This window comes from Trachurus japonicus, chromosome 15 (assembly GCF_045865225.1).
Source record: "Trachurus japonicus isolate A0001 chromosome 15, Traja_1.0".
In the NCBI taxonomy this organism is placed as follows: domain Eukaryota; kingdom Metazoa; phylum Chordata; class Actinopteri; order Carangiformes; family Carangidae; genus Trachurus; species Trachurus japonicus.
The window spans coordinates 5273787-5345875 of record NC_140921.1 but is presented as its reverse complement, the minus strand read 5'-3'; the positions used below and the strand labels follow the sequence as shown (position 1 = coordinate 5345875).

General features: G+C 40.9%; 3 protein-coding genes across 4 annotated transcripts in view; all 3 read right to left on the bottom strand.

Moving 5' to 3' along the window:
- plcb1 (phospholipase C beta 1) overlaps positions 1–9848 on the bottom strand; it is a 37582-nt gene extending 27734 nt beyond the window's left edge. For both annotated transcript variants that reach the window (XM_085799367.1, XM_085799365.1), the window contains exons 1-7: positions 9288–9848; positions 5811–5888; positions 4478–4546; positions 3005–3145; positions 2799–2878; positions 1575–1628; positions 420–495 (exon numbers count right to left, since the gene is read on the bottom strand). In XM_085799367.1, the coding sequence (XP_085655493.1) occupies positions 420–495; positions 1575–1628; positions 2799–2878; positions 3005–3145; positions 4478–4546; positions 5811–5888; positions 9288–9386 (597 nt within the window). In that variant the 5' untranslated portion in view covers positions 9387–9848. The remainder of the gene's footprint in view (positions 1–419; positions 496–1574; positions 1629–2798; positions 2879–3004; positions 3146–4477; positions 4547–5810; positions 5889–9287) is intronic.
- A 13164-nt stretch (positions 9849–23012) lies between these two features.
- Positions 23013–30068, bottom strand: crls1 (cardiolipin synthase 1). Its single transcript, XM_085799368.1, has 7 exons — positions 29403–30068; positions 27397–27534; positions 26266–26395; positions 26081–26166; positions 25818–25886; positions 24971–25062; positions 23013–23661 (listed from the first exon to the last, which is right to left on the bottom strand). Exons 1-7 carry the CDS (start codon positions 29919–29921, stop codon positions 23568–23570), a joined length of 1128 nt encoding a protein of 375 aa, XP_085655494.1. The 5' UTR covers positions 29922–30068; the 3' UTR covers positions 23013–23567.
- Positions 30069–31753: 1685 nt separating this feature from the next.
- On the bottom strand, positions 31754–49726 carry mcm8 (minichromosome maintenance 8 homologous recombination repair factor). The gene is made up of 21 exons (XM_085799346.1): positions 49557–49726; positions 47785–48062; positions 47559–47624; positions 47171–47253; positions 46911–47060; positions 37561–37658; positions 37255–37453; positions 36531–36616; positions 36184–36329; positions 35994–36068; positions 35361–35487; positions 35164–35194; positions 34869–35006; positions 34709–34769; positions 34500–34580; positions 33977–34172; positions 33663–33876; positions 33358–33567; positions 33088–33164; positions 32314–32503; positions 31754–32032 (listed from the first exon to the last, which is right to left on the bottom strand). The coding sequence occupies exons 2-21, from the start codon at positions 48053–48055 to the stop codon at positions 31940–31942; spliced, it is 2592 nt and encodes an 863-aa protein (XP_085655472.1). The 5' UTR covers positions 48056–48062; positions 49557–49726; the 3' UTR covers positions 31754–31939.
- Positions 49727–72089: the final 22363 nt, after the last annotated feature.

The following is a 72089-nucleotide window of genomic DNA, read 5'->3' as shown; positions in this document are numbered from 1 at the left end:
TCCTGGAACGATCTTCAACTCACACTTAAAATTAATGCTCCTCCATCCTATCAACATTATAAAAAATATCATCTCAAACCTCTTTACCACATTCTGTAACTGTTTTTAAATTTTGAAATGAATCAGATGTATTTAACTTTTGTAACTGTGTTTTATCCTATGCTGTGCATTGTGTTTAGCATTGAATATTGCTGTGATCTCGACAACATTGCAAATGAGGGTAAAACCTCAATGTCCTTTCAAGAATAAATAAAGATTTAAAGACTCGTGAATCAATCTGGACAAAAAGGCAAAAGAGGTCAAAAGAAGAAGAGGAGGAAGAAAAAAGGAGGGATCAAATTGAAAAAGACTGTGTGTGTCTTACATGTGCTGTTGACTTTAGAGCTACTAATGATAAAGAGCATTGAGACTGTGTTTACCCGTCCGTAGGGCAGCCGGCAGCTCTCCAGGGCGTTCTCCACTTTCTTTCGGTCGGATGAAAAGAGTCGGACGATGCTGCAACGGACAGACAATGACGACGACATCACACCATTATCAGCTCATCCTTAACCACAACATGTCACTGACACCGAGCCTACAGTACACTTTAACTTCTTAAAATACAATACCTCCCTCCCCCGCTTTTAATTAAACACCACAGATTTAACTTCTTCCGTGACTCAACCCAAATGCGAAACCAGATCTAAAAGATTTGACTCTTCTACTTTGAAGAAGAAAATATATTTCTAGTTTAAAGAACCAAAAGCCATCTCAGAGTAGTTTTCCCATCTCCTCCCTCAGCTTCAGGCCGGTGTCAGCCAATCAGAAGAGAGGAGGATGTGAGGCCTCCCTTCTGATTGGCTGACTGTTTTCTGAGTGATCTAATAATTGTGTGTTTTTTAAACTTATTTAAAGGCTGCATCTCATTCTTTCACCTCTAAATGAAATAATAAAGCAGATTTCCTGCAAGTCCAGGTGGGCGGGGCTTGGTGACTGCTTTGTTGTGACATCACAAAGTTACAGGAAGTCCTGACAGCTGCTTTTTTAATTCATTTTCTGAACACAGGCTGTGTGCATCTCTCTGTGGCCTTGATACTTTCACAGTATTAATAAAGAATCCAGACTTGATCAATAATCAAACAAGACATGTTTATCAGAAATGAGACCTTTAAATAATACGAGTGTGTTTCTTCAAACCCTCTCCTTTCCTTTGCCTTCCAAGATAAATGCAGTGACCTTAATTCTGCTCCTGGTTTGCCTGTAAAACACATCTCTCCATCTTAACTGTATTCTCCGTCTCATGCTCCGGCAGCGGTTGATTACCAGGTCAGAGCTGAATTAAGCACCTCCATGAATCCTGTCCCTGTTTTTGCTTTCCCAAGTGCACATGGAATTAAGTTTATTTTTGGAAGCGAGGGACAGGAAAGAGCAAAGTTTAAGTTTGTGCGAGTCTCTGCAGATTTCGTCAGGCTATTTTTTGACACATCACATCCTCAGCCGTCGACTCAGACACGTGCCTCAAAGTTAACTTTCAGACAGATTCATTGATTAAACACTAAAGGGACAGTAAATGATGACGATGATCGGTGACTCACTTCTTGACGGGGATTCTCCCCTCTGCGTTGGGCTGCAGGGTCAGCTTCACGTACCTGAAACACAGAGAGACAAGAATTTAAGAAATTATCAATCAACGATCAGAGCCTTCATTGATTTTCCCTTAAAAATCTACTGAACAAACTACAAGAAAATTTGATGAAGGTCTGAGGAATCCTCGTCTGCAAAAACAATTTCTGACCTGCTGTGAGGTAATATAAAAAATCAAAAAAAAAGATTTAGTCGGAAACGATTCTGTCATTGTTATTGTGTCACAAACATCTGCATCATCTGGTCACAGAGCCTCAAAACAAAAGGAAACAAAATCATCAAAGCCTCAGATGTTCAATCCAAACAGAGCAGCCAAAGTTTTCTATGGTTTTCTGCTTTTTGAGTTAATTTCCAACCTTGAAAACATCATCACTGAAGAGCTGCAAACAACTTTGTAACCTGCAATCTGAGACAAACTCACATCCGGATATAGTGGATATAATCTGTCTGAATATCGTCTCTTAATCCTAAACCATGATGCTCATTTTGATTTGGTAGAAAGATAAAGAACATGAACGTGCTAAATTTTGTGTTTTAATGACAATTAAATAATTATTTTTGACATATATTCGCACATTCACACAGGTGTCCACTTCTTCTGACTCTCTAAATCTCTAATAATCTAGAGTTGTAGATTTGTCTTCATTTCACCTCATTTAAAGGGATAGTTCAACATTTTGGCAAATTGGCCCATTGCCATAATCCCTATAGTCATAGCAGTAGGTTTGTTACCTTTAATTGTCGGTGCAAGCTATTTTTAGAACGGCGGAGCAGAGCCGTGAGCTGCTCAGAGCTATGCTACAGAGGCTCATGGGATTTCTTGGTTTCCCTCATCAAACTCATCAAATACACAATCCAACAACTCCAAAACGCTCTGGTGGACAAGTTGTGACCTGCACATTCACCACGCTATGAGATAATAACACAACGTTACCAGACAGAGTTGTTTTAGAGGGAAATTCATGCAAAACCGCTGATGCACGTTGCCTTCAGGGACAGTTTTTCAGCAAGCAGTCTCTGCATTTACCTCTAAAACAACGCTTGCACCGACAATTAAAGGTAACAAACCTACTCCTATGACTATAGGGATTATGGCAATGGGCTAATTTGCCAAAATGTTGAACTATCCCTTTAAACTGTCGTGAAACTGTGTGTGTGTGTGTGTGTGTACTCACGCTTTGAGCAGAGTGCTGTCTCTGTTCAGATTGTGGCTCAGCAGGTTGGAAGACAGAGAAAACAGCTCCTCACACCACACCTGGTGACATCATCATCATCATCATCATCATCATCATCATCATCATCATCATCATCATCATCATCATCATCATCCTCATCCTCATCATCCTCATCATCGTCAGTCTCTGACTCTGGCCTCACTCACCTTGGCCTCGTCCTCCTGCGTGGCGATGAAGATGAGCAGGTTGACGTTGGCGAGGTCTGAGGCCGTAACCACGGTAACCATGCGGTTCTCCAGACGACCGACCAGGTTCCCCACGTCCAGCAGCTCCCGCAGCTTGGCCTCCTATTGGACGACACAGAGAGAGAGCGAGTGAGAGCTGTGGATGCTGCTGCAGGCTCACAGGTGAGGTGAGGTGAGGTGAGTGGAGGAGAGAGATGGAGGACGATGTGTCTCATGATACTGTTTATCTATCGTCTGATGTTACATTAGAGGAAGATAAAAACCTGTTTAAAAGAGAAACTGCTGATGATTCAAATGAGACAGAATCTGTTTTTTCCACATTTATAAAAACTATAAACTTTCATCCAGGCTGAGCTACTGTAAGAGACTGGTAGTTTTTGCAAAGACAGTTCAATTGTTTTGTTCACATTTTCACCAGATTCATGTTGCATTTTCCTGTCCTTCCTACTGAAACCATCATTTTAAACTGGTAACAAGTTGCAGGATGGAAGCTGCTGATCTTTCTCATGGCAAAATATACATTTAGGCATCAATGTGCAAGAAAAAAAAAAATCCAAAGCTCATGTGACTTTATGTATCTGCTGCATTGTGGCATCATTTTCATCGTTTTGCCATTGTTTTTGCTTTGTTCTGTTTTATTTGGTTGCTACAATCTTTTTATCGTACCTTGTTATTTATTTTATTGTCATGTAAAGCACTTTGTAACATTGTTTTGATAAGTACTTTATAAATAAAATGATCATGATTATTATCTAAACTCACACTGCCTCTCACATTGTAAATGCTCCAATTTGACATCATCACGTTAATATAAATGTGAGTCTGCATCACTTTTATTAGTCGACCTAATTCCAACAAATGTGATTCTTTCAGTTACTGGAATTAAAACTGATCCCTCCAATAATATTCATACAGTCTGATCATCTTTTTTTATTTTATTTTATAAGTTTAATTCCCTCCTCACATAATAGTATAAACTTCACTTTCTGCCTGACGAAACAGATGCACAGGTAAACAAGGAGATTATTGGAGAGCTGTGAAGCAGCAGCTCTGGTGATGCTGATTTAAACTCATCAGGTAGCAGAGTGGTGTTAATAATAAGGATAAGATTTAAAATGCAAGTCAAATCTTTTTGTTTTTATAGTGGTTTTTAAACAGCGTACACAAAGTGGTGGAAAGACAGGGCGTAAAAACTCATAGTGGAAGAATAAAAACACAGAGGCTGGCAGGGATGGTTCAAGCACAGAGTAAACAATAGGTCAGTGAAAGGTCAGTGTGATGCAGTGGGTGAGGGGATGAGGAGGAGGAGGAGGAGGAGGAGGAGGAGGAGGAGGAGGAGGAGGAAGAGGAGGAGGAGGACGAAGGTGATGTAGGAAGGAGATCACACAACATATCACACCTAACAACACAAAGGTGAAGCTGAGGTGACGATACCTTCGGTGTCTTGGTGCTTCTCCCCGTTCTGACATCTTTCACCAGGGTCAGATCCAACAGCTCTGTGTCCTAATGGAAACATACAATCAACACACACACACACACACACACACACACACACACACACACACACACACACAGAGTCAGCTGTCATCTGGCAGGTAAGTGCTTCATCCTGTTTCCTGCTAAGGATTTAAGGCCACCCCAGAGAGACGGAGAAAGTGAGCGTGTGGGTTTGTGACAATCAATGATTACATGCTGTCTATAAGCCTCTGTGTGCCGCTCCTATTCAAAGTTGTTCCTGTAGCCTCTCATCATATTGCACAAGCAGTTACAGTGCTCACATCATCCAGCACATATGTAATGCATATGCTGCTCCTTTTGTTTGACAGCATTTAAATGCATATGTCATGTTCAAGGTGAGGAAGAGTACTGCATATAGCTACTATGTACACTACAGCATACTACTCATAGTGTTATTTGTGAAAAAGAAATTTACATGGTGCACACATTGAAAAGAAGCATCAGCTCTGATGTGGGAAATATGGTACTGTAACTCTTCACAGTTCATCCAATTAAATCATATTTGATTACCTGTAATACACAAACTTGATATAATTTCTTTGTTCCAACATTGGAGCAGCCTCTTTCCACAGGATATCATCTTTCTGATGGTGTGTTTTATGTTTTGAAATGATCAAAGAAACAACATGGAGAGTTGTTGCAGTTTTAAGTTTTTTTCTTTCTGGGATCACAGAATAACTTTTATTAACTTTGTCAATATAAGGACACTATGAATTTCTTGTAGTTTTAAATTTCTCAAGTGTACGTCAGTTTAAAAGAGAATAAAATAAGTAAATTGCATGAAAACACTAATTTCAGGTTAGCATGAAAAACACCACACATTTGGCTAACTATATAATAACATATGTAAGATACTGACTTGGTTAGTTGTTTTTTTTGCATCAAGATTAAATGTATTTTTGACATTCACACTACTGTCACTACTGAAATCTGCTCAACTTTAATCGGAGTCATGTAAACGTACTGAGTTCTGTTTTACTACTGACAGGTAGCACTATAACTATGTTGCCAACAAAAACAAACAAACACACAAAAAATAAGCAACGACCCTGCAGCTAGCACCTGAAAATCAGTTGTCAAACTGTTGCAATGGACTGTACTGACTATGGCTCTTGTAGCTAAAATTGGTGCATTAAGTAAAGAGGACTTTATAGATTAATAAAACCTATTTTGTAAATGTGAGATTCAAGATTGTGGATGTATCAGTATGCAGCACATGCACATGTATGTGTATGGCGGTGTAGTCAACCTTGTTTTGTTCGTTCCAGTAGAGGTAAAATCCATGCGGATCCACGTAGAGAGTCACCGGAGTAACGGTGGAAAGATCCTGAAGAGAAACAGAAGAAAAAACGGTGACTAGTCAGAAAACCTACATAATTAGAAAACAATTTCCTCCATAAAAAAGAAAATTCTCCTCCCACAATGCAACAGGTCACTGCTAACCAATGGCATAACTGAGGCTTTTTCCATTGTGAGGCAGCAGGTATAAATAGTAAAGACACTAGTTATATCATAATTGGTTTAACTTGATATGACAACCATCAGCAGCACACGTCAAAGCTTCAGCTGTTTTAGCTCTGGTTTTGATCTCCTGAGGGAAATCTGTCTAAATCCTGCTCAGTGTTCACCAGCTGCTCTCTGAATGCTGTTTGTTTGCTGCTGTGCTTGATGGTGGATGGTTGGTTTTTTTGAGCTGTTTCTAGAAAATAAAGCATGAGAGTGAACCAGAGCAGTAACGTCGGAGGACAGACGACTAAATAATGAGCTGAAACTGTAAAGCTGTGTTAAGCCGATGGGAGCTGCCGATTCAGGTAATAACTCTCTGTAGGTTCATCATCACTACGAGTGACACAGTTTTGATACTTTCTCATGATTAAATTTGCTTTAAGTAGCTGTGTGTGTGTGTATATATATATATATATATATATATATTTATATTAAAAAAACACACTTTTATTATATATTTCAGTTGTTGTCAGTGTCCAGAATCAGTAAACGCCTCTGTATGGGCTCATTAAAACAGGGAAACACAATGGACGCAGTATAACTCCTCCACGCTTCAGATTAATGTTCTGTGAAGTTGTCACAACATCCAACTATTGTCCCTGTTGCCGTAGCAACCCACCACGACAGTTTCTAATTGGCTCCAGGTGGAACCGAACAGTGCAGCTGTTTGCAAAGTCTCTGCTCTCCGTATGAAATGTGATGTGTGATTCAGAAGACGAGTTCATGTGACTGACGAGCAGCTGAAGACTGCTGCTTTAAAAACAAAACATAAAAACCAATGTACTAGATATGTATGTCATGTGTGCTCTTTGTTGACATGTGTAATCCAACTGGCTATGAGGTGCACACAGCAGTTATATTACATTATAAAACATTAAATAAACTCTAATTGAAACATTTGATTCTTCAAATGAAATTATAAAATCTTGAATCTTTTGCATCTTGAGTTGCAGAGTGATGTTTCCCAAAACTAAAGACAAAAGCAAAAAGTTCAACGCTTCAAAAGCTTTGTTCAACTGTAAAATGTTACATATCTAAAGTTAAAGTTGTTTTATGTGATAGAAAAACATCATATTCAGCATCTTAAACAGTGTAGAGTCAGAGAAAGTGCAGATAGAGAATAAAGCGGGACCCAGGATGGAGCCCTGAGGAACACCACAGCTGATGAATCTATGAATGTCAACATGAGAAAACTACAACAAAGAAGTTGAAATGTCAAGTTGTTTCACCTCAATTTATACATGCAGTGAAAAGATCGTTTTTGAACTAGGTAAGGTAAAGATCTTACACATGAAATTTGATCAGCACAAGTATTTCCATCTGAGGAAGTTACAAACGCTGTATCATTTGACCATTTATGCATTTCTGTTTCTTTTCTCTCTATTAGCACTGATAATGAAACCGTGATAATAGAGTAGCTAATAATAAATATATTAACCAATACAGATCATACATACACACTCATACATAAAGTAGTAATAAAACTGTGAATGACACATTAAGTCAAGTGACAATAATCAGTGAAAGATTATGATAATTGATTCATTAGTCACTTCCTGATTGTGAACAATAAAGAGAAGATTGTCATAACAATTAAAAAAGAAAAAAAAAGAAAAGAATTGGTAGTCGAAGCCTCACAGTCCTGCTGTGATGTAGTAAATGTTAATTTGACACAGTGGGGGAATCTCATAAAACACGTCTCTGAGACTAATTAGCTGAAGATAAATTAAAAGAGTTATTGTCCTGAGATTAGATATTGACACACAGCTGAGATCAGACCAGACCACATCCGTTACTTCAGTGCTGCAACTGTGAAACCTACAACACCTCAGAACATGTGGACCCAAGTCATTTTTGGGGGGGCCCTTGGGGGTCTGGGGGCCGAGGGCCGTTGTGTTGCAGCCTTGAGTTTTTCCAATTAAGTTTAGGGTCATTTAGAAATTAGACACAGAAAGGTCAGAGTCTGGAAGCAACACATTTGGTGACCTGCTTTTTTTTAACACTGGCAGCATCTCTTCCGTCTGTCCACCATCCCATAATATTCATACCTATATCTGTGTTTTACAAAGTTCTTTATACATTCCTTTGTTTGTTAAAGGTCATGGATTCGTTACGTTGGAGCTGCTGCTGATGTCGTCACGGTGACGCTGATGTTCAGAGGAATAAAAAAAAAAAAAGAAAAAATTCAGAAAAGCTCAGAAGATGGTTAACCAGATCCCTGGTTGTCACTCGTTGGCATGGCAACCGATTCTATTTTTCATAAAGCTCAGCTCTACGTGTTATTCAAATATCGTCACACACACACACACACACACACACTGAATGGATTCAACTGTATATCGGATTAATTAAGTATGATTCATTATATTATATATCTCAATACATTGATTCACACACACACACACACACACACACACACATAGCCAAACATCCATTTTTCCACACATACACACACATATACACACACACATCAGATCTGTTTAGGTGGTGGTAACCATGCCAGTTACCATGGCAACCGGACAGCACGTTTCTCATTGTCAGAGCTCTGTACTTCAGCATACCAACACACACACACACACACACATACTGAGCTCCGCAAATACCTACAATTATGTGTTTGACGGTGACACACTGGAGGAGTTGTGTGCATGTGTGCGTCTTTTATAGCAACACGTTATTAAAGCACACACACACATATAAACACACACACACACACACACACACACACCACCACAGTAAATGCTGCATACTAATGTGGTTACATACCAACAGGTGGCAACAGAGGAACTGACCACAATGGGATTTCACATTCACACACACACACACATAAACACACACGCTGTCACTCTCCTGTGTGTGTGTGTGTGTGTGTGTGTGTGTGTGTGCGTGTGTGTGTGTTGCTGGCGTCTCATCCACAGGTTCTCGCTGCCAAAGCTCAATCAACAAATGAATAGTAAACACATCTGACAACATGGCACATCTCCTCCTCCTCCTCTTCATCCTCCTCTTCTTTATCTCACTCCATTTCAATTCAACTGGATCGGATTCAATGCAACATGATGATCATCGTTTCCTTTACGTTGCTAGATGATATTTATGTATCTATCTATATATTTAATATTATATTTATATGGAAACAAGGAGAAAGACAAAATATATAAGATGACAGATGACATGTGAAACAAACAGGTGTTTTGGTTTTGGTGCTTGTGTTTCTTACCTCGTCCCATTTCATGAAGTTGCTTCCTTTCCTCAGCGTGTGAGAGACGGAGGGAGTCTGGAGTTTCAGAGCATGGACGCCAGGCTGAGCGCTCGCCATGGCTTCACACACATTAACACACACACACACACACACACACACACACACTCACACACACACACTCACACACACACACACACTCGCTCAGACGCTCAGGCTTCACACACTGCACTTGGATGCTGCATCTCTGTCATGTCCGAGTCCCAAACTCCACAGAAGTGAGGCGGAGATGCTCGGCTGCAGCAGCAACATCCTTCTCCTCCTCCTCCTCTTCTTCCTCCTCCTGTCTTCTGTCTTGTCTTCTCTCCCTCTCTCTGTCTGTTTCACTCTTTCTGATATCAGTCCTTCTTCCACTCTCTCCTCTCCTCTTCTCTCTCACTCTGCTACGTCTCCTTCCTCTCTCCTCTTTCTCTTCTTAACCCTCCCTCTTCTTCTTCTCCTCTTCCTCCTCCCTCCTCCCTCTGCTCATCTCCCCCTCTCTTCTCTGTTGGTGCTGCATCTCACAGAGAGACAGACTAAAACAGATGCCTTCGTGGGAGACAGGATACGTGTGTGTGTGTGTGTGTGTGTGTGTGTGTGTGTGTGCGTTAAGTGTATGTGTGTGTGTGTGTGTGCGTGCACTGCCTCCACAAATTGACTCATCGGCGACATGCGCACAATGGCAGCTTCCCACAGATGGGGGAGGGATAAGAGAGGGAGAGGGAGAGAGCGGGAGCGACGGGCAGAGGTAGAGAGAAAGAAAGAGAGTGGGAGAGATGGAGAGAAATGAGAAGTGAAGAAGAGGAAGGAGAGTAAAGCGGAGAGAGAGGGAGGGAGGGAGGAGAGGGATGGAGAGAGAGAATAAAGAGCAAGTGGGAGAGAAAAAGGAAGGGAGTGGGCGAGTTGGTGAAGAGTGAATCAAACCGGTCAAATAAGGCCACTTTATGAATTTACACTATGTTGACAAAAGTATGTGGACACCAGACGTTACAGCGCTGGGATGCGACTGTCGTTAACCTGCAAGAGGAGGAGAAAGAAGAGTCAGATAGACGAGTGTCGTCATGGTGAACGGATACTGAGGTCACAGGACAGTCGTCGAGTTCACGGTTTAACATCTTCATCTTTACGTTAGAGGAGCTGAAACCACTGATTCAGATTCATCAGCATCAACAAATCAGATTTCTGCCACATGAATAGTCGTCGTATAATGTATAGTGTGCGCTCACTGGTTGCATCTCTGCTGCTGCTGCATGTGTGCACACGTCAAATAGAGTCCAATAAAATGTACACTACTGTATGAATATGTTGTGCTTTAATGTGAAATTATTATGTGATCTAAAGCGTAAAAAAAGGAACATTCATGGATGGAAGATCATTGTCTCAGAGGAAGCCAATTAATGATGCATTCACCTCATCAAGACTTATTGGACATAATTACAGCATTGATCATTGATGATCATGATTTAAATCTAGCAGATTTCAATGCGTAATAATAGTGGCTAGGATTTTTATAGAGCTTTTCATGGAACTCAAAGCGCTTTAAAGAAATCATTATTCATTCATACCACATTCACATCTGTAGCTACAGCTGCTCTGGGGCAGACTGACAGAAGCATGACGGCCAATGATCCCTCCGACCACCAAACAGCACAGTGGGTGAGGTGTATCGTCCAAGGACACAATGACAGCAACTGGGAATGGAGAGATTCAAACCACCGACCCTCTGGTTATTGGACGACCCACCTCCTGTTGCCGATATTAAAGAGGAACTATGCAGGATTTTTTACATTAAAGGGATAGTTCATTGCCATAATCGCTATAGTCATAGCAGTATCGCTATAGTCATAGCAGTAGGTTTGTTACCTTTAATTGTCGGTGCAAGCTATTTTTAGAACGGCGGAGCAGATCCATAAGATGCTCAGAGCTACACTACGGAGGCTCATGGGATTTCTTGGTTTCCCTCATCAAACTCATCAAATACACAATCCAACAACTCCAAAACGTTCTGGTGGACAAGTTGTGACCTGCACATTCACCACGCTATGAGATAATAACACAACGTTACCATACAGAGTTGTTTTAGAGGCAAAGGCAGAGACTGCTTGCCGAAAAACCCGACGGGAACGTGCATCAGCGGTTTTGCATGAATTTACCTCTAAAACAACTCTGTCTGGTAACGTTCTGTTATTATCTATCTAGTCTTGGCCATGTACAGGAGTGTCCACATACTTTTGACCACAAACTGTATTCATAATAGACAGGCTGGCATCTGTTTGTCTATGTTGACAAACACGGCAGATTAAAAACAGAGGAAGGAAAAGAGAGGGGGCGAGACGTTGCACATTGAATAATTGAAAACTGGAACGATTCTGTAAAACAAATACAGTGAAGGAAAAACACTGTGTGAGTGTGAGTGCGTGTGTTATGATTCAGACATTTAGGGACACGACCCTGTGATTGTGTGTGTTACATCTGACCCAAATCCAGTCGTGTCAACAGGTGAAGTGCAGAGCAGCTGCACTGATGTAAAAACACATTTATGTCTTTGCACGACCGCAGCAGGTGAAAATTGTTCATGTAGTCTGGAGATTATCCCCGACGAGCCGATACGAGAGCTCGTTTCCACCAGAAAAAGTTAAAATCCATTAAGTAAAGAATGATAAAATGAAAATCTGCTGTCAAAAAAGAAGTAGAATTTTTGACATCGTGTCCAAATCATAAAATCAAGTCGTAATCCTGAGACATAAAATCCAAAATCTTGGCTCTGTGAGCGTTGAACTCGACTCACGACCTTCACAATCACACAGACTGTAATATCGTTTCTTCTTGTTCCCACAGTGGAAGTTCTCATTTTACAGTTTATACACTTCTTGTTTTCCAAAAAGCACAAACGCCAACATTGCAATGTCTTCTGCTCCTTTACAATAGGAAACAAACAAACAAACAAACAAACATACCAAAAGCCAACTCTTCGCCCCTTAACACACACACACACACACACACGTGCCTTTGCAGTTGCATGCTGGGAGATATATTGATTTCCACAATGTAGACTTTTTAAGACAGCAAAGCGAGCAGCGTTGTGTGCCGGTGCAGCGGTGTGACCCTGTGGCCTTCACACAGCCCTGCACACGCACACACACACACACACACACACACACACACACACACACACACAGAGAATGCATCACTTGTTTGACACACACTCTTTGGAGGCCCCTCTTCAGCAGCCTGCAGCCTCCTACACACTCACACTTTTCAGCATGAAAAGACACGTGCAGACTCATGTTGCCATGATACTGTTGAGTTGCTACCTGACACTGTTAGTCAGCACCAGAGCCAAATTTAACAAATATACAAATATTTTAAAATAAATATGTAAAAAAAAAAAAAGAAAAGAAAAAAAAAAGACTTGGCACAAAACCAACAGATGGACGGTCCAGAAAAAGACGAGCTGTGTGTGTGTGAGTGAAAGCTGTTATCAGCCATCAGCTTGTTATTATGGATAAATATGAACAAAGGGAGGAGGTTTTTTTTTTTTTTTTTTACAGATAAAAACAATGCAAATGGTGTTTAATGTTGAGGACGCTGTGGGAGAGTCCACACGGACGCAGCAGGTGCTTCGCTTGAGCAAACACCGGGTCGGGGAGGAGAGGCATCGAGCCGCTCCATCACCACGGCTGTCAGCACAAAAGAGCAGTTAAGGTGCTCGGTGCTGCGGCTCGGAGCAGATGAGGTGGAGGCATTGAGGAGCAGTGTTGGGAACGTTACTTTTAAAAAGGAATTAGTTATAGTTACTAATTACTTCTTCCAAAAAGTAACTGAGTTAGTAACTCCACTACTTCACTATAATAGTAACTAGTTACCAGGGAAAGTAACTATTGCGTTACTTTTTCTTTCCAAGGGCATTTTTAAATTGTATTTTATTGTTTTCATATATTTCACTGATCGCAATTATGGAATGCGAGTGTGTGTTTTATTGAAAGCGAGGCTGGTGTGCCTATGAAAATAGGTTACAGTGGGTTTTTTAAGTGCTGTGGCTGCCTACAAGCAAATCTCATATTGTCTCTGTACAAAGACAACAAAGACCTTTTTAAATGTGAAAACAGTGGAGTCCTATTCAAGATTTGCGTTTGGGCAACAATAACAGGAAACATCGAAATTAATTTATTCATGGCCACATTAAGTGAAATTATTAACTTTACCGATTATCCATCTGATTATCTGTCCTGCTGCGAGCACACAACTTCTCAGGGTATCCGCGGATCCTTAAAAAGTCTTAAATTCATGTATCTACAATTAAGGCCTTAAAAAGTATTACATTTATTAGAAAATTCAAAGATGGTCTTAAATATATAATATATAATACACAGCATCATTAAATATGTATGCACTTAATCTTTTATATGAAATAACAGGGTATCCGCGGGGTCTTAAAAAGTCTAAAATTTGAAAATCTAAATTTTAGGTCTTAAAATGTCTTAAATTTGTTGAATTATTGTGTTCAAGTCTTAAATAATTTTAGTCTCGCATTTGCCCCTAAAAAAAAATACATGTGTGAACCGGGAAAATCACAAAAAAGAAAGAGCACAACCTGCGATTGGTCAAAAACTACAAATCCAACAATTCTCTGGCCTCAACAATAACAGTAGTTAGTGTAAGTAAGGGAGAGTGGAGCTGTCGGTGAAAAGAGGAAACAACGCCACGTCTGGTCCTGTTCTATGTTGTTCGTTCACACCGTAACCGTTTATTCGTTACGTCCGCGGTGTAAAAGGCCGTAACGCAAAGACGCGATTAGGCGGGCGACGCGGTAGACGCGACTTTTTTTTTTTTGCGACGCAATACACGGGATTTTTTGGGCGACGGGACCATCGCGTCTTCGTCTATTTCATCGTGTTTGGTGGGAAGACCCACAAGGGGCTTCCCACCAAACACGAGGAACGCTTTTTTTTCGCTCGAGTTGTGACGCGCGACCAAACGCGAGATACGCGATTTCTCGCTCGTTTTGACTTTGTGTAAATTCGCGTCTTCACGAGCTCGCCCATTTTCACTACAACAACAACATTTCTGCTCTCATCAACCATGGTTGAGGTCACAACGCTGCGCTGTAGCTGCTCTGGAAGAGTTCCGGGCTGATGAGCTACAGAGACTTTAGAGTCAAAGAGGAGCAGTGCGTCGCTGTGTCGGACTGTTTGGATTTAATGAAGAAGCTGCACAGAGTCAGGTGAGCAGAAGCTCAGGACAAACACTTCGCTCCAGGACATAATGTAGCTACACCTCACATGTTCTTGTCTTTTACCTCAAGGAGATTAAAGTAGTGTCTGTACTTTCCCTCCGATCTCTGCAGCTTCCCTCTGCTAGTCTGTGTGTGTGAGGCTAAACTGCGTGTGTGGTTTGTGTACAAACTGAACACTGCCTCTGATTGGCTTAGCATGAAACCTTACTCTGCCTCAACCAATCAGCATCACTTATGTGGTTGTCTCGTCCCTCCCTCCTCCCCCCTCCCCTCACCAAAGGAGAGAAGGAAAAAGAAAAACAGTTTAGCAGCTTCTGTGGCTGAGATGAGCCAAGTCGGAGGACAACGGCTTCACTGAGTAGTTTGTAACGCGCCTCATTTCAGTTAGATTACTCGTTACTGAAAAAAATAACGCCGTTAGTAACGCCGTTTATTTTAACGCCGTTATTCCCATCACTGTTGAGGAGGGGGGGGGTGTGTGGAGTTTGGTCTCACATGGATTCAGTTCAGGATCTTCCACTGGATTTGCATAGAGAGAAGTCCAGTGATACAGAAACTCCAGTGGTTTCACTATAGAGAGAGTGTTTAACGGCCGCTGTGGAGCTCTATGGACTGAACAAACTCATGCAGGTTTATTAAGACAATTAACAAATACCAAGTTTAATCATATAAACCGGGCTAAGAGCTTTATAGCTTTTTGTTTGTTTTAATTGAAAACGTTTGTTCAGAACAAGATTCTGGTTATAGAAAGTGTAAAATGAGGAGGATGCAGAGTCACTCTAAATGAGAATACAAAGTTAAGGTTATATCAATTTTTCATTTTGATGTATGATGTTTTCCACTTGTTTTCTAGTTAAGCTGCAGACAAAAAGAAAATGTTTTTAAAGGGATATTTCAACATTTTGGCATATTCGCCTATTGCCATAATCCCTATAGTCATAGCAGTATAGGTACCTTTAACTGTCGATGCAAGCTATTTTGAGATTGGTGGGGCAGAGATGTGAGCTGCTCAGCTAATGCAACGGACATGCACAGTATTTCCACATTTCCCTCATCAACTCCAACAACTCCAAATAGCTCTTGTGGACAAGTTGTGACCTGCACATTCACCACGCTATGAAAGATTAACTATAACTATAACATTACCACACATGAAGCAAATACTCATAACTACTCATAACTTGCGCTTTTGTAGTTCCGGCTATGCATTTGCCTCTGAAACAACTCTTGTCTCGTAACGTTCTGTTATTATCTCATAGCGTGGTGAATGTGCAGGTCACAACTTGTCCACCAGAGCGTTTTGGAGTTGTTGGATTGTGTATTATTTGATGAGTTTGATAATGGAAAGGCGGAAATACCATGCGCCATGCAGAGCTCACGTCTCTGCTCCACCGTTCTAAAAACAACTTGCACCGACAATCAAAAGTAATGGAGGACCAACTCCTACGGATTATGGGCGAATTTGCCAAAATGTTGAAATATTCCTTTAAATTAAAAGCGAAAAACAATGAAGCGAATCTTAAAATCTGTAGATGAAATATCCAAACTAAGCTTTATATTCTTAGAGAATTATTATCTTGTTGAACAGTGGGACAATAAAATATATTAGAGTCATCACTATAATTCTGTATTTTTTGTTGTGGTGTCCTTCCTTTAATTCCCTGTGAAATTCAGTGAGATAATCGTCTTATTTCAGGTTTTGTTTACAAACTGTCTGACTGAGTGTGTCGCTTCTCTCTCCACACCGATGATGTCACCACATCTCAAACACACAACAGCTACAAACAAAAAAATACAGAAATAAGTTTGAGTTTTTTCCATTTCTTTGCTGCAGCCTGAGTTACCGGCTGGTTTCCACACATGTATAGCTACTGTGCACACACACACACACACACGGCTCAAGACACACCTACTGCCCACACACTGGCACTCACACAGACAGAGGCTCACACGTGCACACGCATAAACAGGCACATGCACTTACACACATGAATAAACACACACACACACACACACACACACACACAGCCCAGTCTTCACCAGCAGATCTCCGTGCTGGGAGCTTATATAAGGGAGAGTGGGAGGCTGAGAGCTATTTCAGGACCAGAAAAGACGTAACTCTGTGTGTGTGTGTGGCTATAGTACCCATAAGGATATGTATTGGTGCTGCTGTGTGTGTGTGTGTGTGTGTGTCTGTTGTGTGTGTGTGTGTGTGTGTGTGTGTGTAGGCCTGCTGTAAGGACTATAAGGACTCTGATTCAGTGGGTTTCATAACCAGTCAAGTTTGAAGTGAAGTTTGGCTCCGAACCTCTGGCGGTTCAGAGAGTCTCTGTGCCTACGACACACACATACATTTTGAAAACGCAGCCGTCCCACAGAAGCTGCGTAGCAACCGGGAGAAAGCCTCCATGTTTACTTGTTGTAACTATACAGACGTGTCAAGTGCAGCCGGATGTGGTGGCAGCAGCAGCTTCCTCTCCCTGATCAGAGCCTTTCCTTCTTTTAATTGCAGTCTTCTCCCTTCACCAGCACCACCGACTGTCCTCCTGTGATGCCTTCACTGCCTCCTACCGAAGACACAGTGTCTGGAAAAGCTGTCCACAATCCACAGCAGCTATTGTGGACACATTGCTGGTGGCTCATGGATCAAATCCAACCAAAACCTTCTCCATGACAACAGCAGCAGCAGCAGGTCTGGGTCGGTCCAACTCTGTGGTCCAGACTCCTGATGTCATGGCCCAAACTGATGGAGAGATGGAGCAGGGAACCTCCAGTATACTCAGCTCAAATTAGCACATCTAAAAAACAACCTCAGTTGCCCAAAGTGCTGCACAACATAAATCTAGTCCAGTGCCAGCCATATAGAAAAAAAACAGCATAAATTACCAACATAGATTAACAATCAAAATTAAAACTATCACTAAAATGAGGTAAAACAAATAAAAGCTATACTACTAATAAAATTGAAATAAAAAGTCAAGGTTTCAAGGTGAGTCGAAGGCCAGTGAGAAGAGGGTTAGGATGGGATGTTCCACAAATTTGGGGCCACAACTGAAAAGGCTCTGAAAAGGCTCTGTCGCCCTTACTCTATATACACTACCAGTCAAGGTTTGGACACAGCTTCTCATTCAATGTTTTTTTCATCAAAACTATAAAATAACTCTGGAGTTATGTTGTAAACACAAAACTAAAATTGAGATGGTTTGGGGATGAGTTGGACAACAAGTGCTGATGATGAAAAGAAAGTCAAGGGTTTGCAAAAAGCTGCCTGCAAAACAAAAGGTGGCTACTTTTGAAAAAATAAAATATAAAACATATTCTGCTTTGTTTAACAGTTTTTTGTTTACTACATAACTCCATATGTGTTCCTTCATAGTTCCAGTGTCTTCAGTTTGAATCTACAATGTAGAAAGTAGTAAAGGAAAAACCATTGAATGAGAAAGTGTGCCTAAACTTTAGACTGGTAGTGTATGTATTGTATAAAATTGAGTTTTTATATTAAACTGGGCCTAGTGCCATGTATAAACACACCAAGCTATTCAAACAATGTGCAAGGCCACCGCCATTCATAAACACACCTAATTAACTTATACCAATGCCAGCATCAACAGTGTCTGTCAATTGCGTGATAATTATGCATACAAGCTTTTCAAATTGAAAAGTAAATGTGAAAAAATAAATATATATACTGTATATATATACAAAAGTTGCAGTACGCCTTGTTGAAGACTTGTGCTACTGTATCCCAGTGACCTCCCTGTGACCCTGCTGCTTTATCTGCTCTGTGATAAAAGGCCTGCGATAGGACCAGGGATGCCGACAGCTACCACATCAAAAGCATTAAAGAAAAAATTACAGACGGCATCAAATTAATCTAATTTCCTGCTTGGCAGAATGAAAACGATAGCAGCAGCAGCAGCAGCAGCAGCAGCAGCAGCAGCAGCAGCAGCAGCAGAGAGCCGATGTATCGCCGGGCAGAGATAAGGTTAACTCTGCTCTGGAGGAGACAGGATCTCTCTCCAGCTGAAACAGTGAGCGGGAGCTGCTGCAGGGCTGCGCTGCTGACATAAGCACACAGATCCAAAGTTCGTCCTTGTTAGTGTGATTCAGCCTGTCTGTGGGTTCTGCAGAGCCGGGGCTGTGAAGTGTGAAGGCACATTTGGCTGCTCTCGCCTCGCCTCGCCTCGCCTCGCCTCGCCTCCATCACTAAATCATCTGTTATCTGCTGGTGGAACAGACGCAGAGATCCTCGCACCGCTTTTGTTTAACGGCGGCTTTAAAACAAGACACCAAAAAAAAGTTCACAAAACAAAGACGAAAGGTTTCCTGAGATCTAAGTCTTTGTTTTTGTGTAGAGAGGAAGCAGAGTCACCGACACTGAGAGGTGAGGCGGTAGAGTAATGGAGGTTTATAATGAACAGAAATGGACGAAAACACAAGAAACAATCACGTTTCTGCAAAGCTGTCGACTTCTCTCTATCATGATCACGTCCACCTGCAGTTTTGAAACACTTGAGGAAGTTACTTAAGCACATTATGCAACACAGACCGACGCCACAGCTGTTACTGTTCCACTGCCAGAAGCTGACGTTTCCATCAATACTCATGTTTCCCAAACCAACGAACAATCAAAGCTTCTCAAATCCTGTCATTGCAGGAAAAAACTATCCAGGCTATATGTTTATAAGAGCAACACAGTCTGTAATGTACTGGAAAAAATAAAGAGACCACTCCAAAATGTTGTTAATATATCAGCCTTATCTATACATGTACAGCAGCCATCGATTCCAGTGTCTATTGAACTCCAACACAAGCTGATCCGATGAACCAACTCATATTTAATGAGGAAGATTATAAATAAATAAATAAAAAAACACTGCTGCGATTAAAAATTGGGATTATTCCACCATTGTTGATTTCTAAACTCTTCCTAAGTTTAAAAAGTAGTGTTGTGTTTTAAAATGAATATGAACTTGTTTTCTTTGCATTATACAAGGTCTGAAAACACTGGAACTTTTTTGTTATTTTGACCTGTTACCATTTTCTGAAAATAAATGCTCTAAATGACAATATTTTTATTTCAAATTTAGGAGAAATGTTGTCAGTAGGTTATAGAATGACACAAAAGTGTTTATTTTACTCAAACACATACCTATGAATATTAAAACCAGAGGAACTGATCATTTTGAAGTGGTCTCTTAATTTTTTCCAGAGCTGTATAGTCTGCTTTTGTTGCCCATCATCTCTGCATCTTTCCTCCAAACTGAAAACAGTGATGAAGTTGAGCTTCAGCAGAGTTGAGCGGAAGCTCCTCTTCCCGGTTCTTCAAATTTGGACGAACCGGGAAGAAGAGCTTCGAGAAGCTTCCGCTACAAAACAAGCTTGAAATATAGACTTATTTAATTTTTTTCGGGACAATTTCGCATTTCGGGGCTTCAATACAAGAGGGACATTACATACGAGCAGCATGGAGGTATTTGGATGTTTTTTGGTGTGTCTTTTTGTTACGAAGACAGTTGGTATCCATTTGCAACCGTTATATGGACATGCACTGCTACGCCGAGACCCTCTGTAACTCTGAGAAGCCACGGAGGACTCTGAAACTTCTCCCAGCCCTTAGTCCACATGAGGGTGAGTAGATAGAGTGAAATTTCAATTTTGGGTGAACTATCCCTTTAAAACTTATATAAAAGCCTGAGTTGAGTTTCTCTCAGCTTCTTCCATCTAGTGGTGGAGTGAGATCAGACCAGCGTCAGGTTTTATGGTTTCCAGCTCTGACTCTTCAGCTGCAACGTGATGTCAGACATGATTCAATACACATCGGCCGACTGCTACGTGCTACCCTCCCTCAATGACATCATAGCCACCACTCGCCACCTCCAAAGAGCCTCCAACATCGCAATAGACTCCACTCACCCAGACCACCGGTCCATTAAGACACACATCCAGATTCAGAAACAGCTTCTTCCCCCAGGCCATCACAGCACTAAACTCTTAATAAACACTATATACACTGCACTGCACTGTAGTATATCAGCTGATGCCAAATTGCACTATGGGCTAATTGTTTTCTATATATGTGAGATGTGTGGATGAGATGACTGCTGCTTTTTTATTAATTCCATTTATGTATATGCATTTTGTGTTTATGCATCATTAGGAGTAGCATCTCCACTTATGACAATGACAATAAAGCTTCTATTCTATTCTATTACTATAATGACTCATTATTGCTCAGTCGTCTGTCACTGTTATACTATGTTTGTATATAGACGTGTCCATGTCATGCAACATTCAGTGTCTCTTTCACCGACCTGTACTGTATAACCACCAGACACTTCCTCCGAGTCCTCCATCTACACAAACAGCAAAAAAGCGAGTGGGATTCATTTCCTGAGATGAGAAAATACGACCACAGAAGAGCATTAATATGGTATCAATGGTTTACTTATTGCCCTGACTTAATATGATTTCAGTAAGACGACTGAAGACTAACAGGAAAAAACTGTGTCCAAATAAAAAAAAAAACAGAGTTCTGCGATTATATTGATTGAAAATCTTCAAGTTTAATTTGTACGAGTTCTTTGTGGTTTAAGTTTCTGCTGAGTCACTTTACAGCACCGACACAAAACTATCTGAATGAGAGAGAGAGGGAGAGAGAGAGAGAGATCAATATCTGTCAGTCAAGCTCAGATGAATCCCAGGAAAGTACAAATTCACCTCAGTGAGCTTGAAAAGAGGAAAGAGGTTAGATTTCTTTTTTTTTTTCTCCGAGGGTTCATATCAGAGTCAGAGGCAGCGCGCTAATTAAAAAGCTTTTTCCAAACACCACATGATGAGCAGCCTGCGGGGCATCATCATCATCATCATCATCATCATCATCCAACATCACACACACCTCTAATTTGTGTTATCAAATATGGATTCAAGTTACTATGAGACTCCACAACTTCTTTAAACAGTCACTTAATGAGCAGACGCATCAATTTGTTCTGGTTTTAAAAAAAATGAGACTCTTTAAATTATTCAGCGACGGGATAATGAGCAGACGTCCCACACACACACACACACACACACACAAGGCCACGGAAAAACAAGTCGCACAAGCTCAGCAGTCGCCTGCACTCGGTCACTAATGAAACGGCATCACCCAGGAAGTGGTGCAGAAAATCGCAGGGAAACGAGTCGAAGGAAGTTGAAAAGGTTACGAAGCTTCGTTTCCCTCGTTGAGAAAGGAGAAAAGTCTTCTTCGGAAACAAGCAGCAGAGAAGATCAGCTAAATAAATAAATAAATGAATAAATGAAAAACATTCCGGTAGTAGTTTGTGTTCTTCTCCACACAACCTCTGGCTTATTGATCCTCAGACTGGAGGAAACTGAAAAGGAGCAGCGAAGAGGTTCAGAGGAGACGAGCAGAGGAACCTGTGAAATCTAACCTGAGTAAGAAACGTCAAGCACAAGTGAAACAATTAGCTGATTCACAGAATATTAACATCAACACATGATTGGTTGTACCTACAGTACAGCCAACAACCAGGCTTTTTAATTCTTCTGCCAATGACAGACAAAGCAGTTTCCCTTTGGGGATTAATAAAGTCATTCTTATTCAACATTTCAGTCTCTAAAACCTGATGCTTTGTCCTGAAATGTTTGTTTCTTTTCTTACTTCCACATCATTTTAAAATGAAGGATCTTTTGGTTTTTGTACTGTCATTAAAAAACGATCGGCAGTTTCTCAAAATGTCCAAAAACAAAAAAGATATTCAACATTTAATATTTACAGTGACATACAGGGTTCCTACACATTTGACATTTCAAAACTCTAGACTTTTTCCAGACCCTCATTTCCAGAATTCTCAGTAAAAAAATGTTAAAAATAATTTGTGACATTTGAGTAATTAGATGCGTATCATGTAAATAAATTATGCAATTAATCCGTTTCTTTTCATTATTCTGATGCCATTATGTCACCAAACAATTTCCAGGATTGTAAGCTAGGTACAATAGCCCAAACCAAATAATTTCCCCAAACAACTTCAGATAAATTTCCATACAATAGTTTCCATTTTCCATACTTTTCCCGACCTAGAAATGTATAAAATCAAATTCCATACTTTCTATACTTGCGTAGGAACACTGGATATAAAACAGGGAAATAGTAAATTGTATGAAGGAGTTGAACAAATGCATGTGTTTTTGTTTTGAAAATAATTCTCAAAATGTAAAACTATATGGTTTAACTAATTAATAATTAAGTTAGTGTCACTGCTCTACTGAACATGGATAAACTTGATAATATTTGGAAGCTGTGGCATTAAAACGACCTTGACGAGGCTGAGGATCATCTCTCACATCCTCTGACTGCTGATGTCACATTGATGGATCATTAGAGATTAGATCGTTAAAGATTTGTCTTATTTACCTGGGCATCCGACACAAACACAGAGACAAACAACAGCAGGTTTTCGTTCTTTTCTTTTTCTTTTTTAATCATAAATCATTGATTTACAAAACTGACACTCGTGACACTGATTAGGTCGACATCACAACGTCCTGATTGAAAAACTAAGAAAAAATAGAAGCTCTTGCCTGATCACTTGACATGTACTTGACACGTGTGTGTGTGTGTGTGTGTGTGTGTGTGTGTGTGTGTGTGTGTGGGAGGGGGGATGATCTATATTTGTGTTTGCTGTTTCTATCTGTGTAACCGGTCTGCAGCCCGTCAGCGGAGCTGCTGTGTGGCGTCTCTGTAGTGTGTCGGGGTTTTATTTTTGTTTTGTTTTGTTTTTTGTTTTTTGCAGTAAACCATCTGCGCCCTTGGTTGGTCTCCACGTGTCATCGCCATGGTGACTCACAAACGGTTGTCACAGCTACTTGGTTTCAACGCTCCTGGCCATCGTCCATCTGTCTGTGCGACTTTCGCCGCGGCCGATCAGAGTCTCTGCAGCAGCGACGGGCGGCGGCGGCGGTCGCAGTGGCGGCGGCGGCTTTTGTTCCGGCCTCTGGGTGTTTTCTTGCCGTGGTTGTCAAGGTGATCTGGTGTTCAGCACCTGGACGGTCTTGCGGCCGTAGTGCCAGTAGCTGTAGCCCGACGCTGCCGTGGTCACCGCTGTTATGTACCTGAAATATAACACAAGTTATTATGACACACTGGAACAGCAGCAGCTTCATTCAAGCCTTCTGATTGGACAGACTGGTTTATTTGAATAATAAACTGTAGCAAGTTATTACTTCTGCATGAGGAATTATTGATCATCCTCTAGTCTAGCCTCTTATTACAGCTGATAAACTGTAAATCATTAAATAAATTTGATGCAAAATTCTGAAGGCGAGACACTACAGGCAAAAACATAGTTTTCATGCAATGATCAATTTGGGATTTTGGGCTATTTTTCTTCCTTAACATGAATTCTTTCAGAATAGTGGAAATAAATGCTAGAAAATCCACGTTATCGTAAAAGTACAATTGACAATAACAATCTATGGAATTGTACAGTACAAATCTTTAAAGGCTGTTGTAGCCGACAGTGTATTTTCCCAATACAGCCTTTCTCAAAAGTAGTTTTTCCTCAGACTCTGAGCTAGAAATCTCCACTTCAGCAACACTTAGAGACACCAAACCTTCCAGTTTGATCCCTTTCTATATTCTGGAGGTTTTTACAGAGGGGATTGTTGATATCAGACTGATTTATACAACGTTTTATTCCTAAAAACATGGTGAAATTAGATTTTTGGTTACGGTATTTTCTCATTTACAGAAAAAAAAGAGATCCACCTCAAAATCCAACTCTGTAAAAACTTCTGACTCTAATGTGTCAACAAAATAAAACAAGAAAGTGGCTTTATCCGTTGTTCAGATTTCTGTTCTGGAAATATATGCAAATTATCGCATTTTTAATTGTATATGTATTGCCTCTTTACATATTTAAACATAAAATTTAACAAATTTAACAACTTGTAATACAAAAAAATGTTTGTCTTAATGTAAGTGATAAACCTGGGAGGTTTCATGGGGATATCTGTTATTTTGACCCTATTCACCTGTAGTGTCTCACCTTAAATTTGGAACAAAAAAAGCCCAACAACCAGACATGACAAAGTGGTCGTCTGACGTAGGTTTGTATAAAAATGTAGGTCACCATGACACTGTGATATGTTTGTCCTGAGTCTGATTGCTGCTGCAGCTCACTCTGAGCCGCCGAATGAACTGAGTCACACACTTCACCTGAACTCTCTGCTGGAACAAACAGCATTTATGTGCTTGACTGGGATGAAGCCATTTGCATTCAAAAGCCCTCTGTGCAATAAGAGCTTTTTTTTTTTTTTTTTTTCTCCTTTGTCGTAGCCACTGAAGGGCATTATGGGTATTAAGGTGAAATGAATGGTGCCAGTGTCTGTGTCTGTGTGTGTGATAAGACTGTGGTTTTACCAGATGCACTGCAGCAGGACACTGTCTGTGTACTGGAAGACCGGAGCTGCGATAGAAGCTGCGACCAGGAAGAGCTGGATGGCTGTGTTCACCTAACACACAAACACACACAACACACACATCCTGTCAGGTCAGAATATAAAATGATATGATAATTTACAGACCAGCGTTACTTGTTTCTAATAATACATTTGCTTCCTCATTTTTGTGGTGGTAAGAAATTAACATTTGTGTAAATTAGTGGTGGAGCCTTAACAGAACATTTTGACAGTGAATTTTAAAGAGCATGTGTCTGTGTTTTATTGCTGCTGCTCAGTTGAGCACTGAGGCATCAGTATGAAGGGTGAAGCTGGTTGCATATTCAACATTTCTAGAACAGAGAGATCTCTCGGTTTTGTTTCCTCTCTGACTAAACTGCCAATACATTTACATATTTACATTTCCTGGCAAAGAAAAAGCTGTAAACAAAAAAAAATAAAAAATCTGACAGGATTATGACATTTGCATCATCTACAAAAAAAAACAAAACAAGAAATCTTCTACCTACGGATCCATAAAGTCATCATCATCATCATCATCAAAATGACGATAATAAACCCACTGCTGGGTTTAAGTTGTGTGATAAAGCATGTCAGATCGTCAGCTTGTGCATCTGGTGACTGTCATGCAGAGGTTGTAAAACTGCAAACTCATTACACACTCATCTCACACTCACGCTCTCACACTGTGAAGCTCTGGTGTTGCCACATCTCCATTTTAGTTGCAGCAGTGTACAAACGGTTTGAAGTGTGCAGCACAGAGAGAGTGGGTGGTTCTGTGTGTGTGTGTCTCTGTGTGTGTGTCTCACCTTGCTGAAGAGTGTGGGTTTGAGCTGAGCGGTGGTGTAACAGGGGTTAAAAAATTTACTGAGCGTCACCTGCAGAAGAAAAGAAAAGGTCTCTAAGTGCATGAATTTGCTTTATTTTTCAAAGTGTAATGTCACGGTAACCCGGATTTATCACTTTTGGCAGCTCTTGTGCGAAACACCGTGAAGCTTCGAGTGTTCACAGACGATTGAATCAACATAAAAACTTGTCAGCGTTGTCCGTGTTCAAACTAAACGTGTCTCACCGGAGGAGGTACGGTTTTGTATCTGACCCAGAAGACGGCGGCGATCAGACCGATGTCTCTGAAAATCACTAGAGCTGTCAGAGGAGCTGAAACAGGAAGGGGGAGAGAGAAAAAAAACACGAGTTATCTTGAATGAATTGTAGTAAGATGAAAAAAAACCCGAATATTCAGCAAAGACAACACACCTGGTATGAGGTCAGCGTAGGTGAGACTGATGTATAAAATACTGACGAGGATTTTGTCAGCCAGCGGGTCGAGAGCGCTGCCCAGAGCCGACTTCTGAGTGGGCCACGTTCTGGCGATGTAACCGTCCAGCTGAGTCAGAGAGGAGGACAGGAACAGGAGATTAGGATGTTTAAATAGATGTGGGACATTTTAGAATAGAAAAATCAATAATTATTCACAGTGATGTCTTTATAATATTCTGAATTTTAGACCTGACCACCCTAGACCGAATCACACCATCAGTTTAATATGACTTATCGAGGTCCTATGTTTTGTAATGGACTAGCTCCTTCATTAAGATCCATTTCTTCTTATTCACTTTTTAAAAAGCAGTTAAAAATACATCTCAACTTCTCTTGAATTTCCCGCTCTTTCCTCTCTCTCTTTCGCTCTCTCCATATCCCACATCCTTACTTTGTCTCTTTATGAGTTTAATTAATTAATTTTTTGTACCTTATCTCTATTGTCTCTATTTGTTACCGAATCACTTTGCACTTTATCTCTTTATTTTTTTCTCATTTCTGTTCATTTTGCTCATATAACATTGATTATTATTATATAACATTATTATTATTGATTATTTTTTCTGTGTTTATTTGTTAGCCATTGAAATTTGTCTTGCTGTAATTTGTTATAGGGGTGGAACTTATGTACAAGCCAACCGGCTTCGTTCCCTGCTTGCACCATTGAAATTTGTGTGCTAAATAAATAAACTCTAAACTCTAGTTAGTTTAAATCTTGATCCTCTAACCATGTCCTTTATTATGATACAATGGTACTCAGCATCAGCTGCTTAGAAGCCTTATATTTGGCTGGTTCAATGAAAATGCAGTTTAAAGACACAGAGGACAGTAAAAATGATTCATTTTATGAAAATAGTAACTTTGACACAATAAAAACTACAAAGTTTTCATAACAACTTGTGTAAAATGTCACAAGATTGAACAATTTCCCTTTGTGAACAGGTATAAAAATACTGAAAGCAGCACTACAGTGTTAGTTTCTGTGTACTGGTGGTACAAACATCTGTCCAACACCTGTTTTAATGGAAGTGTGTGTGTGTTGGTGTGTGTGTGTGTAAAGTGTATTACCATGTCAGTAGCTCCAGCCAGTGTGAACAGAGCCAGGCTGAGGTGAAAGTGCCCCTGGATGATGAGGTGACCCAGGAAAGGAGCGAGCAGGATGCGACACACACACAACACGTTGGGGATCGTCCACGGGTTCTCATACTGCAAGAAAACAAAACAAATCAGATTAGGTTTATGTTGATTTGCTTTAGGTATACAGGGTACAATTATAATAGCAGAGACAGAACACAACAGGTAAATGAGCCTAAACTTTCCTGGCTTTGGGTTTTATTTGGCGGAACGAGCAATAAAGAGAAGAATACAGAATATAGAAAATAAAAGAAAATAAAATAAAAATGTGGTGATATGTAATTGTAGTACCGTATTTGTGTTTGATAGTGATACTGATAGATTGAATAGATGTTTGATGGTGAGATAAATAGAGGTGTAACTGAAATGTATAGTAATATTTATTTCAGCTAAACAGGGGGAATGCTGTGATATGCAGTAGTACAGTATGAGTGGGAACTGATGAATAGCACGGTGAGCAACACGGACGGGTATTGATGTGACACGCTGTACCTGTTTATGCTTGAACAAGACCCCAAGTAAACAATGGTTAACCTCTCTGAGCTACGGTGTTATTCTTGTGCCTTATTTCAGTTGGTGCAGAAGCAACTGAATTTTTTCAATCCAAGTTTACACACAAATACATTGTTCATCAAGTTAGAGTTTAGACTTTTCCATTTAATCTATGTATAATAGCTTTATAAACTATTTCATGATACTATACACAGTTTTACATCAGTCAGACATCTTTAACAAGCCTGTTCCTCACAGCTTTTATTTAAATGACACACAGGAACAGACCAACAATTAAAATTAAAACTGTTTAGTGAAAGTTAAACTAAAGACTTTTAATCCTAAAGTTGAATCTTTCAAGACATAACATACAGCTCTGGAAAACATTAAGAGACCACTCCCAAAATGATCAGTTTCTCTGGTTTTACTATTTATAGGTATGTGTTCAACTACCAACAACATTTCTCCCAAAATTGAAACTTTTATTGGCTGAAAATGACTAAACTAGTCTAAATAACAAAAAAATATCAAGTATTTTCATACCTCGAATATAATAATAATGCAAAGAAAATCCCAGCAGTGGTTTTTATAATCGTCCTATAAAACCAGATGTGGTTCAGGTGATGACCTCATCAGTGTCTCATTAAGGAGAATGAGTTGTGTTTGTGTTTAAAAAAGAAAAGAAAAGAACGACTGTCATACATGTAGAGATCAATGTTCCCTCTAATTTTCAAAACTCCTGAGCAGAAATTCAACTCCCCTGATGACCTGCTTGAGAGACTGTGAGCGACAGCTTAAGCATACACACTATGTCCACATGCTGGTGCTATGGCCTCACCTCTCCAACTCCAAATATCAATACAATTGGCTATTACTATAATGATTAATAACAGATTATTTTGACAACATTACCTAGGCTAATCCATATCTAGGTCAGTTACAGTTAATGATAACAAAATACAATATTGTTTTGGCAAAATAGAGTTTGCATTTATTGCCATATGAACAATTATGTCAAAAAATAACTACATCAAGTTGGTGTCATCAACTCTTGGCACTGAAGCATTCTTGATATGAACATTAATAATAATTCTCAAGCAAAAACTTAAATCGTAGTTGCACTACAGACCACGGTTAAGGTCATACTTTTCACAATTTGAAGCGCACATGAGGGGGAAATAAACAGTAAACTAGACGGGGATATTTGAGTGTGCAACTTTTTTTGTCTTCTGGGCAAAGAGGTGGGGAGCAGTGTGCAATTTGCACAGTAAAACACCTTAGAGGGAACCGTGGTAGAGATGCTTTTAAGAAACATTAATTGTGAAAGTGGTCTCTTATTTTTTTTCCAGAGCTGTATCCTCTTACATTATACCAGTGACGTCACTCAGTGCTGCTGTGTACAGATGTAAACAACCGTTTACCTGCTGCAGCTCCGTGTCTGAACTCACCAGCTCTTTGAACTTGAACAGCCCCTGTCCCGGTACCGTGCCGCCGGCATCGGTCTGGTCCGTTGCTGCTGCTGCTGCTGCTGCTGCTGCAGGGGGGTCGGTGGCGGCGGTGGTGGTGGAGGGGGGGCTGCTGTCCGGCGTCTCCTCCTCCTTCTTCGCTTTCTCGCTGCAAAGCCCACGAGCGCTCGGTGACAGCAGCAGTGACCGGAAGCCGCCGCCGCCGGCCACCGACCTCTCGTGACCTCCCCGGTGCAGCAGCAGCAAGGTGCTAACGTTACTGCGCTCGTGCCAGGTGTTGTTGTTCGGTCTCCAGCGCGCGACGCGGCTGTCGGTCCCTTTGAGTCTGCCGAGCCACGCGCCACCGCTCACCTGAGATGTCAGTTTCAGCCTCGCGCGCTCGGTGGTGACAGGTGTGTGTCCGTGCCGCCATGACGCAGGCTCGAGCCAGCACACACCACCCGCAAACCGCGGCGACACCACGCGCCGGACATTTACAATCCTCTGGAAACACATCATCATCGTTATCTTTTAAGTCAACAACCATCCGTTACCGACCGGCCGGTCTCGTGAGGTCGGTTACCGGCCCCATGACGTGAGTTTATGAGTCTGACGGTCAGAGCGAAGAAGAGATTCACAGGTTCAGCCAGAGCGCTGCCATGTTGCCGTAAAGCGAGACGGCGGAGCGCTGTGTCGTAAAACGCTCCACTTCCACAACAACAAGGCTTTTATTTTGAAATTTCGAATGATAAATGTGAGAAAAAAGATAGGAAAGTCTTTAAAAAATGCCGCCTACACGAGGATTGTATGTAGGTTGTATGAAAAAAAAATAGTTTTGTTGTTATAATAAAGCTTCATTTTGTGAGTTTTCCTAATACTTTGTCAGTAATCCCTAGAATAGCATCTGACATACACAATACTATTTAGTTTATGAGTAATCAAAAGTATTTCAGTCACAACAGTTAAAAACACAAAAAATAAAACAAATTTCGATTTATAAATGTGAGAAAAAGATAGTAAAGTCTTTTAAAAAATGCCGCTTACACGAGGATTGTATGTAGGCTGTATGAAAAAGAAAATAGTTTTGCTGTAATAATAAGGCTTCATTTTTTGGGTTTTCCTAATATTTTTTCTGTAATCCCTAGAATAGCAGCTGACATACAGTACACAATATTTCAATATTTAGTTTATGAGTAATCAAAAGTATTTCAGTCACAACAGTTAAAAACACAAAAAATTAAATAAATTATACCTACATGTAAACATACTGGTCTGTTCAAATATCATCTAATGATATGACATGCAATTATGTAGGCTATATGATAAATAAAGTTACTAGTATTTTTTATTTTATAGTATGATCTGTAGTAACTGTATCCCAAATTGAAAGTGCTTTATAAAGCATTACCAAACCTATTTTATCATGCTGCAAAAACAAAAACAAAAACGTGATTGATTACAAAAAAATAAATACAAATTTATTAACAGATTGTTTCAACAAATTGCATACTGTACAAAAGAGTTAATATAGAGGTTCTGGGAGGAAAACGAAATCGACCATTACTGGATTCTTGAGGCTAACTTCAAAAATAAGTATCTTTAAAAAACTGAAAATAATGGCTATTATCATATTTGTAGTTTACCACCAGATCAAAACAGGTCTGAGTTATTATTCAGGAGGTTTCTGTTTAAGTTGTTATTAGTCAAAATGTTTAACCCTGTGGTTGGATGTTCAATGTGTTGTCAGACTGTTTAAACTGTTATGTTCAATGTTTTCCAGCAGCTACTTCCAATTGAAATGATCTTTACCAAGTATAGTATGCACTGGAAATGTATACATTAATACATTATGTCATTTTATGTACATAAATAACAGTGAATTCATATAGTACAGTTTAAGTGTATTCAAATGTATGTGTACAAAGTCATTTATGTAGAAAACAAATCATATAAAAAGTCTCAACAGTGAAATAGTATAAATCATATATTATACCTATACATCATCATTTCTTTCAGAGGCTCAGTGTGCTGTCCGAGACTGACCGGACTGAGAAAATACTGTTGTTTGAAACGGTCACCATGTACATGACTATTAGGATGAACCAGTATAAACCCAGATATGCTTTTAAACTCTGTAAACTCTGAAAACTATGTATATCTTTATTTAAATAATGGAATCTGAAACACATCAGATCATTGAAACCGGGTCTAAATTAATATCTGCAATGTCAAGTGCAATGAGTTATGTGTTTGTTTAGTTTAATATTTTCATGTGTAAATAAAAGTGGGCTATCAGTCAGATGAGATGAGTTCCTGTTTTTTAGCTGAAACTGGCTGCTGTGACGTCCTGCAGAGAGTTTTCAATCTGTCCTGTGGTTGTGACAGTGTCTTCAAAAGGTGGTGGTGTTTTTTTCCTTTTTCTATAGAGCGATACAGTTTTCATTAATCCCACATACTGACCTGGTGGTGAGGTCTGCAGGCAGCAGCAGCAGCAGCAGCAGCTACATACAGTATCCTGAGTGTGTTGCAGCTGTCAGTGATCAGACTGTCTGCAGCTGGTACAGCTTAGATCCTCTCTTCAGCAGGAAACCCTGTTCGTTCAGGGAACTCACCAGACCTTCAAAGTCCATCACCTTAACAAACAGGAGGGGAAAAAAGCAAGGATACGATATAATGAAAGTGTTTTTAGTCTGTCACTGACAACAATGAGATCCAACTCCAAATCTGAGACACTACAGAAATCTCTCAAGATAAAAAGGAATCAACTCTGCCAAGATGACAGTCGCAGTCTGAAGTTGGATACGTAGCTAATTTCTCACAGAGAAAGAGACGGTGAAAATGACATGACAGGTGTTTGATGAATCTTTATCTACTGCACTGTGTACTGTATCTCAGTGCGTCTGAGTGCTTCCACCTTGATGTTCAGTCTGTCGGCGACGCTTCGCAGCATCTGTAGGTCGAACTGCTTCTGCCCGGTCCTCTGCGCCTGAACGTGCAGCGCGTTGATCAGCCGCTTCCCGGCACTGCGATGGCTCATGCCCGAGCCCAGCTGAGAACGCTCAAAGTCCAGATTGCCCAGACCATCTGAATATGTATCAGCCAGACTGCACAACACCAACACACACACAGAGACACACACACACACACACACACAGAGAGATGGAGAGAGATTGACATCTGACAGCTCCTTCAAAGCCTGGGCTGTATGCGACAAAATCTTCATGCTCGTCACAGTTACCAGTTCTATAATGGTTTTGATATGGCCTTGTATTTTAAAAAAATTCTATATTTAACTCAAACACCAAGTGATTAAAGGGGAACTATGCAAGTCTGGTCTCTCCTCTTCTGTGTCTCTAACCCTTCTTTCCTCCATGTGCATTTGTTTTCAACCAAGCCGGTGAGAAATCAATCCATGGAGCGGTGGATAACGTTATTTATCATCTACCATGTTACCATGTGTATATCTGTGTAGTCTTAAACAAAAGATTACGGGTTACCGGCTCTGATCTTACAAGTTACAAGTCATTTATTTAACCAGCACTAGCACTCTGAAGCTGTTTAATTAAGGTACAAATCTAGCAGAGTTTAGGTTTGATTTAAAAAAGAAAAAAGAGCCAGCAGATCAATCAGGAATGAGCATGTTTATCAGCTGCAGCTCTAACACACATCAGGTTTCCTGCAGTGTCACCTGTGCTTCATGATCTCCACCACATCCTCAGCGTCAGTCTTGGTAGCCGTCTCTCTGAGATCCAGCCTGGCTCTTGCCTAAACAAAAACAAAAAAAAAACACACAGTTAAGTCAACCACACAGAGTTCAGTACCAGCTCTTTCTGTTCTTCTCGTTATCCTGAAACTACAGCAGAAACAAACAAAACAAAAAAACGGATGTCGTAATTCATCCCATGCTGCATCATCTGATGGGAGAGCAACACTGACAGCCTCAGAGACTCAAACCTACCTCGGTTAGTCTAATTAAAGACTCCAGTTGTCGTGTGGTGATGGGTGTAGCGTCGGCAGAGTGAGCCTGAGATCTCAGTGACAGGTAGAAATCCTGAAGTGTTTGTGCTGCTTCAGGAGAGAGCGAGGGATGGACGTACTGACGAGCGTAGCTGATGTACTTCCTTAACAAGCAGGCTGGGATGGCGTCCACAGTTTCACCTGCAGGGATCTGGAAGCAAATCGCATGAAATACATGAATAAAAACTATAGTTACCTGCTTCTTGTGTGCACGGTGCTTATTAATGGTCTGTGTTTTTTCTTTACCTGCAAACGCTCCGACAGCGGCATGTCTGAGTGCTCCAGCAGGATGGACGTGTCCAAATCCCTGTTGGCCCTGGTGACCGTGGCACTGCTGGCTCTGCCTTTCCCTGCCCTGTTGGCCATGACGTGCTCCGACAGGCGGCGGTCATGTGACTCATCTGGGATGTCCAGGAGGAGGAAGACAACGTCGAAGCGGGAGAGGAGAGCCGAGCCCATCCTAAGGACATAGTGGAAATCAATTTATAGACTTTCAGACGATCTGCAGCAGCTAAAAAAAATAAACAAATTTAATTTAATTTTCTCTGAGTTTTACGTACTTGAGATTTTCAGAGACAGTCTTGCCTCTGTTGTAATGTCCTCCGACCGGGTTCGCTGCAGCTATGACTGATGCTCTGGCGGGCAACGAGGAGACGATCCCAGCCTTGGCCAGGCTCACAGACTGCTGCTCCATGGACTCCAACAGAGCCTGCTGCTGGTTGCCTAGCTTATCAAACTCGTCAATGCAGCACAGACCTAAGGAAGGAGAACAGGCAGAGGCTGAGGATCAGTCACATTTTCATACCAAAAACATGGCAGCCCACTGGTATTTGTAATAGTTTTCCAACAAACGGCTTATTTCTCAGCATGAAACGCAATGTTTTAAACAGATAGAGGTCATATTTTTTTCTCATGGCGATGTTACTTCCTGCTTCTGCTAAGGCTCTCTATACAAAACATATCTAAAAGAATGATAGCCAGTAGCTTTCACCTCTTTTATTAATCATTTCAAATTAAAAGCCTTTTGTAGAATCATGTAATTGGGATGTGATGACAAAGCAAAGTTTGAATGGTTTTTCCTACCTTGGTCAGCCAGCACCAGGGCTCCAGCCTCCAGGGCATAATCCCCTGTTCCTGCATCTCGGGATAAACTGACTGTTAATCCTAAAAAAAATAAATTAATAAACAAATGTTACACCCCTAACTTAGGTCTGCTGCGATAGATGTGAAAAGCTGTTAGCATGCACGGTTAAAGATCATTTAGGTGAAGTTGTACAGGACAGACAGTTTACCTGTGGTGCTCGTACTGTTGCCACATACGTAAATTCCTCTGGGAGCGACGTTACACACCGCCTACACAGATGAAACACACACATACAGTACACGTACGTCTATGTAAAGGTGGGAATGTATTACAGTACAAGTTAACAAAGTGGCATCACTGTGTGTTACCTGTAACATCTGACTCTTCCCCAGCCCGGGGTCTCCCACCATCAGGATGTGTGGGTCTCCTCTGACGGGAACGCTGTTTTTGCCCGTGTGTTTCTGTCGGCCTCCAAACAGCACCAGGGCCAGGGCGGCTTTCACCAGCTACACACACACAGACACACACAGGTGTACTATTTTAATACATTTCAACATATTAAATAATCAGAAATGTTGTGTTTATTAGGTGTGTGTGGTATTATTGTATTCAATCAAATTATAATGCTATTAATTTTAATGAAAAATGCACTGTACAACTTACAAGATGGCCATAGATGACAGGACACAAAGAGCTGAGAGAGAGACAGAGTGCTTGGTCTTAGTGTGAGGTAACAGCACAGCACAGTGTTATAATATTAGTTTAAAGGTCTTAAATTCCCCATGTTGATCCCACTCTCACTGTTGAAACAATTAATTAAAACTACAGTACATGTGACGCTGTGGGTAGAAGTATCTTACTGCACGATGAGCCTCAGTAAGTCGGGCTGTGACTGGATCTCTTGGATGGCGTACAGCTCCTTCAGACTGAACTCCTCCCCTCCAGAGCGATCCTCCAGTGACCCCTGACCTGACTTGGACTGCTGACCTACACACAGACAAGAAATAAACACCTCACTGCTCCGGTTTATAAGTCTCGTTTCTGAAGGCAAATATGTGATTTTAAAAGTCGCTATACACTGAACACTGCACGTTGCTGGGTTTTACACCATCTTCCTTTGTGAAATTTAACAATAAAAGCCCAAATAAGAAATGAATGGAGACTGTTCACTGAAACACTAAAGGGGGCTCATGATTGAAGGCCAAATGAGAGTAAATCAAAACCATCAAAATGCAGTTTCTTGTTAAAATATGACCAATTTCCCCACTAAAACATAAGGGATTGGGAAAAATGTCAATTAGCTTAGCTTCTGCAGTTTAAGTAATAACGATGGCTCCGGTCACTATTTTAGTAAAATGACAAATGTCTGTAAAAGTCACTCAATAAAAATAATATTTTATCGTTCCAAGTACCCCTTGCAATTTATTGAGAAAATCTTTTCTAGATCGACTAAAAAAAAAAAAAAGAAGAACACTACACATCAGATACAATACCTTTGGTGTTACTGACTGAAGTGGCTTCTAGGTAGAGGAGGAACATGCACTGATCCTTATTCCCCCGGGAAGTACCTGCATACAGTATAAGTGTGAGATGTGAATGTGACAGAGACTGTAGAGTATATATTCATATATTTATACAATGTGTTCCTGAGGTCTGAGCAAGGCGCTGTGTCTGTGTTTTTACCATCGTTGGTAACTCGAACTATCCCCGTCACGGTAACCGTGTCACCGGGGACGCAGCTGTCACAGAGGTCGGACGTCAGGTGACACTCCACGGTTCGTGGGATTCGTCCGGTCTCCCTCTGTTCTCCGCCCATCACCTCCTGCACCCTGAAGACGCACAAAAAAATGTATAAATAAAAGTATGTAAATGCTCTATGATCTCAGAGAAACAGTTCAAACACATTCATGCCAATACAGTATGCACACTCTAGTCCTCAATAAAGACTGCTACCAATGATTTTGTCATCACAGTTTTTTAAGCTTTTTTTTTTTTGCTCTAATGCATAGCTACAACCGTGTTACACTTACTTGATAATCTGCCAGTCGACAGTGTGAGTCAGAGGAGAACTCCGGCAGGGGACGAAGGAACGGCCGCGACAGTCGGGCTGGACACACTAGGCAATAAAAGACACAATAACATTCATGCAAATGTAAATCATAACAATATAATGCTGTAAAAAAAAAAAAAGAACTAACAAGGACAAGTACATGTTATATGCAAAATATTGCTTATGTATCATTCCAACTTTATTTGTAGCACACTTTTCATACAGGAAGCAGCTCAAAGTGCTTTACATGATAAAAAATAATGAAAACATAGAGGAAATTTACACACATAGATGCACACCCAAAAATTAAAACACTGAGGAGATAAAAATACTGAGGAAATGCTGTGTCTACTCAACAATTTGGACTTTTTAGTGGGGAAAACACTAAAGAGTGGATAAAAACTAAGATAAAATATGTATATGTAATATATAAATAATTCAAAGGAATAAAAATGGAGATACTTGCATAAAATCAAAGTTTAGATCTAATAACAACATTGAACAATTAAAATAATATATAGTGCTATAAATCTTGAGATAATGAAATTCAGTTAAATGCCAGACTAAAAAGATACTGTAGGTCTTCATTTTGCTTTTAAAATATATGTATGTTTGTATGTATAATAAGATATGGAACCACTGAAATAAAGAAAAGGCCTGCAGGAAAAAAACTGAGCTGCAAACCGAGTGTGAGTATACAATACCTTAGTAGGCGTTACGAATTTCCCATGCTGCAGCGGTAGAGACTGTGTGTGTGAGCAGGCCAGACATCTGAAGGCCATCCTGGTGCAGAACGGTCTGATGTTGCTGACTCTCACCACCGTTCCCTTCACACAAACCAGCCGTCCAAACACACTGGCACGCAGCGTCCGCAGAGGAGTCAGCGGTTCGTAGTTGTAGAGCCTGAGGAGAATTCACACCAACACAGTCATCGTCATTCACGGTCCACACACAGCTGTTCAGGCGTCCAGCAGCACAGCTAATTGTGCATCACTGTGTGCAGCCGTCACCTCGCACTAATGTGAGGGATGTTGATGATCGGCGTGGCAACACGAAGCTCTTCCCCTTGCAACTCAGCAGCCTGTTTCTCCAGGTCTATAGTCAACACCTAAAAACACAAAAACACACAGTATAAACATTCATGGTGTGTCAGTACCAGTTTGCCAAATATGCACAAGTTAGTACATTTTACAATAAACAACACACAGTACAACCAGTAAGATGATGTGTTTTATAATAAAAAGTGTGTAATTGCAACTGAACTTATACAAAATAGAAAGTAATAGATAAATATTGACTTAAAGGGATAGTTCAACATTCGTCCATTGCCATAATCCCTATAGTCATAGCAGTAGGTTCATCACCTTTACGGTAATTATCGGCAGTGTTGGGAACGTTACTTTTAAAAAGTAATTAGTTATAGTTACTAATTACTTCTTCCAAAAAGTAACTGAGTTAGTAACTCCACTACTTCACTATAATAGCAACTAGTTACCAGGGAAAGTAACTATTGCGTTACTTTTTCTTTCCAAGGGCATTTTTAAATTGTATTTTATTGTTTTCATATATTTCACTGATCGCAATTATGGAATGCGAGTGTGTGTTTTATTGAAAGCGAGGCTGGTGTGCCTATGAAAATAGGTTACAGTGGGTTTTTTAAGTGCTGTGGCTGCCTACAAGCAAATCTCATATTGTCTCTGTACAAAGACAACAAAGACCTTTTTAAATGTGAAAACAGTGGAGACCTATTCAAGATTTGCGTTTGGGCAACAATAACAGGAAACATCAAAATTAATTTATTCATGGCCACATTAAGTGAAATTATTAACTTTACCGATTATCCATCTGATTATCTGTCCTGCTGCGAGCACACAACTTCTCAGGGTATCCGCGGATCCTTAAAAAGTCTTAAATTCATGTATCTACAATTAAGGCCTTAAAAAGTATTACATTTATTAGAAAATTCAAAGATGGTCTTAAATATATAATATATAATACACAGCATCATTAAATATGTATGCACTTAATCTTTTATATGAAATAACAGGGTATCCGCGGGGTCTTAAAAAGTCTAAAATTTGAAAATCTAAATTTTAGGTCTTAAAATGTCTTAAATTTGTTGAATTATTGTGTTCAAGTCTTAAATAATTTTAGTCTCGCATTTGCCCCTAAAAAAAAATACATGTGTGAACCGGGAAAATCACAAAAAAGAAAGAGCACAACCTGCGATTGGTCAAAAACTACAAATCCAACAATTCTCTGGCCTCAACAATAACAGTAGTTAGTCTAAGCAGTGTTGCCAGGTGTACGATAATTATCGTATTTGTACGATAATTTGACCCTCTGTACGATATACGATCAATAATCCCAAAAAAGGCCAAAAATACGATAATTTGACCATTCAGTGAATGTGTGGTTGTAATCGGTTGTAATCAGCCTGTCGCACCTGTCTGTCGGATTTTTTTTGTGAACCCTGAAGGCATCTCTTTCCATGTGACAAATTTCAAGCCAATCGTGCTTTTCTAAATGTGAGCTTGCCTCAGAACAACGGCAATGATTGGCTGAATAGTCCGCTGCGCCCGCCCCAGGAAAAAAAAAAAAAAAAAGAAAGAAAAGAAGAAGAAGCAGAGACGGCTCGGCCCGGTCTGGAGAAGCGCGGAAAAGAAAATGAAAGAACCTGGAGGAGGAGGAGGAGGAGCAGGAGGAGGAGGAGAAGGAGAAGGAGGAGGAGAGGCTAAGAAAACGGCGGGGCAGAGTCGAAGTAAGCAGCATCGCCTACAAATTTACAGAAAAGAGTGGGAGAGACAATTTGCCGGGTGGTTGAGACCTGTTGCAGGCTCGGAAGGCAAAGCTTTTTGTCGGTGCTGCAAGACAGAGCTGGTGGCCGAAATAACTGTATTAAAAAACCACAGCAAATCAAAAAAACACAAAGAGAAAGAAAAGATATTAGCTCCAACACAAAAATCCATAAAACAATGCCTGCAAAGAACTTCTGAAAAGGAGAAGCTGGAAACAGCGGTAAAGACTGCTGAGGTCAAGCTGGCGGGGTTTTTAGCAGAGCACAACATCGCAATGAGGGCCACAGACCATCTGGTGGATGTTATCAAGGACATATTTAGTGACTCAAAAACTGCACAAAACATGTCACTTGGCCGCACAAAGGCAACTGCCATAGCAAAGCATGTTATTGGTGACTGCTATTTTGAGAGTCTGTCTGAAATCCTGATGAGAAAAAAATTCAGCATCCTCATTGATGAATCAACTGACATTGGAAATGTCAAAACGCTCTGTGTTGTGGTTCGTTTTTTTGATGAGGGTACAAACAGGGTTCAGACCCGCTTTTGGAAGCTGGTGCAGATCTTTTCAGAAGAAAACAGACATCTTGTCAGAGAAGGAGCCACTGCAGAAAGGCTGTACGAAGAAATGATGAAATCATTCACAGAGGCAGGCGTCCCACTTCAAAACATTGTGGGGTTTGGGTCGGATGGCTGTAATACCATGATGGGACGACACAACTCTGTCTCCAGTCGTCTAAGAAACGATTTGCCAGGAATCACCATACATCGCTGCATCTGTCACTCCTTACACCTGTGTGCCAGTGAGGCGTGCAAGCAGCTTCCTCGCCAGTGTGAAGATTTAGCCAGAGACATTTATGGATATTTTAAAAACAGTGCTAAACGTGTGGCTGAACTTCGTGAATTTCAGAATTTTTGCCATGTTGAACCCCACAAAATACTGAAGCCCTCCCAGACACGATGGCTGTCACTGACTGAAGTTGTCAAAAGGATATCTGCCCAGTGGGAAGCCCTCAGGCTTTTTTTCACTGACCAGTGGATTGATGCCAGATTGAATGCTGCTGAGAATATTTATCATGCACTCAATGATGAGTCTCTCCGGCTGTATTACCACTTTCTGGAGTGGGCTCTGCCCAAATTCACAGACCTCAATCAATATTTCCAGAGTGAAGGCGTGGTTATTACATCACTGAGGAGCAAGATGTGTGAGACCTACAAAGATCTCCTACTGACCTTCATGCAACGAGACTATGTTTTACACACAGCCCTGAGTCAGATCAGTTTCAATGATGACTCAAAGTTTTTACCACTCAACACAATGTACCTGGGTGTAAAAGTGATGCAGAAAGTCCAGCAGTCCAAATTCACACCAGCCACCCTGACAGATTTCTATATGCGCTGTCAAAAATTTCTCCGGGTTGCCTGTGGAGAAATTAAGAAACGCTTTGACTTTGATGATGCCCTCTTGGTCCACATTGCATGCCTGTCCCCTGCCACAGCGACCGATGCAAGAGCACGAGCTGAGTATCCCTCTCTGTTTCCACTCATGAGACTATTGCCACGTCTGATTGACTCAACAGATGCTGACCGTCTCCAAGCCATCGATGACCAGTGGAGGAGATTGCCTCTCGTGAGCCTTAATGAAGACACTAAAACAATGACTGTGGATGAGTTCTGGCACCATCTCTCCACTTTGGAGGACTTTGGGGCAAGAAGGGTGTTCAGGGAACTTGGAGAGTTTGCCCTTGATGCACTAGTGGTTCCTCATTCAAATGCATCCTGTGAACGTGTATTTTCAAAGGTAAATCTAATCAAAACAAAACCACGAAACCGACTTATCACAGGCACCCTTAATGGGCTCATGCACACATCAGAGTGTGTGAAGATGGCAGGTGGATGTGCCAGTTTTAAGCCAACAACCACAATGCTGCGGTCCATGACAACATCAAATCTATACAGGAAAAGGACTGCCCCCACCCAGCAGGATGCAGCAGACTCGGACAGTGACTCAGAGCTGGAGATTGACCTTTAAGGTAAGCATAATTAATTATTTAATTAGCCTAGCTGATGGCCTAAACTGTTTCATGCACATTATGAATATGTAATTAATCTAAACAATAGTCTCCTCTCGCTCTTCTTCATTTCATTCAGAAAACTGCCAAAGACGGAGACTGACACAGACTGGACAGACAACTCAGGAAAAAAAACATGTACCCCTTGGAGTGTTGTTTCTTTTTTTTTTACTATTAATTTGTTATCTTGGTTACCTCTTTTCCAGGTTATTATATAGCCAGGTTATATATGCACTTTATTTTATTTATTTTTTCCACAATATCTTTATTTGAGTTTTAAGCAGCATAGCAAAGAGAAATACAGTCTTTGACATTCCTGCAACATGTCAACATATGTTAGCTGCCTTACTATGTTCAGAACAGAACATAAAACAAAAAATCACATAGAACTGCACTTTATTTTAAGTTAGAACCTGGTGCAGGCACTTTTAAGTTTTCATTGTGCAGTTTTTGTTTATTTTATGAATTGTTGTCATTTTGAGGACAGAGACAATGTTGTTTCTCTGAAAATAAAATTTCAATATGTGAAACCAGATCTTTATTTTCTTGTCAGTTATCATGAATACTATTTCCCTTTTAAACCTGGTGCTATGTCTATTTCCTAACAGTGGGTGGCCTCCAGGCCTCATGATTTGGCTCATTAGTTCCCACCCGTCATTGTTTATGGGGGACACGTTAGCCTAACGCAACTGTGGGGCTGCTGATGAATCCATTCCGTACCAAGGCAAAGCCGTGAGTGCCTGTTAGATGCTATTCAACACTCGAGTGACTATATAGCGCATCAATAGACTTGTTATTTTGATTATGACGGGTGTACGATAATTTCCCTCAAAATACGATAATTTTATGTCTCTGGTACGATAATCCTACATTTCCCACCTGGCAACACTGAGTCTAAGTAAGGGAGAGTGGAGCTGTCGGTGAAAAGAGGAAACAACGCCACGTCTGGTCCTGTTCTATGTTGTTCGTTCACACCGTAACCGTTTATTCGTTACGTCCGCGGTGTAAAAGGCCGTAACGCAAAGACGCGATTAGGCGGGCGACGCGATATACGCGACTTTTTTTTTTTGCGACGCAATACACGGGATTTTTTGGGCGACGGGACCATCGCGTCTTCGTCTAATTCATCGTGTTTGGTGGGAAGACCCACAAGGGGCTTCCCACCAAACACGAGGAACGCTTTTTTTTCGCTCGAGTTGTGACGCGCGACCAAACGCGAGATACGCGATTTCTCGCTCGTTTTGACTTTGTGTAAATTCGCGTCTTCACGAGCTCGCCCATTTTCACTACAACAACAACATTTCTGCTCTCATCAACCATGGTTGAGGTCACAACGCTGCGCTGTAGCTGCTCTGGAAGAGTTCCGGTGTTGTGGCCCTACTGGTTCCTAATTTAACTGGTTACGGTGCTGAACAGCTGCAGATGTTTTGCGCTCCCTCAGCAGATTCGTCACAAATTCACAAACATACACAACATATTACCAGCGAGTTTCAAGCCACAATTCACATCTACCGCGGCGAATATGCTGCTGTGAGTGAGCACTAACAGTTACGTACCAGCCACATGGAAAAAAAAATAATAAAGTGGAGAAAAAATAATCTTCACATATTTGCGTGGGTCGGGACTCGATCTCGCTTCAGCAAAACCAATTACACCACTAACCACCTGTCTACCTCTGTGAGCCACTCAAGCTCACAGGTGCCAGCCGCTTCACTGGATATCAGTCAATTACGTCACTAACGTTTTGACTCGAGCTGATCTCAAACAACAGGTTACCATCGGTTTGCCTTTGAAATACACGGACAATGCCTCGGTGTTTATTGTTCTCTTTCCTCCAGTCTAATCAACATATTCAGCGCTACACTTCTCTCCGCACCACACTACACACTATGACAAAGCCTGTCGTGTTGAGAAAGTGATGAACTAACTCGGAAATACTGTCAAAATACGCTGAACAATATGTAAACAAAAGCGAAACACTTGAGCCACTGCATGTGTACATGGGTGAAAAGTACGACTTGCATTTAATCACATTACTGTATTGCGAATGTTTTGTGTACTTACATTTCTTTACACTTCTCTACAGATCTTATAAAACGCACAACGTATTTATTGGCGTGCATTAAAAGAAATGTTCACTTCAAGTCGCCGTGGTTCGCGGAAGAGATGTTACCTTGAGTCTACCTGTTTCGATCTGCCTGTGAATATGATGCGTTCAAGGGAACAGGGCAGCGTCGGACGTCGGCCATTTAGATCGCCATGGACCCAAAACTGTTTAGTTCGTCAGTTTTTTCTGTTAATGTCAAACTAGTTTTAATTAAAATGTATACCTTTACAAAGGGCAATGATAAAATATGTCGGCACACGAAATCTAAAGCATCAGACCATTCTATAAACACATTTCAAACAATCGACTCACGTCCGACGCTGCCCTGGTCCCTTGAACGCATCATATTCACCGCAGCCAGAGACTCAGAGCTAACTTCACCTCTCTTCCTCGAACCACGGCGACTTTAAATGGACATTTCTTTTAATGCACGCCAATAAATACGCTTTGCGTTTAATAAGATCTAGAGAAGTGTAAAGAAATGTAAGTACACAAAACATTCGCAATACAGTAATGTGATTAAATGCAAGTCGTACGTTTTTCACCCATGTACACATGCAGTGGCTCAAGTGTTTCGCATTGTTTACATATTGTTCAGCGTATTTTGACAGTATTTCCGAGCTAGTTCATCACTTTCTCAACACGACAGGCTTTGTCATAGTGTGTAGTGTTGGGCGGAGAGAAGTGTAGCGCTGAATATGTTGATTAGACTGGAGGAAAGAGAACAATAAACACCGAGGCATTGTCCGTGTATTTCAAAGGCAAACCGATGGTAGCAGTTGTTTGAGATCAGCTCGAGTCAAAACGTTACCTGTAGTGACGTAACTGACTGATATCCAGTGAAGCGGCTGGCACCTGTGAGCTTGAGTGGCTCACAGAGGTAGACAGGTGGTTAGTGGTGTAATTGGTTTTGCTGAAGCGAGATCGAGTCCCGACCCACGCAAATATGTGAAGATTATTTTTTCTCCACTTTATTATTTTTTTTTCCATGTGGCTGGTACGTAACTGTTAGTGCTCACTCACAGCAGCATATTCGCCGCGGTAGATGTGAATTGTGGCTTGAAACTCGCTGGTAATATGTTGTGTATGTTTGTGAATTTGTGACGAATCTGCTGAGGGAGCGCAAAACATCTGCAGCTGTTCAGCACCGTAACCAGTTAAATTAGGAACCAGTAGGGCCACAACACCGGGCTGATGAGCTACAGAGACTTTAGAGTCAAAAAGGAGCAGTGCGTCGCTGTGTCGGACTGTTTGGATTTAATGAGGAAGCTGCACAGAGTCAGGTGAGCAGAAGCTCAGGACAAACACTTCGCTCCAGGACATAATGTAGCTACACCTCACATGTTCTTGTCTTTTACCTCAAGGAGATTAAAGTAGTGTCTGTACTTTCCCTCCGATCTCTGCAGCTTCCCTCTGCTAGTCTGTGTGTGTGAGGCTAAACTGCGTGCGTGTGTGGTTTGTGTACAAACTGAACACTGCCTCTGATTGGCTTAGCATGAAACCTTACTCTGCCTCAACCAATCAGCATCACTTATGTGGTTGTCTCGTCCCTCCCTCCTCCCCCCTCCCCTCACCAAAGGAGAGAAGGAAAAAGAAAAACAGTTTAGCAGCTTCTGTGGCTGAGATGAGCCAAGTCGGAGGACAACGGCTTCACTGAGTAGTTTGTAACGCGCCTCATTTAATTGTCGGTAACGGTAACGGCGTTGTAACGGTGGAAATAGTAATTAGTTAGATTACTTGTTACTGAAAAAAATAACGCCGTTAGTAACGCCGTTTATTTTAACGCCGTTATTCCCATCACTGATTATCGGTGCATGTTGTTTTGAGATCTGCGGGGCAGAGACGTGAGCTGCTTAGTGAACACAATGGAGGTGAACGGTACAGGTCCCCTGTCCCTCATCAAACTCATCAAATACACAATCCAACAACTCGAAAACGCTCTGCTGGACAAGTTGTGACCTGCACATTCACCACGCTATGAAATAATCATGTAACATTAGAGACAGAGTTGTTTTAGAGGCAAATGCAGCCGGAACTACATTCCAGACACGGCTGCTGGGCGGAGGGATTTCAAAAGCGCAAGTAGTTGCAGTAGTAGTAGCAGAGTATTTGCTTCATGTGTCGTAATATTACATAATGTTACATTATTATTTAGCGTGGTGAATGTGCAGGTCACAACTTGTCCACCAGAGTGTTTTAGAGTTGTTGGATTGTGTATTAGATGAGTTTGATGACCGTTCACTGAGCAGCTCACGTCTCTGCACTGCGGATCTCAAAACAACATGCACCAATAATTAAAGGGATAGTTCACCCTAGAATGATATTTCGCTCATTATCTACTCACCCTCATGTTGACTAAGGGCTGGAAGAAGTTTCAGATTCCTCCGTGGCTTCTCTGAGTTACAGGGGGTCTCGGCATAGCAGTGCATGTCCATATAACGGTTGCAAAGGGACACCGGAGCTCTTCGTAAAAAAACACACACAAAAAAACATCCAAATACCTCCATGATGCTCGTATGTAATGTCCGTCTTGTGCTGAAGCCCCAAATTGCGTAATTGTCCCGAAAAAAATTAAATAAGTCTATATTTTAAGCTTGTTTGTAGCGGAAGCTTCTCGAAGCTCCTCTTCCTGGTCCGTCCAAATCTCGCGTGATTTGCGCCGGCGTCAGCATGCGTCAGTGCGGTTACTGCGAATCACGCGAGATTTGGACGGACCAGGAAGAGGAGCTTCGAGAAGCTTCCGCTACAAACAAGCTTAAAATATAGACTTATTTAATTTTTTTCGGGACAATTACGCAATTTGGGGCTTCAGCACAAGACGGACATTACATACGAGCATCATGGAGGTATTTGGATGTTTTTTTGTGTGTGTTTTTTTACGAAGAGCTCCGGTGTCCCTTTGCAACCGTTATATGGACATGCACTGCTATGCCGAGACCCCCTGTAACTCAGAGAAGCCACGGAGGAATCTGAAACTTCTTCCAGCCCTTAGTCAACATGAGGGTGAGTAGATAATGAGCGAAATATCATTCTAGGGTGAACTATCCCTTTAAAGGTTCTTAACCCACCTCCCATAACTATAGGGATTATGGCAATAGGTGAATTCGCCAAAAAAAATGTTGAACTTTCCCTTTAAGATTGAATTTTATTTGTTTGTGTTTGCTTGGATAGACCATATAGATGCCAATATCTTAGTAAATGGTGCTATAAATAATTACATACGGTTGAAAAATATGAAAGTAAAACAAGTAGAGTAAATTTGATGGAGCTGAATTATGGTAGCCTACTAAAATCTATAATTTACAGGTGCTTTGCTTAAATTTGTTGGGGGTGTCAGGTGCAACCGTTAAAAAAAGGGAGGTCTCTTTGTGAGTTGTGTACTGTACCTGGTGAATGGCCACTCCCAAACAGTTGATTATCAACTCTGGCTGCTCCTTCAGCTCTGTGGTCAGGTCAGGAAGCGCTCCACGCACAGACTTGTCTCCAGTTAAATCTGCATAATCCACCAGCACGCTGCCCTGACGCTCAATCTCATCCTGTAAACAGGGGAACATGATTATCCCTCCTCCAGACAGTCAAACCATGTTGAGATATGACAACTCCACCTGTCAGTCTATTAAACAGAGAGATAACAAAGAAGACTGACCTTGTCATAAAGGTGAATCTTAGAGGTGAAATATTTCTCAAACACTTTGATCTTCTCCACACTAGGTGAACTTTGTATGAAGCCTGCACATAAAAGTGACACATTAACACTCATACACACATACATATACATACACAGTCATCATTATAATGATTTTAATCATTCTTATTGCTATAATTGTCTTTTCCTGTCTTATTTCTTCTTTTTCTTTTAAACGTGTGTTTCTGTTTTAGATTTTAATGTATTTCTATGCCTCTGTGAAGCACTTTGAATTGAACTGGAGTATGAACTGTTACTGTGCTATACAAATTAATGTGCCTTGCCTTGCCTACCAGTATATACAACCTGAATAATTATAATGTGTAATAAAGCTGCACTGCACGTATACCTTCTGTGAAGTAGTGTGCCCATCCTTTGTATGGACACAATGCATCCAGGGTCGTCTGACAGAGAGCTGCAGAGACAGACGACAGACAGTGTTACAGTGTTGAAGCTTTTTATGCATAAATTCATTTCGTTGAGGTAAAGGTTGGAGAAATATCAGATGTAAATACAATATTTCCAGCACATTTTGATTCACTGATGATATGTAAGGTAGAGAAGAAGTAACTCACCTCTCTGAGAGCTGCCTGGTCCTCCTGACGCACCTCCACCTCTCCATCCTCCTCCTCCTCCTCCTCCTGAACCTCTTCCTCCACCTGATCCTCCCCTCCATGGTCTGCCTCTCCATCCTCCTCCTCCTCTCCATCCTCCTCCTCCACCTCCTCTCCATCCTCCTCCTCCTCCTCCTCCTCCTCTCCATCCACCACCACCATTTCCATTTCCTCCTCCTCCTCTTCCTCTCCCTCCTCTCCAAGAGCCTCTCCTCGTTTCCTCTCCACTCATTGTTTTCCTAAGACAAAGCAGAAACAGTGAGAGTGAGTGACAGCAAAGCACAAAGAAAGCCATGAATCATTCACCGGCTGGCTGCATTTGTTTTATTTTACCACTCAGGCTCATTGAAACCACAGGCGCTGATAAAACACCAACTACAATGGCTGCCACTGTCACTGAACTGTTATCTGCTGCATACACTTCGCTGGTGGTGACACATATCAATTTCCCAATCACAGCAGTGGGACACAGACATGGTAATGAACGGATGTCAAAAGAGAAACATCTCTTGAGTTAAAATAAATCTGGTTTAGGCGACTGAGCTATACTGAGTGGTAGAATAACTTTTAACATTAAACATATATTCTTTTTTTTCAATTTCTGATTGTGTGTCTGAGTTCAGTTCAGTCATATTCACATATCATCTAAACAAACCAACAACATCAGATTTCAGTGAATAATTTAAACATTTATATTCAACCATTAGGTAGTGTTGTTGTATTCAAGACCGGTCTTGGTCTCATTATCGGTCTTGCCTCGGTTTCAGTCAAGTTGGACCAGCCAAGACCACAGCTGCAGTGACATCAAATGTCTTTCTGTCACTCACTCACTTTGGTTTATATGATGTGAATTCAATAACTATAAGATAATTACTTAATAATTTGAGAATGCAGGTACATTTTTCATCTACTTGCATATGTGCCACCAGTAAATTTGCTGTTGTTTTGCTTTTGTTTTTCTACACTGGTGAAATGTGGAAGTGGTGACCTAAAGAATCTGGTACAGTATCTGTCATTACAGGTGTCAAGATCATGAATGAAAAGGAAATGTCAATATTTGCTTTGCAAGTCGATTTACAGTGTGGGCCCCTAAAATTTTAAGTTAGGAGACCACTGTGCTCCTAGTAAAAAATGTTAGTCTGAAGCCCTGAATTAAAATTGTTCTACAAAAGAGTATGTTTCTGTGTGTAACCAGCTGAAAAACAGTGGGAGGAGACTTCAGCAAGTTATGTACTGTGCTCTTCAGTTCAGTCTAAACTTTGTTTCAATTAAATATGGTTTAGCTTTTGTACAAAATTATATCTTTTCATTTTAGCTTAGGAATAATGTAAATATCAAGCAAGCCACATGATTATTATGAATATTGGCAAGTTACTGAATACAGTAATGGTCTTGAAAATGGTCTCGCAATGGTTTGCAAAGTATGGTCTATGGTTCGTGTCTATCGCTGCTAATTTTAACACAAACGGAAATAAACAAGGATAAACACGGTGTTTAGGAAACTGTTTCAAAAGGTTTCATTTAATAAGTTACTACGCAGTTTAATGACCGCACAAACACCTTATGAGTTATCATGAGCTTAATCATTTCTTCTTATTCAGATGTATAACAGTTAACGTTGCTACAGTTTATTTTAACGTCTCGTTGTTAGCTAACTTAACGTTAATGTTATGAGTTTGTTTACGAAATGTTCGGGTCAAACCCATTAAAAGTAACGTTGTTGTGGTACAAACCTTTCGTCCTGGCTCAGGTGAAATCCTCCGTCGGTTACAGGAAATCAGGAGTTTGTTATTTTACCTCAAAGTGTCGAAGTGTTACCGACCGACAGGCTGCTGTTTGTTTACATCAGCCGGACTGTCAAAGTTCCCTCCATTGATGCCGCTGCTTCTTCTGCTGCTGCTGCTGCTTCACGTGCAGCAGCGTGTCGCTCTCGGCACGTGGCTGCCACCCGGAGGACACCAGCGGTACTGCAGAGAAAAACATTTACTGTAAATAAAAAAAAAGAAGAGGGGTGAAAGGGAAACTCATTTTGCACATTGTTCAGCCTTTGATGTTGATAGTTTTGATGGTCTCTGTGATCTCATTGTGTTAGAACAATTTAAAGACTCTGTTCCTCGTCATATTGCTGTATGCATTAGGGTGCAAGGTTAAGTCAGCCTCCAAAGCTGCGGTTTTGGCTGATTGTGTCTTGACTCATGCTGTTGGCTCAGAGTGGCACAGGTCTGGGTTGGGTCTGGGGGTAGTGTGGTGCAGAAAGAAAATGGGAGGTCTGGTCCAGGCACGTTTGTGGAGACTCAGCAGGTTTCTCAGGCCCGGTGTCAGTAGTGTCCCTGGCACAAATCCTGATAGGGTCTGTCCATCACTTGCTGACACGCTCAGTTGATGTGAGTGAGGACATCTATACTGTAGCTACTATAGCCTACTTGAGTGTACACTGTTAAAATTTTCGCTGTAGATTTACAGTAATCTACTTGCAGCAGCTTCGCCAGCCCTTAGCTTTCCTCAGTTCATCTTAAGAATCGAGCACGCCATTCCCTTTGTTCTCTAAAATGTCACATAGTGGTGAAGCTGGGTGCAGTTTAACAATTGGAAATGTGTGTAATGATCCTGCTGTGACTTCATTCATTTCACTAATTATGTTATAATTATAGGTTTACCACTGAAAGTGTCCTCATGTCCATCACTTGCTACAGCTGACACGCTCAGTTGATGTGAGTGAGGACATCTATACTGTACTATACCTGAGTGTAGGTGTGTCTGCTATGTGACCTGGCACAGACCTGTGCCACCCATGGATCTATACATCCATGCTGCCACCACGCTGAGCAGGTCTGTTGCATGTTTCATGCAAAAATATTGGCACCCCTGCATGTTTTTTGTTTTTTTAACACATTACACTACTTCTCCCAGAAAATTGTTGCAAATGTTTTGGTGTTCAGAAGTTTATTTCCTCTGTTTGCAATAGAACAACACAACAAAGCTGAGGAAAAACCTAAAAAACATTTTCAAATTTGAAAGAAATAACTAGATTTCAAGCACATCATGTTCCTTTAAAAAACATCTTAGTATACCACATGTGGTGGTGGTATGTAAAAAAAAAAAAAAAAAAAAAAAAAAAAAGGGTAAAATGTCACAAAGGACATAACCGGATGGCTCTTTTGAAGTCTGAACAGTCACAAATCACATGAAATCTAACTTTTGCAAACCGGATTGAAATCACCTTCGGGAAGTAGTTTCAAATCTCATTTGGACAGATGCAGAGTCTGAACGTGGCCATTAAGTTCTACAGAAAAGCTCCGGTCTTCCACTCACTCTTTGGCAGATTGCTCTGCTGCACACGTCACTGGAAAAACTCTGTTATTGTTGCAAATCGCTTACTGACCTCTCTCAGCTCTTCTTGCTGCAGAAAGTGTTGACTCCAGTGCGGCTGGGAACCGGCAAACGCCACTCATCTGCTGCCTGCACACTAATACTGTACCTGTCACACCACTGAGCCCAGCTGGATCCCCCCTGCTCCCCTGGACCGCTTTTTGTATTTTTTGTCTTTAAATGTTTCTCTACATTACTGTATGTGGCAGTTGACGGTCCTGTCACTATACCTCCAATTGATCATGCGCCCTGGCTATTTGGCCACAGGGATATCCCTTTGGTCGATGACTCTTATTAGGGAGACTGGGGTTCAAACCCCACTCGGGCCCTCCTTTGTCCTGCCACATTCTGGCATTGTTGGCACGATCCATGTAGCATTCACACATGTTTCTGATTGAGACGCTGGTCTGTGACGTGCGTGACTTTGCAGCACAATGCGGCACACACACATATAGGGATGTTGCTGATTAATATTTATGTTATAATTATAGGTTTACCACTGAAAGTGTCCTCATGACAGGCAGTCATCATGTCCATCACTTGCTACAGCTGACACGCTCAGTTGATGTGAGTGAGGACATCTATACTGTACTATACCTGAGTGTAGGTGTGTCTGCTATGTGACCTGGCACAGACCTGTGCCACCCATGGATCTATACATCCATGCTGCCACCACGCTGAGCAGGTCTGTTGCATGTTCAATTTAGGTCACATACACACCCACACACTGGTACACTATATCACTATATGTCCTCAATCACTTGATCTGTTCTAAAGCCATGGCATCCCAGAAAATTGTTGCAAATGTTTTAGTGTTCAGAAGTTTATTTCCTCTGTTTGCAATGGAACAACACAAAAAATCTGAGGAAAAACCTAAAAAAAAAAAAAACCTTTTCAAATTTGAAAGACATAACTAGATTTCAAGCACATGTTCCTTTAATAAATATCTTATATCATGTGGTGGTGGTATGTAAAAAAAAAAAAAAGAATTATACCTGGGTCGGGTCCGGGCTACTTTTTGGCAAATTTAAGCAAATTCTGAGCAACAAACAGGAGAATAGGAGGACAGGACAGTTGACCTTATAATGTTCAATATGCATCAGTTGAGGATTGAACCCACAACTTCTAGAACCGTTGTTTATTGCACTGAGCTAATTGAAACCACTGTAAAAAGAAAAGTCAGTTTTTGAGGTAAAATTCTATTCTATTCTATCTATTTTGTACATTTATTTCACAAAGACCATCTGGTAGTTTGATGTGTTATCATCAACTCCCTCCTTGGGTCTTGAACCCACATCCTCTGACACCAAGAACCTTGCACCTAACTCACTGAACTAATTGTGAGTGAGACCTAGTGTGTGTCTTCTCAAATAGACTCAGGGAGTCAAAGCCAAGCAGCAGTTGTCATGATGGCAGATTCCAAAAATGGTCAAAATGTCAGAAATTCTGTTAACTAAACAAAAATCTGATAATAGCCTACATTACACACCCACACACTGGTACACTATATGTCCTCAATCACTTGATCTGTTCTAAAGCCATGGCCAAAAATACTGGCACCCCTGCATGTTTTTTTTAACACATTAGCTACACTACTTCTCCCAGAAAATTGTTGCATCTACAAATGTTTTGGCGCTCAGAAGTTTATTTCCTCTGTTTGCAATAGAACAACAAAAAAAAACTTTTTAAATTTGAAAGATTTCAAGCATATCAAGCTCCTTTAAGAAACATCTTTATCCCTGTGGAGCAGATGCTGAGAAGGAATGGGCCCAAAGGAGGAGGATATGTCTGTCTGTTTTTTTAATGTGAGGACTGCGGATGGAAACTAGCTCTGAGCTGAATCCGGCACACTTACAGCACTGTCCTCAAACAAATAAACAATAAATGAAAATGAAATGAGAAGGAGGTGGAGGTGGAGTCAGAAGAGGGAAGGTCTGAGGTCGGTGAGGATAAAAAGAAGTTGGGCAGGTGAATCATGTCACAATGAGCGCTGGCCACAACCACAGCTTGAAAGCTACGACAAAAGAACAGACTGAGTCAGGAGACATCGAGGGACAGAGGATGATGAAGTACTCAGCATACCGTTTGGAGGAAACACAGTGGACCGTGAGTAGTGGAGGTTTAACCCATTCGACTGACATTGCACATTGGGGGGTCATGGCAGGAAGCAGCTCTCCAGCTTGGATGTATACATCTGTAAAATAAGGAAGGAGTAGGACCAGATTGTGAAATTTTTTTTTTTTAAATGTCTCTTCATTTGTTCTTATACCGTCCTTTCAGAAAAGATTCTGGATGAGCTTCTTAGCCTTTCTGCTCCTGGCCACCCCTGCCTTCGGTCTGTCGGAGGACGATGGGATGCTGAAGCCCAGCTCTCGGGTATGATGCACATCTCACCTCCCATAAGCCTTTAATGAAGTGATATGATATAACTGTGACTTACAGCTTTTGTTGCAATAATGATGGTTCATAATAATAATTCATTGCATTCTTTATGAATCTTTGAACTGGTTAACCCCAAAAGCCAGAAGAGTTCTTCACTGGTTATTATTTATTTTTAAATGCATTCACTTTAATTTTCCTTTATATTTAAAACAATTTATGATTCCTTATAGTACACAATACAGTCTTAGACATACAGATCATCTCTTTTTCCGTATTCCCAGAATATCTAAAGAATCTGGTCGCCGTTCATTTCAGTTTAATCCGATTGGAACAGTCTCCCATGCCAGCTTAGGTCTACTATTTAGCTTCAAAGCATCACTTCTAATTAATTTGCAAACTCGTTGTTCTTGTTTCTGATGATGTTTATTATTTATTTATTTATTATTATTATTTTCTATTATTTATCGTTCCTCTCTCTCGTGCACTGTAATATTTTTCTTTTTTTGTGTGTGATTCTCTTATCTGATTATTTATTTACTTAATTTTTATTATTATTATATTATTATTATTTTATTTCTTTCTTTATTTTTCCCATTTGTAAGCTTAGATATCACAAGTTGACTATTATTCTGATATCTGGCCGTTTGTGGATTAGCTGGGGTTAGGAGAGCCTTGTCTTGTGTGCGTGTGTGTGTGTGTGTATGTATGTAAGTCCTGTATTGTGTTTCAATGTATTTGTTTTTCTTTTATTTCTTTACCTGACATTGTATCATTGTATCTTTTTGTGGAAGGACCCCCTCGAAAATGAGATGATTCATCTCAAGGGGCTATCCTGAATAAATAAATTCAAATTCAAATTCAAATAATTTCTTCGTTATGCCCAACAATTAATCAGAACTTGTTGCATTTACAGGCTGTGAAGACATCGTATAGAGATCCGAATGAAGCTCTGTTTAATCAGACGGTCGCTGTGGACGACGAGAATTACCTGGCGACCATCAATGTTCTCTCACCAGAAACCCAGAAGGCTGTTGTACAGTTTGATGTCAAACATGTACGTACAGGATTTACTATGTGTTAATAATAAGAGAAAGTATGAAAGAAAACAATGTGTGTCTAATGAGTTTCTGCTGTTGTGTTGCAGGGTGTGATTGTCTACAAACCAGCTGATCAGGACAGCTGCTTCTTGCAAAAGATGGAAAGGTCTGACTATGCCAACGCGCGCACCCTCCGTAAGAAGCCATCACTCATGGTAACAGGCAGTGAATGCAAAAGTCATATTACATTTTTTTTTTTTCATACAATTGTCATGAACCACTTTTCAACACTTTGTAAAAAATAAAATGACACATTGTAAATGAAACACCAACACAACTTTATGAAATACAAGAATGCACCTATACACAATGCAACAAATCAACCAAAACACTAACAAACAGAAACATTCAGTCAATGGAGTTACACAAACTGAATCACTCCACAATCACTCACTTTGCAGCCTTTTTTGAACCTCATTTTGTTGAGTTTAGTGAATGCATGATTTTATTCTCCGTTTTCTTTTTCCCGGCATTGAGTACAAAAATTGAACCCATCTTAGAGCAACTCTGCTGAATACAGTTTATAAAAAGGAAATTAGGAGTTAGGAGTTAGGAGTTAGTGACAGAATGTCTGAAGTGAAGACTTTATTTGCAACTGAAAATTATTGTGGAAAAAGAAAAAAAATCTGCATTTAAGCTGCTGTTCATCACTACGAAGGAGTATTAGGACCAGCCCCCCCCCCCCCAAAAAAAAAAAAAATTCCGGCACATCTTGGACCATAAAACACGGTGTGGTCATAAGTAAAAGGACGTTGAAGAGACACTATGTCGGAAACTTGGTTTGTTTAGGAGGATAAACCACACAAACTTGGAGGAGGTGGCCGCATTCACCTGCGCATTCACCTGCGTGTAATCCAGAAAGGGTAGAGGCCTATGTTGTATCACAAGATAGAATAAGGCAATTGATCAAGTTGATTTACAGTTGCACCACTTCAGAAAATCACCTTCACACTCCAAAGACGTACATACTCGGCCGCTGTCATTGAGCCGTCAGTCGCAGTACTAAGTTGGTTGTGGTCAAGCCCCTGCAGTATTTTTTTTTGCCTTGTGCCAATTTTGTTTTCTTGTACTGGATTTTTTTTTTTTTTTTTTGCCTGGATTTTTTTTTTGCCTGGCCCTAATACTCCTTCATACATCACTGCCAATTTACAAACAGTAAAAGGCACAGAAGAAATGAAAAATAAGATTTTACTGCTAATCTGCCTGGTCTCCCTCACTGGGCCACTGGTTCATCAGCATCACACCTGACGCTTTCCTCGTTCTCCTGGTACTAGTTTTCCTCTCCCTCGTCTTTCTATTGTTTTTGTTTTTTTGTCCAGACAACAGGTACAGTATAATGTGACTGAAAGAGACTCAAGACCTCAGTGTGTTTTCTTTTAGCCCTGCCAGCAGTTTCTAAAGTCTCTCCCCCTCTAATATGCGACCTGGCATTTCTTCTTAATTTTACAACATGAGCAGGTGAATGATGGAGATGTGGGTCCTTGCAGGTCCTGTGACGACAGTGAATGACATTCCAGATCAGGAGTTTCTGTTACTCTCTCTTGGTCCATTGTGGATTTGCTGTTGAAACACTGTGACACTGTCCCCAACAGCCTAGGAATAAGATGCGGAGCCACACAGAACAGCTGGAGGTGTTGCGTGACAGTGAGGTGGACGCGTCCACGCTAAGTGAGTCTCTGCAGGATCTGTGCCGGGGCAGGTCCATCTACTGGGGCAAGAAGGCAAAGGAAGTCAAGGCACCCAACAATGGTGAGAAAAGTTCAACTTTTGTGCTGTTTTTCTTAAAAAAAACAAAGATACAATTATTTGACTTTTACAAGCCACTCTTGTCTCCCTGCTGATCCCTTGTTTTCAAAGGAGAAGAAGCAATTAATATGCACCAGGCCCAGTCTGCAGACAGAGTGGACAAAAAATATTGGTTCAACAATAACAAAACACAGAATAACACCAGCATTATCCTTTAAATCAAGGACTTTTTTTTAAAGTTTTTTCATCATCAGAAAGTGCATGGAAGTTAGTTTAGGATTCATACAGAGATGGTGCATAGTCAGCAGGCAGTTTCATTAAACTTGACCCCAAAGATGCACAGTGATCTTTGCACTGTGGCACTAAATGGCCAGCTGAAGAACCATCACATACTTCACCTGATACTCTCTGAGCAGCTTCCAGCATGTGGCACTGATGTCAGATCCGACTCATATTTAATAGTGTGACTATCACATTCAACAGTCACATGTTTAATGAATGCTTCGGTGCAGGAGAATTCTGCTCTGTTGCTATTATCATGGTTGGGGCTCACGGTGAAGCTGTAAATTAAAATCTGTATGTTATCAACAGCTTCATCTCACCCTCTCACCCTCTCCCTGTTTGTCAGACCTAGGAGCACGGGGGCTGAGAATCCGCATCCACATCCACATCCACATCGGTAGACTCTGCATTTATATCAGCATCAGTCTTGGTTAACCTGGCATTCATATCACCATCACCATAATAATATGTTTTTGAAAAAAAACTTACTAACTTTACTTCATTTAATAACTTTTGCCATCTGTGCCAAATAGGTTGCACCATATTTCTGTATTTCCCTAACCCTATCATCTGAGTGGGGATTTCCTTTTCTTGATTTTGTAACCCTGTGTTTGGGAGCGGTTGATAGTTGATATACCATTTAAGATATTACAGAAGACAGATTACCCTTATTGTACATGCCCCTTGTTGTATTTCATGTGACCTCCTATACTGTGTAATCATGTAGAATCACAGAGAGTGCTTTTAATTTGTGCAATCAAATCCTGTTCTGGTGGACTGTTGTGTATTTTTGTCTCAGAGTGAATAAAGGGAAACCACACCCAAGCGCACCTGTGTGTTACTGTGAATAAGAAGGTTCTTTTCACACAATAAACATGGGGTCACAGAAGAACAAAGACTTGGAATCAGTCTTGTTAAACCTGTGTAGGGTCACTCATAACCAATACCATGTAGCCTATTTCCATTGAACCTACATTATACCACTTTCTAAAATTGCGTACTCCTAGGCATGGGCACTGTCACTGAAGACCAGACACACACCTGTCCGCTGTATTCCCTCTTGATCTCCCCCATTTCCACACACCACAATGTCAGAGGATGCTCTGAAGACAGAAAAAAACGTATAGCTTCAAAATGACTTGGCTTGCTCACTACAACACTACACTTCACAGCTGAACGTCCTGTTTTAGCTACAACACGTCTCTTTACAAACTCACAAAATACATTTGAAACACCCACAATTTATACCACTGCTAGTTCTTTGACTGGTATAATCTCAATCTCTTCATGTTTTTGCAACTTGCAGATCCATAAAGTCCACTCCCAAGCTCTTTAATGACCCTGATCCCCGTGTTTACGCCTGAAGGGGAATAACACTGCTCTGACGTGTGTTGGCAGTGCGTTGGACAATATTTAAGGCAGTTTCCACCTTTTTACAGGAGGAATATAATAATTTAGTGATTACCTTTACTCGTTTGTGTTGATGTCACGTTTGTCTGTCCCTGAAAGGTTCCATTTCAGGGACAAAAGGTTATTCATCAGTGCAGTGCTGCCATCTACTGACGACTGTAAAATACACAACTATTTTTTTAAAAGGGATAGTTTAACATTTTGGCAAATTCGCCTATTGCCATAATCCCTATAGTTTTAGTTTTAATTGTCAGTGCATGTTGTTTTTAGGTTTGCCAAAATGTTGAACCATATAGAGGGTTAGGGTTTAGACGCAGATATCTTAGTAAATTGAAATCAATATGATGACAATGGTCTTATAAATAATTACATACAGTTGAAACTACTCAAACATGCAAACTCCATCCGTAGGCCTACATATTAAAATTATCTCCATGTGACGAAGACATTTTTGGATCTTCAAGACTTATTTCAATGACCATCATGTGCAAATGTGTGGGTGTTTTTTTAAATTTTTTAAATTATTATTCAAAATTATCATAGATTGTCATAAGTGGTTATACAGTGAAGACCAAATATCCCCTATTGTTAATTATATTTCATAAACATCAAAATTATTTTGCAGCAAAGGGTGATTAGGTATTGGAACAGACTATTTGCATTGTGGGTAAAATGGCATGAAAGGACATGTGTAAATGACAGATTTAACACAATATGAGGGCTTATCTAAAGTATATTTGCTGAGATTTTGCCATTTTGTCAGTGGTTCAACATAATATAACATGTTCTCACAGTCCTCTGTCGCTCTCTACCGGACAGTTTCTGTCATTACTCAATGAGGCTTTAAAAAAAAAAGTGATTAGAGCAACTACTGAGTTCTGAATTCACACAAGCAATTTACTAAAATAATATTAAGATACGTGACTGCAATACTTCATGTGTCATTCACACACAGAGAGACACGCTTTGGGCCCATGCAGGATACAATGACAAAGCACAAAGAGACACAAGGCGACTGCAAAGTGATGCAAAGCAGCAACAAAGGGATAAAGTGACAGAGAAGATGGATCTTTAATCCGTGGCTTTTGTTCTTATTCAGGAGTCATCTTCCTGTCTCCACCCTGGGATCTATGGGATCATAATCCATCTATGCATGTGTGCCAGTGTGCACAAATACACACACACAGGGCTGTGGGGGAGTAGAAGAAGGACAACCATTAGAATAAAGATTAACTTTATTATCATTGCGTGTAAGTTCAATAGATGCCAGTAAAACAAAGTGCAGTTCAGCGTCGAAACAGAAAATACAAACATTTTTGATCTGAAATTGGTTCATAAAGATAAATGTATGAGAGCAAACACACAGGCGCACACACACGCACACACGCACGCACGCACGCGCACGCACTCACAGCCACTCACTCACACACTCTCAAGGGAGAGGTTTGGAGGGGACAGAAAGACAGAACAAACAAGGAGGAAAAAATCAATACCTGAACTACTGCAGCCGGGAGTAGTTAGTGATAATCGCAGTGCGCTGATAGGGATGGATGTGCACACACAGACACACACACACACACAGGCACAAACACACATGCACGGAAAGTAAGATAGATAGTGAAACAGGTTGTTGTTAAGGTCAAAACTGCTCTTATATGGCAAACAGACAAGGAAATAAAGATAGAGTGAGAAATATGGCTCCTAATTCTCCACTATCATTATCTTTCATAACACTGAGAGATGAAATAAAACCTCTTCATCCACTCTGTGGTGTGTGTGTGTGTGTGTGTGTGTGTGTGAGTCAACTCTTCACTCTTACTGCTGTGTGGAGAGAGATGTAGAGACTGGATGGATGGAAGCAGCAACAATCACCACAGCAGAGACGATTAGAAACGCGATGACTGATCAGATCGGCGGCAGCAATTCAAGGCGATTTAGCAAAGAAGGAGGAGAGATGGTTTGTTTTTCTGGAGTCAGATCTGCTGCTGTTGTTGGGTTGTGACATGACAAGAGTACCGATACGTTTTAAATGAGTCCTGGTGTCAGGGCGAGAGACTTCATTACTTGTGTAAGGAGGAGGGCAGGCGACGTATAAAGTATAGTTTCACATCAGTGATCTTCTATTTGGCTGCTCAGCTGCTTCCCTCAGCTGACTGGAGATCAGTTTCTCCCCTGGAGTTTGAGTTTGTCACAGTGTCGACCCAAACAGGGGCCTTGATTATATATTGTGTCTGTTTTCCTTGTTTTCATTACACAATCCAACAGAAGCAAAGTTTTACATGACACTGTATTAGGTACACCTATAGGGCCAGGTGTCTGTAGCTGCTGTAGTGTTTAAAGGAGACATATTATGGCCCTTTTCCACAAATTAAAATAGTTCCCAGGTGTCTTAAAGACATGTCTGTGACACGCTTGGGTCAAAATACCCCAAAGATCAAACATCACAGCTCTTTTCATCCAATTAAAACAGCCCAGTTCAGAACGGCTGGTTTCAGTGCCTGTCCCTTTAAATGCAAATCAGCCACAGGGGTGGGGTTATGCAAAATTCGAAAACTAATGACATCATTGTCAGACAACTGAGGGAACAGCTCGTACAGTAAAACCACATGGATTTCAACCTCGGGAGCCTGAAAATGACAGATTCATTTGTAAATTCTCACATTTTGGTGGCTGGAAGGCAAGACAAACACCTAATGTTAAAGAGCCTTCAAAAAAGTGATATTTCCAAAATATGTCTCCTTTAAAGGCCCTAATATACCTGCTGTTTGATTGAACGTATGCGTACTGCTGATAAAAGGCAGGATTGATCCAGGCTTTCATGTTGTTTTAAAACCAAATTCTGGCTCCACCATCTGGATGTCGCAGCAGAAACTGAGACTCATCAGACCAGACGATGTTTTTCCTTCTTCTATTGTCCAATGTGGTGCCCATGTGAACTGCAGCCTCTGTCCCCACAGGGAAATTTGTCTTGGGGCTCACAGACCTGCAGGCGTTGAAAAAAAATAAAAAGCATGTGAAAAACATTTGTAGATAAACAATATTAGACACGATGGACAAACAGTGTTAGAAAGAAGGACAGAATAAAGCATTGGCACCTGAGACATGATCATCGTTCAGTTGGTGCAAGTTGCTTTAAGCTAAAATAAAATAAAATACAATAAGACTTCACTAGTAATGAGTGTTTTTTTTTTTTGTTTCTGTTGCCTTTGTCAGATCGAACCACTTTGTCCCTTCCCCTCTGACCTTTGACCTCTGGCATCAATAGGGCATTTTCACCATGTTTATGTGGCTAAATGCATTGAGTTGCTGTCATTTGATTGGCCTGTTAGACATTTGCTGGTAATAAAGTGACCTGTGAGTGTAAGTCTTTTACATGGATCATAACTTTAGCAGAACAAGGTCTAGAAACTGCAAAAGGATTGAAATGAATCATTTAAATATTCATTAAATGTATACTTCTGGAACAAATAACTTTCTGTTATTGAGTAGACCTTCAAGCCCATAAATACACTTGCTTGGTATTTTGATGTGGAGTATTATTGTGTTCACTATACAGTAATATCCCTGCAATGGCTCCCTGCAAGTATCACATTGCAGGGAGATCAATCGTGGCTCTGTGGGACCGGCCGGGTCGATGTGAGCAGGCAGGTGGCCGTCACCTGTTTGCCGCAGAGAGAAATTGAGCTGTCTGAACCTTTTTTTCTTCACATCTCTCTCTGCGGTGAGCGCGCCGTGTGTGGAAACTTTTACATGTATCGACTCTGACTCCGATTTTTTTCCAACTCTGCAGCTTGTCAGCGTGCGTTCAATCTCTGTATGAACTGAAGGGGGACTTTGTGTTATGTTTGCAGTTATTTCACCTTGGGACCCAGGTATGGACTGACTGAAGAGACTGAAAGAAGAAATAGAAGAGTTTTTTTGTAGGCAGATGATGGCTGGTGGAGTGGAGGATGGTGACGAGCTGAGGGAGATGAGCTGACGAGATGAATGGCTTTGAGTCTCTTTGGGTGCTTAAAGGTCCCATATTATGCAAAATCCACTTTCTACAGGTTTTGTAGTGGTCCTATGTGTTCCCATGGCCTTTCTATAACGCCTGAAGGTGAAAAAAGTCTGTTCGCTCCCTTAATTGATTGATACACTTTTTTGAGACCGTGTCTCCAAACGAGCGAATTGAAAGAGCTGTGCAGCTTGACGTCACAAAACGCTGAACTCAGGTGACTCCACCTCCCGTACTTCCTTATCCTCCCCCTGGGCCAGTCTGGAAAAACGTGAGCTCCGCCCGCTGAGCCATTTCCGTAACAGCGACAGTCGCGACCCCCGATCTTATTTGCATTTCAAGGTGCAGACACAGAAATGGCTCGTTCGCAGGAGAGCTCTGGAGAGCCACTTTTAGATTGCTGAGATGTAGAGCTGCAGATTGATTTGGGGACAATATATTACGAATACAATATGGTTGGACAACTTAGACCCATGTGAAATGGTTGAAAAACAGCATAATATGGGACCTTTAAAATCACAGTGGATTTCCCAGTACGATTGTGGCGCTGCCCTAATCAATTGGTGATAATAAACATAAACTCACTGTATAAATATATAAACATTTTTGGAAGATAATTTGGCCCCCAAAACCAGACGGCTGCTCCTTATGCAATGGACACTGTATATTACAAGAGTAAAAATGCCAACCCACCCACACACACACTTAAACACACACACTGTGGAAAAAGCTGCCCTGGCAATTTGCCGCCGAGCCCTGCTGACATTTCTGTCTCCTCTGCAGGCCGCCAGCCTACAATTACAGATGGAGGCATTTCAGCTGTTATCTGAGAGCAACATACGCATGAAGACACCGGCGGTGACTACAAACACACAAACTGAAACTGAAACCGGCCTCAAAGGCCCTCAGCCGGCTGCAGGTGCTTTTCTTAGCTTCACTCTGGTGGGAACTGAACTGAACTGTTTTCTTCTCAGCTTAAAGGACAATTCCGGGCAAATTCAACTCGGGCTGTATTTTCCTAACATTTTAGGTCTAAAAGAATGAATCTGAAGATTTTCAGTTTAATTGCTCTTGTTTTGCGGTAGTTGTGTCTGTCCCCGCATCGCCACGGCAGCAATGAATGGGAGTGGATTGAAGTTCAGCTGCTTAGGCTGTTTACATCCCTCAAAGCCGCAATGTTTTTCCACAGACAGCATCAGATGACTACTCAAACATGCACTGAGAAGTTTGTTTACTTCAAGCACGCCGACGTGTTTGTAAAACTAGATCTAATTCAAAGTCTCGCGGAGTCTCGGTGTGTTCACGTGCAGTCAGAAGCTCCCGTTTGTGTCATAAACACAGGAATATCAACTCTTGACTTGCTTGAAGTAAATAAACTTCTCGCATGCATGTTTGAGTAGCCATCTGACCCTGTCTTTGGAAAAAGATTGCGGCTTTGAGGGATGTAAACAGCCTAAGCAGAGGAACTTCCATCCACTCCCATTCATCGTTACCGTGGCGATGCAGGGACAGACGCAACTACAAAACAAAACAGGAGAAATTAAACTGAAAATCTTCAGATTCCTTCTTTTAGACCTAAAATGTTAGGAAAATACAGCTCAAGTTGAATTTGCCCGGAATTGTCCTTTAAACTAAACTTACTCATCAGACTCTGGTTTTCTCGTGTGTGTGTGTGTGTGTGTGTGTGTGTGTGTGAATACTCATCTTAACGACCTCTGTGACCTCTCTGCTCCTCTTGTCTCTCTCTGATGCAAAAGCTTGAAAACTATTTCACATTTTCTCCCGTCGCTAATTTTTTACATTTTCCTTTCACCCTCCTTCATCACCATGGTGATACACACAGCTACACACACACACAATGTCACACACATGCCTCATTACAATACATTGCAACTCTACCAAGACTAATACACACATACACAGAGGAGTTGTTGAAGAAAATTGAATGTTCAACATTGCTGTGTGAATAATATTTTAGTAAAAAGTCTTTATAGGGACACAGTGTGTGTGTGTGTGTGTGTGTGTGTGTGTTTTATGACTGCATAGGCTATTAGCTCTGAACCCCAGTGGGTCTGTTTCTTCATCTCAACTAATTTGTGTTTTTTACTGCGTACTAATGGACTATTGTGAAACACACACACATGCGAATACATGTACAAACACACAGACACAGTAGTTGTAGTGTGAGCGTGTGTGTGTGTGTGTGTGTGTGTGTGTCAACTTAGCAAAAAGAATTTCTTTCAAATCATCAGTTTCAAGCGGTGAGGATAAATTGGTTTTAAACGAAAATACGAAACGAGTCCCTGCTAAACTCATTCAATCAGATTTTTACGTTTCCCGAGAGGCGACAATTAGCTCCAACAAGCGCCACCTCCACAAGACCCAGATTAAAACCGCAGAGCTGGAATGAAACGCTCAATTAGCATTTTATACACTATAGTATACAGATTTTGTAGGGTAAAACATAAACATTGTTGCCCGATAGATAATGCCTTTGATATTCTTTACTGATTACACTTCTAATTGAATGCTTTGTCTGGAAGAACAAGCCTCACTTAAGATGGGTTGGCTGAAGAAAGAGTGAGGGAGGATTTTAATTTCAAAAGGAGAAGCCTGTTCTGTCTGATGAACGCCACATAAAGAAGCAAGCTGGCAAGGAAAGCAAACAAGCTTTGGGGGCAGAAACAAACAGTGACTCGTCCTGCTCTCTACAAAGCCTGAAAAGCTGAAAATTCACAAATTAACAGCGTGTCTGGCTTGTTTAGTCTGGTCACACTCAGAAGTAGAAAAATTACCATGTGTTATCTTGTGGTTGCTGCATAGAGGACTCACAAACCCCAAAACTTATACATATACAGCCCATTATCATGTAAACAGAGGAGTATATTTACACATCATACAAATAAATGATATCTATGACTCAGTGGAGAACGCTCTGGGCCTTCAAGGGAAGGGAAGGCCTGAGGAAAAATAAGTTTATTACTGCTACTAAATTATTTTTAGGTATTTCTTTTGTTTGTTTTTACTCACTGGAATAACATTTATGATTGATAGGCTGCTACCACCATGTGAAATAATCATGTAACATTACCAGACGGAGTTGTTTTCGAGGCAAATGCGTAGCCGGATCTACATTCCAGACTTGGCTGCTGGGCGGAGTGATTTCAAAAGCTCAAGTTTTTGCTTCATGTGTCGTAGGCTAATATTGCATAGGTAATGTTACATTATTATTTCATAGCGTGAATGTGCAGGTCACAACTTGTCCACAAGAGCGTTGTGGAGTTGTTGGATTGTGTATTTGATGAGTTTGATGAGGGAGAGCGGACCTGTACCGTTCACCTCCATTGTGTTCACTGAGCAGCTCATGTCTCTGCCCCGCCGATCTCAAAACAGCATGCACCGATAATTAAAGGTAACAAAGATTATGTGACAGGAGAAGTTGCCAAAATGTTGAACTATCCCCTTAATGATGTGCGTGTTGGACTAACTTCAGCCTCTAGCACTGGAAAACAGAGTAACGACACCACCATTGACTCCCGTGGTAAGGGTTTTGCGCCCCGAGTGGCAGGATATGGGTATTGCAAAAGCGCCCAGAAAACTCATTCACTCCAATGTATGTGTGTTGCCCACTTGCTTGTAAATTGATGAAAACGGCCGTGTTTTTGTTTTTAGGTGTCTTGGTCATATCAAATTACACTTATAATTTGTTTATTACAAAATGTAGATTGAAACATTAATGTAGACAACTGTTTTTTTTGTGTATTCTTTTTACTGCCTATGTGTTAATATTCATCTGTAAAGGATCCACGATGATGCTATTAACGTGGGTGATCTATAAATGTCCTTAAATTATTGAAAATAGCCTATACTACCACACTTGCTCATTCACCAACAATGCAGAGATGTCAGTTCTTGGGCGCTTTAGCAATACCCATATTCCTCCATCAGGAGGCGCTTCCATTGGACCAATGCGTGTCGTTACTCTCTTTTCCAGTGCTCTACTTCAGTGGTTCACAACGTGGGGTCCAGGAACCCCCAGGCCCAGGGGTCACCTTTTTTCTAGAGTTTTTTTTTTTATATATTTTTTGAGAATTTTTACCACTTCTTCTAGAAATGTTTAAATATTTTTAGAAAATTTGACCACTTTTTTCCAGAAATTTCTCTATAATATTTCCCAAAATTCACGCCATTGGCCCTAATTGGAACGTACAGTAGGCCTACATTGACTAAAAATGTAACATTCTTCAGTCTCAGAACAAATATTTGTGTATTTCTGACATTTACTTCAAAATTTTGTCCAGTGGGGGTCCGTGGTCTAATTTGTGTCAATTTAGGGGTCCTTGATGTAAAAACCTCTGAGAACCAGTGCTCTACTCCAGCCTACCTGTTGTGCGTTAGGCTCCGCCCCTCACCTCACCTGGCGGCTGCTGCTGCTTGGAGCCCTCTCCTCTCGTCTCCATCAGCTGTTTATGAACTTTCCTGCCTCATTTGACTCATTTTCCCGTCGGAAATATACCCACGTGGATCCCAGGAGAGGTTCATCATCAACGACTCAAAATCAATACAATCCATTGGTCTTCCAACTCGCCATCCCTCAACAACTCCGGACTGAAAGATGACCGCAGCGTGGTAAGTTAGCCAGCCTCGCTAGGTCGACTCACATCCACCTCCAACACAACCGCAACAATCTCGTTTTTGGACTGTTCAACACCGGCTCCTCCTCTCCTCCAGGACAGCCTGACCGTAAGTTGCATTTTCTATGTTTGATACGAACGTCGTAACAAAGTTACATCTTTAGTGAATCTGCTTGTCCTGCTGAGTTTGTTTACACCTGTTAGCCCCGCGTCTCTCTGGCAGAGAGAGGGGAAAGTCTCGCGATATTTTACCGCGGGCAAAATTTTATATAAGATCACATTTGTTTGATGAATAGAAACTCTACTACTTCACCTGTCATGATGAAGCAGATTGTCCTGGTTGATTGCTTCATGGGCGCATGTTGCTGGTTGTTAACTGTGCTGGTGTCATTGAGCATTGAGCATTTGTTCAGTTCTGTCACTTTGCCTTATTTATATCGGGCAAGCTATTGCCATTTTCCAGGCACCAAATAGATACCACATTTCATTCTGAAAAACCTTAAATGTAATGCATTTACATGTGACATAGAGCTGTGGCTATTGTCTTTATTGCTTTGTTTTATCGTTTATTGTTGTCGTCACTTCATGTTATGCTCATGTGTATCAATGTAAATACTGAATGACCAATGCAGCTCTATTTTGAAGGTCCCACCACTGCTGCTGCATCATGTGTGCTGATTTTATTTTTTATTTTTTATTGTGAAAGCAGCTAATATGAAGCAGTGTTATGGGGGAGTTAGTGAGGCAGGCTGCTGCAGAGCCTGGAGCTGTTTTCAGGGCTGGGAGGCCTGAAATTGTTATTTGGGCAATTTAATTAGAGATATAATGATGAGTTTATTATTGTTTTTTGTGAAGAAAATTGTGCTAGAAGAAACTGTTAATATTAAATTCAATAACTACAACAAAAAAACTGCTACAGAATCAAATTGGACCATAATAACTCTTTGAGTACAGGTTTATTGAGACACCACACAGGACAGGACATATTTTAACTTTTATTGTGGATGTTTCTGTAATAAAATTATTGGTTACAATAATGGGTACTGGTTTAACAATGCATGGTTAGAAAAATGATTTATATTGCGAGTCAATACGATCAAAGAGTAGACACGGTCGCGCACATCCAGTTCAATAGGTGCTGGCCTCAAAAAAATGTGGACAGGAAAAGCAAAAAAGAGGAGACCGCACACATCAGCTCCCTTCTGTGCAGATTTATTAGCACATCAATAGTAACGTTTCGAGCTCATAGCTCTTCATCAGACTAACTCATACACATAGGACGCCCCGTTTTTAAACCTGCCCCCGAGGGTCACATGGTGAGTCACATGGTAAAGGGAATGTATACATCAAAACCCATCTTGTACAAAACCAAAGCATACAAAAAGTCAAAGACACTTCATCATAATTAAATAGACCAACACCCATCAGGCCGACTGGCCGTCATACAGAGTCAATACGATCAACCAGCAAACAGCAGAGCTATAAGCATGTTCACCCCACAGCTCTGTGGAGACTAATGGAGTCAGTGGCTGCCCTTTACTTTCTGGAGGCACCTTTAAAAGCTACTTAAGCAAAAGTAAAAGGGCAAAACTGGATGTAAAGGGTTAAATCAAAGCAACGTGTAGTGACGAAGTGTCAGCAGGAGTTTTAATAAGAATAGACTCTTGTTTTTGCAGAGAAATATCTGTCTCTGAGCTCATTGTGCTGCGTGGATGTGTCAAAGTTTCAGAGGGATTAGTTCTTTTCATTTCCCCCCGTGGGTGTCAGGTGATTGGCACTAAGCAGAGTGTTACTTAATCCACACACACCGATATGAAAAAGCTCAACAATGAAATAATGATGAAACAGGAACTCTGACAAAAATAAATTAGTGCTTCACGTTCGCTGCGATGGATTATTGAGCTCAGGCAATTTTCAATGTGTGGAAGGAAGCTTGTTTTTCGCACTTGTACTAGAATAAATGACTTTCATCTGAGGCTGGAGAGGAAGTGATGAAATTAATCTTGATTTCTTTACTTTACTGTGCAGAGAGAGGCAACAAACCTGAAGCCAAATACTGACCAAAACAAAACATCCACTTAGGTCACCGTCCAAATCTTCATAATGGGCTGCACTGTACCAAAAAAACAACCAAAAAAAAAAAACATTACATAAGCTGTCATCAAAAAATGTTAATTGCATTTTCTAATTAGCATTAAGCTGCCATGTCAGTAATTAAAACACCAGTTTAGTCAAAATTAACCTATTATTATAAAATGACTGATGAGAGGCAATGAGCTAAATGTAATTGGATTGTTTATGTTAAGTGAATAAAATGATGTTTGTGCTGCTCGAGGCGATGAAACATGACATTTTGAAAAATTCATCATCAACAGCGTCTCGGTTTCCCCAGATAACCTTCAAGTTTATCTCTGAACATTTCATGGTCGGCCCCAAAGTAATTTACATTTTGACATAAATGCAGTCTGAGAGATGCAGTTTTACAACTCACCCTTACATATTTCTTAGGACAGATTAGCGTCAATAAAGTCATCCTGAAGATACACAAAAACTCATGAATCTGGTCGTAGTTTAAACTGAGGAATCTGAAATATCTAAATCTAAAAATGTTGGTGTGAACAGGTTGGTCGTCTTTATACTGTGTTTATCTAGTGAAATGTGACTTTAATGTAAACAAACACAGAGAAAGAAACCAAGGAACTGTTTGTTTGTGTGATTTATTGAAGCTCTCTCTCTCTCTTGTCTCCGTGTTGACGGGCCAGACTTGCCTGTTCCCACACTTTGGCGATAAAGGCTTTTGTTAAAGGAAGGGTTCACCAAAAAATGAAATTCACCCTCATGCTGATGAATACTCCGGAGTAGTTTTTTATTCCTCAAAGTGCATCTGGAGACCCGGGAGGCCGGTTCCTAGTCCAATGAAAACTTCATATGAGAGTAATAGGGCCCGACACAAAAACGTCCATAAACCTACACAAAAATCATCTCAACATCTCCAAAATCAGGCAGGTTTCCAGGATGGCATGTCGCCTACTCATTTTAATGTAACAATTGCCGATGAGAACCGGTGTCAAAAAGGAAAAAAGGAAGGAAAAAAAACAATCCATCACGGACTTCATTATCGGTTACCATGGCAACGAACGAAGCTTCGAAGCTTCGATTCTTTTGGGTCAGCCCTAACAAAAACCATTTAATATTCCTCCACACTGCTCGTCCACTGCAATCCAAGTGTCCTGAAGGGAGATAGTCCAGAGTTTACTGGAAACAACGTCATTTAGGACATTTTTACAGCCTAAACAGTCCAATTTGTCTTGGGTGCGCTCTCACATTCACGCAATGCACGCAGACGTGACCAGACTGAGTGACGTAGTTTCCTGTAAACTCTGGACTATCTCCCTTCAGGACACTTGGATTGCAGTGGACGAGCAGTGTGGAGGAATATTAAATGTTTTTTGTGTAGTTTTATGGATGTTTTTGTATCAGGTCCTATTGACTCTCATATAAAGTTTTCATTGGACTAGGAACCGGCCTCCCGGGTCTCTAGATGCACTTTGAGGAATAAAAAACTACTCTGGAGTATTCATCAGCAGACTGAATTTAATATTTTTGTGAACTATTCCTTTAAACGCTAACTGCAAACTGTGTCTATCTGTGGAAGTTGAGGGTAAACACATGAGTGTGAGGGTTTTACAAACAAAACAAAACAACAAATAGCACATTTCTCTCTTTTTTGTGTGACTGACGGTGACTGAGAAGCAGACATCTTGTTCTTTCTTTCTTCAGTCTTCAGAGTGGCAGATGTAGCAGCGCTGCCACAGTGAGTCACTCTGATTAAACTAATCTCTGTTTTCATTAAAAACACTGATCATTAACAGTGTGTGCCTGCTAACCTGACCGGGGAGCCCACAGAGGATCAGTGTGAGTGTGTGTGAGAGAGTGTGTGAGAGATTGGCTGCCTTTTTTTTTTTGTCTGTGGGACTTGAGGGTAACAGCACCGCCACCTTCAGGGACCTTTTCCATTACAGCTAATAGGGCCGGATAGATGCTGGTTAATGAGGCCGTGGACGGGTGCAGGTCCCCGGCCTTTACCCACACACTCCTTTGTTTTCATCGATGCTAACTGCTGAGGAAACTGACTCCGCTCCCCTGAAGCCCAGATTTCACCTTAAAGCTGCGAGAGCCATCAGTTCAGGAACTCACTGTAGAGACACAGCGACGCCTTCAATCGACTCCAGATTGTACAGTTTTTATTTCAGATGGGTGATCTGAAGTCTCCTGAGAAGTTTGGCTGCTGTGATGACATGTCCACAGGTTTTCGAGCACATAAGGTGTTTTAAAGGGACAACGAGGAGTTTTGGAAAGCGAAGTGTTCTCATACTACATTTACCATGAGCCTCCGCGCACACGGTGAGATTCTTGGACCGGCGCAAGATGGACGTCTTGCCAAGAATGTTTTCATTCATCAAGAATTAAAGTCAGAGGTTCGAAGACGATCACATACCGTCGTAGTTCCGTCCATAAACGGCGATTCGGCGGCGTTATTCCCATGACTCGCCGGGCAGTGTCCGCGAAACCGAAAGTAAGGAAACACTGGTCCGCCATTAATTAAAATAACAAAATAACGATAGAGACAAAACGATATATTTATCGAGAATGGAGCCATTAACAAGTGTGGGTAGCGTAGATTCATCCACATTAATGTGAGACTTTTTTTTTATAACTAAATAGAAACTCCTCGTTGTCCCTTTAATTATTCTTAATTCACAAATTTAAAGGTCCAAGTGTGTAAAATCAGGGCTCACTCGCTTGCTTGCGAATACAAAAAAAGAAAAACAAAAAAGCGTCCTCCACGACTAGGAGTATTTCAGTAGCATCGAGCGATGAGGTGACAATCTAAACCATATTCGCTCTCTCTGCTGTTTCCTCCTCCTTCTTCTTTCCTTCCGCCTTTTTTTCGTTGGCTGGATTTTCTGTTTGGGCTGACGTACTAACATGGCGGCACAAGATGGCGACACTCTCTAAAGCAAGACCCTTGTTATATAAAATAATAATTATAAGGCTACGGAAACCAAACATTTTATTTTATAGCGATTATACACTTTGCCAATCATAACACACTGGACCTTTAATTGAGGATGTGTCTCATTTAGCATGTATCCTTCATGTTAAACACAGATGACATAACTCTGGTTGTTTGCTGGAACAAGCAGAAGGTTTTATCACACAATGAGAAGTAATAAGAACTCATAATAACAGACCAGACTTTATAGTCACAGGTTTGTTTTATTGCTGTATGTATTTTTTCCCCCAGTGTGTCTAAGACATATTAGTTTCGGGTCCATGTGTTTGAGA

Coding starts and splice junctions, on each gene's coding strand:
- mcm8 (XM_085799346.1), bottom strand. CDS start 48,055: ATGAGTGGAGAGGAAACGAGGAGAGGCTCTTGGAGAGGAGGGAGAGGA. Junction 47,254..47,558: donor GGCACACTACTTCACAGAAG/GTATACGTGCAG, acceptor TTTTATGTGCAG/GCTTCATACAAAGTTCACCT. Junction 36,069..36,183: donor AGTTCGAGTTACCAACGATG/GTAAAAACACAG, acceptor TACTGTATGCAG/GTACTTCCCGGGGGAATAAG.
- crls1 (XM_085799368.1), bottom strand. CDS start 29,921: ATGATGATGTGTTTCCAGAGGATTGTAAATGTCCGGCGCGTGGTGTCG. Junction 26,167..26,265: donor CTACGCTGACCTCATACCAG/GTGTGTTGTCTT, acceptor TTCCTGTTTCAG/CTCCTCTGACAGCTCTAGTG. Junction 23,662..24,970: donor GTCCTGCTGCAGTGCATCTG/GTAAAACCACAG, acceptor GTTATATTTCAG/GTACATAACAGCGGTGACCA.